The 70,626-nt window shown below is 46.2% G+C and overlaps 1 protein-coding gene across 2 annotated transcripts; it reads left to right on the top strand.

Annotated features, from left to right (window-relative positions):
* Positions 1-10,561: 10,561 nt before the first annotated feature.
* Positions 10,562-43,964, top strand: BANF2 (BANF family member 2). 2 transcript variants are annotated; one of them, XM_066236585.1, is made up of 3 exons: positions 10,562-10,627; positions 34,277-34,405; positions 43,692-43,964. In XM_066236585.1, exons 2-3 carry the CDS (start codon positions 34,280-34,282, stop codon positions 43,836-43,838), a joined length of 273 nt encoding a protein of 90 aa, XP_066092682.1. In that variant the 5' UTR covers positions 10,562-10,627; positions 34,277-34,279; the 3' UTR covers positions 43,839-43,964. The 2 variants fall into 2 exon arrangements, with proteins under 2 accessions (XP_066092682.1, XP_066092681.1); XM_066236584.1 differs by lacking the exon at positions 10,562-10,627 and adding an exon at positions 11,217-11,462.
* The last annotated feature ends 26,662 nt before the right edge of the window (positions 43,965-70,626 follow it).

The following is a 70,626-nucleotide window of genomic DNA, read 5'->3' as shown; positions in this document are numbered from 1 at the left end:
TGGAGATTCCTCAAAAAATTAAAAATCAAACTGCCTTTTGACCCAGCTATCCCATTTTTAGGAATATACCCTAAGAACACCATAGAACTGTTTCAAAAGAAGAAATGCACTCCAATGTTTATGGTAGCATTGTTCACAATAGCGAAGATCTGGAAACAGCCCAAGTGTCCATCAGTGGATGAGTGGATTTAAAAGCTTTGGTACATATATAGTATGGAATACTACTCAGCCATAAGAAATAATAACATCGGATCATTTACAACAACATGGATGGACCTTGATAACATTATACTGAGCAAAATAAGTAAATCAGAAAAACTAAGAACTATACGATTCCATACATAGGTGGGACATAAAATGAGACTCAGAGACATGGACAAGAGTGTGATGGTTATGGAGTGGGGGGGGGAGAAGAGGGAGGGGGTTGGGGGAGGGGAGGGGCACAAAGAAAACCAGTTAGAAGGTGACGGAAGACAATTGAACTTTGGGTGATGGGAATGCAGCATAATCAAATGTCAGAATAACCTGGAGATGTTTTCTCTGAACATATGTACCCTGATTTATCAATGTCACCCATTAAAATTAAAAAAAAAAATAACCTGGATGTTTTGTTTGCTGTATGGGTGATACTCGAAAGTGATCTTGGATCAAGAAGCTTTTGCATAAATGAGAGTTTTCTTTGGATATGAATCTCCAAGAAAACAAGAGAAAAAATAGATGAATGAGGTCTTCCTGGCATTTTCCTGTCTAAAGTGCTTTACAAATGATCCTTAATAGAACCACAAGAGGGAAATATTATCATTACCCTTCATTTATAGGTGAGGCACCTGATATTCAGAGAGTGGAGTAGCTTGTTCAAGACTTTACACTTATAAGTAACAAAGTTAAATAAGCCTTGTAGACTCCAAAAATGGCATCTTTTCATAATTCATCTCTCCCCTTTCCCACGGAAAAACCAGTGGGAAATGAGCAGGTATAACAGACCCTACGAGTTAATGAAATGTTTCTTCTTTTCACTGACCTTCCAGGTCTCCGTGGGTCCCCCCTTCAGCCTACTCCTCGGGTAACAGTGAGCATTTGGTAAGCTATCAAAAATGTTTAATTGAACCTTAGACACTGTCCAGTTGTGCTTCCCAGCTGTGTTGTCCTAGGAATTCTGGAATCATATCCCTCTTTCTCAGATGGGAAGTATCAGTCATGAGAAACACTTCACGGCCCTGAAGTCAGCCTGGCATGGCTAAAATCCTCAGACTGGATATCTTAGGACAAAAAATGCCCCTACTGACATTTCTGGTTTGTTTATTTTATTCATTCATTCAATAAATATTTATGGACCACTGATGTATGCTAGAATCTATGCTGGGTGTTAAGAATTCAAAAGAAAAAAAGAAAAATAGGACCCTATGTTCAGTTAGCTTATAGACAAGTAGAGATGGGGGCAAGAAATCAATAATTCATTAGTGGTAAATGCTCCAAAGTAAACAGAGTGAAATGGTGTACAGGCACTATGAAAGACCTAACTCTTTTTTTCCTCTTTCTCTTTCCAATCCATCCTGCTCATGTTTCACAAACCTAACATTCTAAAACCACTATTTTCATTTTGTCTTACTTCTCTTTCAGGAGCCTAAAATGATTCCCATCACATCAAATCTTTGCTTCTCTGCCTGACTTTTGTGGAATCCCATAGCCTGGTGCCCCCTACAGTTTCCACTCATTCCCATCCGTGCCCGCTTGTGCCTCTGTCCAAGGCACACTCTACCAACTGTGAGCCATCTTCTCCTGCTCCATCTTTCAAGGGCTGCCTGAGGTCATTCATTCTGGAATCAGGTGCTAAGTTTGCCAGGTACCCTCTCACTGGTGGGGGCATAAAGTTGGACTGAACTTGGTTTTTCTCTGCCCTTGAAGAACCCCCAGAACTGCTTCCTCTATGAAGTCTCTGAATACATTTTCTCCATGTCACCATATTCATATAGAGGCTGGCGACACCGCTGGGCACCAGAGTTTGCTGGTAGATTCTGTGTTTTTCCTTCTGAATTCCCTGTGATTTCTAGTTCTGCAATGAGCTGCCTTTAGTTTCAGAAGTCCTTTCTTAAATCACTCCTACCTTACTGTGTGCTCTGATAAGTGTTCCTGCGGTGTGTGTCAGTTGATTGTAAGTGCCTGGCACTTAAAGATCATTCTTCTATCCCTTCCTCTAGGTTCTTCCCTCCAGACTGAAAAACTGTGGCTCTTTACATCTTTCTTCCATGTCTTTTCCTCAACCTCTTAATCATTGTGTGGCTCTTCTCAAACTCTGTTAATCAGATTTTAAAAATCATCAGTGAGAATTTTGAAGAGGGTCTTTAAACCAGAAACAAAAAAAAGAAAGTGCAATAAAATCTAGAACAGGCTGGTAGGGAGATTGGCTTTAGCTTTCTGCCTCGGGCCTGGCAGGCCCTCCAGCCAGCTGCTAGACCAGGCAGACTGTCTTGGCTCACAAACCCTCCCACCGCCAATCAGAACATGTGCTGCAGAAAGTTTCAATGTGAAGAGATGAAAACTTAGCTGGTGGCCCGATTGACACTCTTCTTCAGATTGCTGTTGGTCACTGTGGTCAGAAATATCCAGGACTGGGCAGAATTTAGTCAGCCAGTTTAACTTAGACAACTTGTGTTCCTTCTTACAGTGTCATTTCATTGTGAGCTTACAGACTTACAGACTGACTTCTAGGTGCTATCTGAAGGTGTGTGTGTGTACATGCTTGTGTGTGCATGTGCAAGAAAAGAGAGAGAGAGAGGAGATGAACCATACTAATTCATACTAAAGCTTTACTGACTTATCATTCAATGCTTCGTAAACATTTTCACCAAAATGCCTCTGCTGGTGGGGATGAGTGAAGGTGACTACTGAGGATGGAAGTCTAGCCCCTAAACCATTCATATCAGGAAGGCATTATGTTTAAATTAAAGATCCCTGTGATTTTTCATTCTTCAAAATATCCACAAAGGCAGATTTTTCTAAAAATGGAAACCATTGTATTATTTTCATGACAGAAAAGTAATGTATATGAATACATAATGTAGATAATACAGGAAAAAAGTATCAAGAAAAACGTAGAATATCATCTTAAGCCCCAACCCCCCCATGTGACATTTTTCACTTTTCCTTCCTATAGTATTTTCTGTTAATAAATGCACATTGTTTTAATATAAAATAAAGTGATAAGTCATTTACCATTGTGTAAAAAGATTTGGCTACTTAGTGTCAGGTTCAGGCACTGGGGATGGCGCACCTGTTTTCAAGTGTAAAAAGCAGGGCCTTTTGGGTGTGAACCCTCCCAGAGTCATGCACATTTCAAAAGAGGAAGGGAGAGAGAGGGCAAAAGAACTTTCTCGAAGTGTACTGTGTGGACACTTTAAGGGCTGATGGGGAAGCATTCCTGCCTCTGCTCAAGTCTCTGAGCAACCCCGCCCCCAGCCCGCGGCCCAGGGGCAGCACCGGCCGGGTGTGGACAGCGAACGCCGAGGACCCGCAGGGTTTTCCCTGAATGACCCTACAAACCTAGATTAATCTTCCCTGCAGGGAGGCTTCACTCTCCTTCAGCAGAACGCTAAACACAGCAGTTCCTAAAGAAGTGTTTTCTTTCTTTCAGGCAGGAAAATTAATGAGCTCCGTCTTTGGCATGGATTAGAAAATTCCACTGTGGCGCTGGCAGGACTTCTTCTGCGGCCCCAGAACTTGAAAGAAACCCCTCACTGAGCGCTGTGAGGAACAAAGGTGAGGCTGATTGGCCTGATTTCAGTGCTAACAGCACAGAAAAGAGAAGAGGAAACGAGACAGGAACAAAGCACCTGGCTGCGAGAGGTGTGTCCAGTCGGGGGTGGTCCTTCCCCTGCCCCCCTCATAGCCCTCCGTCTCTGTGGGCAGCACAATGCTCCCCTTATTCCTGTGTCCTCACCACGCAGTGGCTGACTTGGAGCCTTACCCAGTCCAGCGTCAGTGGCAAATGTTTGGACCTGTGGCTGCCAGGCACGTCTCAGGCAGATTCCTTCAGCCACTGGGGAGGGTTCCCACTCTTAGCAGAGGTGGGAACAAGCGGTGTTTGCCTTGCAGTCTCTTGTTTTTGGAAAACAGCAGACTCAACTGAATAAACACGGTGTTGTCACCTAGTTATCAATGAGTATTTGTTCATTCGTTCAGTAAGTGATTTTCGAGCACCTAGTTTGCTCCAGGGGCTGCGATACAGCAGGGAACAAAATAGACATATACTTTCTACACAAGGAGGTTTGGGATAGGAGATGGACAACCAGCATTAGATGAAATAGTTTCAGGTGCTAATTACACAGTGATGAGATAGAAAATGATAGTGGGAGGAAGCTATTTTAGGATGCTTAGGTAAAGCCTCCAGTGACACTGGACTCGAAATCTGAATCACCTGAAGGAACTAACTGAGGGAAGAAGTGGGCACAAGAGTCTTCCAAACAGAGGTAATAACATGTGCAAAGGCCCTGAGACAGGAATATGTTGACAACTTTTAGGAAACTGAGTGAAAGCTGGTGAGTAAAGGGTAAAGAAAGGCAGGGTCCAGATTTATTATGAGAAATATCGCAACTAACGTTGTAAAGTGTGTTATAGTTTGCAGAAGGCTTTGAACACACACTATCTCAGTTCAGTCATTCCAGACAACCCTATTACGTAAATAAGGCTTGAGAGGTAACTTCCCCAAGGTCACAAAACCAGAAAGTGGTGGGACAGGGACTCGGACCATGGACTATGTTTGTGTAACCCTAGAGGACACTATTCATGCAGCAGGGGAGCCATTGGTGTCATTGCCTGGAGTTCTTGCAGTCACAGCCTGTGTCACTCACTGTCCATGGTGACTGTGCCGGGTTGACTCTTTTCTCCAAATTTCCATGCCTTTTCTGTGCTAGGGGTTGTTGGGAATACAAAAAATAAAGATATTATTTAAACCCTTGGTGAGCACATGATGTGGCTAAAGAGAAACAATATATGAAAAGATGGTGGATGATATGAGACAGTATTGGTTTCTAGTAAAAACACTATGGGAGACTGTTGTGGACCGGTAATGGCAAAAAGCCATTATAGATTCAAGGCTTGGCAGGGGGCTTAGGTTCTACCCCCTCCATCTCCATATTTGGCTTTGATGCTCTGTGTTTGCACCCACTCCACTTCCTTCCTTGGGTTGCAGGAAGCAATATACATACCCTTCCTCTGACTCTTTGTTTTCAGATGTTTGTAAAATTCACTAATGTATACTGTTTTTGCCTTGGGAGAGTTCCTGTCTTAGCCTTTGATGTGCAACTTTGTATCAGGGTCCTTGATATGCATAGGTCCATATAATAAAGCGAACTGAGGCTGTGAGGCACTCAGATGCTGCCAGGCAGTTTGAGGAGTCCTCCCGGTCCCATCGGTTTTGTTCTGACAAAGTGTGTTTCCTTAATTCCGCACCGTTATTTGGAAGCTGCGCTGGTCCGCGGCAGGAGACTTAGTAGGGCAGGTGAGATCTGAGCCAGGCTTGCAGATTTAGATCAGTGGATATACAAGGAAAAGATGGATAGCACCTCGTCATGCAAATATACAGTAAGACCTGGTGTGTCATTGGCCACCACAGATGCTTGCCTTCAGCAGCTTGCAGTTTTTAGAATGAACACTTATTATTCTATCATATAAAAAGAATAGAACCGTACAGGTAAAAATTTGACAAATCTAAGAAGAGAAATAAAATCATCTCTAATTTCATACGTGAAACACAACCACTTTTTGTATTTTAGTATATTTCCTTCTGGATTTTTCTCCTAAGCAAGCAATATGTGTGTGTACTTACATGTATAAGGATATGGATATATATAGATGTGTATGCCTATTATATCTCATATGTACACATACCACAAACACACACACATATGTATTCTCACCTTTATTGAGGAATAATTTACATGCTTTAAAATTTACACATTTTAGGTGTGTAGATTGATGAGTTTTGACAAATGTGTGCACCGGGGTAACCATCGCTATGCTAAAGATCTAGAACATTTCCTTTGCTCCTCAAAACTCCCTTGTCCCCCTTGCCGCCTCCTCTAGGCAACCTCTAAACTTATTTCTGCAGCCACAGCCTTAGAGTAGTTTTGCCTATTCTAGAACTCCATAGAAATGGAATCAAGTGGGTACTCTGTCTCTGGTCCCTTTGCTCAGCCTGATTTTGAGCTCGACCATGTTACCCTGTATCAACCAGTCGTTTGTGCCTTTTCATTGCTGATTAATATTCCATTAAAATATACAAGAATTTGTTTATTCATTCACCTGTTAGTGAACATTTGGTTTGTTCTGGTTTAGAGATGTTATGAATGAAGCAGCACCGAGTATTCTTGTACAATTGTGGATATGCTTTCATTTCTCTTGGGTAGGTACCTGGGAGTGGAATTGCTGGGTCATAGAGTAGGTCTGTATGTTTAACATTGTAGAAAAGCACCAAATAATTTTCCAGAGTGGTTGTACCATTTCACTGTGAATGGGGGTTCTGTTTATTCCACATCCTCACCAATGCATAGTGTTGCTGCTCTTTTTTATTTTATCCATTATGTGAATGTGGAGTGGTTTTAATTTGTATTTCTCTGATCATTAATTATATTAAATATTTTTCACAGGTGTTTTAATAGTTGTGATTATTTATATTCTTTGCTTTTAAAATTTTTATTTTATTGATTTTAAGTGAGAGAGGAAGGGAGGGAGAGAGGGAGAGAGAGAGAGAGAGAGGCAGGAACATCAACCTGTTCCTGTATGTGCTCTGACGGGGATTGAACCAAGAACCACTGTGCTTCATGATGACACTGCAACCAACTAAGCATCCGGCCAGGGCTGTAGTCTCTGCTTTTTAAAAAAAATTTATTATTATTTTTTTTGTATTTTAATGAAGTTGGAAACGGGGAGGCAGTCAGACAGACTCCCGCATGTGCCCGACCGGGATTCACCCGGCACGCCCACCAGGGGGCGATGCTCTGCCCATCTGGGGGGTCGCTCTGTGGCAACCAGAGCCATCCTGGCGCCTGAGGCAGAGGCCATAGAGCCATCCCCAGCGCCCGGGCCTTCTTTGCTCCAATGGAGCCTTGGCTGCGGGAGGGGAAAGAGAGACAGAGAGAAAGGAGAGGGAGAGGGGTGGAGAAGCAGATGGGCACTTCTCCTGTGTGCCCTGGCCGGGAATCGAACCCAGGACTCCTGCACGCCATGCCGATGCTCTATCACTGAGCAAACCAGCCAGGGCCTGTAGTCTCTGCTTTTTATATTTACTTCTAATCTTACCATTCTTCTCTGCTACCCTGTAGTCTTCATGACCATTACATTAGTGCCTCATAATATTCCAACCAGAGGATTCTCTACTATTTAATTATTCCTCTATTAGACATTTAAATTATTTCCAATTTCCTACAATTTTAAATAACCCTGAAATTAACACACGAATGCATAGATTTCTAAGTAATATTTTAGATTATTTCATTTAAAGTCATCACAAAAGTAAAATGATTGGGCCAAAGGCATTTTCTGTGACTTCGGCAGTGGACAAAGCGAGGCAGGCATTGGACGGCTGTCTTCTGAGGCTCAGCCTTTTACATCTTTTAGCTCTGTCCTGATCTCAGTCAGAATCGGGCCCATTCATAGACGTGATCCTTCTGTATAGAGATGGTGCTAATGGCTGTTTTGTAGCCAATTATTTTTTGAGTCCTGGTTAATGCTGAAAAGGTTAATATTGTTACTGACACAATGCTCTAGCTGTCTAGCAGAAAAGGCTTCACTCTCCTTCTGATCAGTTGAGATGTGAAGGAAGAAAAGGTGCCATGCTTCACCCCCTCGACTGACCTGTGAGGGTGCCCAGCCAAGCAGCGACTGGGCCCATTCAGTGCAGCTCCAGAAATTCTGGACGTGAAGGGTCTGATCGAAAGCGGTGGGAACTTAATTTGAGGAGTATTTTGATGCCGTGTGCAGTGTTGTCATTTGGATTGCGTGTCTGTGTGGAGGGACTCTGGGAAGACTGCCGGTGATGAGGGGAGGCACATGGGGGAGGAGTCAGGGGGCTATAGCTCATTTGAAGGCATGGTGGAGTAGGATTAACTCTGCCATACTGCAGGGATGTGGCTGGGCACCGAGGAAATCATACTCACCCTGTACAGCCAGCAGAGACCCTCACCAACCCCTCTCCAAGCATTCAAGAGCCTCCAGACCAAACAAGAATCCTATTTTATATGGTACCAGGTCCACCTACACATTTTTATCTCAGGAGAAATTGTCCATAGAGGTGGGAAACAGAAGGAATAGACATAGCATATCAGTGCCCTGCTGGCACCAGAGACAGGCTTCCCTGTGTGGAAGAAAAGGCCTTGGGCCAGGTTGCCGGGCCCTTGCTCCGTGTTTGCCTCCCTAAGAGTATCAGCTGAGCTCCTGCATTTCCTCAAGGCGCCCTTAATGACACTTTAAAGGGCAACTGGCAGAACGCCTTCACCTGCTGGAGACTGGACACTCACCAGTGGTTCCCAGAGGCTCTTAAACATACGAAGCCACATTATTTCTTGCCCCCTCTAAATGTGAACTTACCAAGGACAAAAACCGGTTCTTATTCATTCATGATGTCTTAGTTAGGGTTCCCCCAAAAGCAGACCCTGAAACCAGGATTCAATTGCAAATCATTTATTTAGTGGGGATGGGGGAGTCCCACAAAACTCAAATGGGGCAGTGAGGAAGTGAGCCAGGAGAGGGAGGGCAGCAAGGTAGGTGTGTAATCAAGCCAGTCACCACTGTGGGCAGCTGAGACTCGGTCCTGTGGGGACCTCTGGGAAAAGGTCCCACAGTGAGTGGGAGGGAGCTGGGGTATTTATCCAGCCGACAGTTATCAGTTGAGGGTGCTCCTGGGGACACTTTGATTCCTGGCCTTGCATCTGTACCACCTGCAGGTGGGGTAGGCTCCAGCCACTGGAGACAGTACCAAGCAAAGAGACACAGGTACCGGCAGCAGGTAATCGGGCCAACTTTGTGCACTGAAGGGATAAAACCAAAAGGCAGGGCCCAGACAACGTCAGCTGCGCCTTCCCAGCGTGGCTCAGCACGGGCAATGAGCAGACTCTCAATAAAGTGGCTGGTGGGACCCAGAGGGCTCAGCTAGCTTTGGCTCCAAAGCTGTAGCTCCTGTTTGTTCTCCAGCAACCCCGGAACGCTGCTATCAGCCGGCAGTGCTATTTTAGGATGAAAGCCAGGAGCCCAGCACCCCTTACATTTCCGAGCACTGGTTCCCAAAGAGTGCCCCCTGCACTAGCAGCAGCAGCAGCAGCAGCACCTGGGAACTTGTTAGAAGAGCAGACTCTTGGGACCTACCTCAGACCTACTGAATCAGGAATTCTGGGGGTGAGGCCCAGGAACCTGTCTTTTAACAAGCTTTTCAGGTGGTTTGAACAAACCCTAAAGTTGAAGAACCACTGTTTTAGTCTCAAATTTAGGCCAGTCTCCAAGGCAAGCCCGTTTGTCTTTGATTAGGAGGCTTCCCACTCCCCACCTGAAGCACCAGAGAAGAAAGGGGAAGGAGCCTCTAGAAACCTTCTAGACTTTGGCTTCTTTGTTTTTCTTTTCTTTTTGGGCTTATTAACCACACATTGTACGGAAAGCACAGGCGTATATGCCATAGATGCCTGAATGGCATGTGTGTCAGATTCGACTAAAGAGACCAAGTGTGAGGAGACTTGTGTTCCTGTTTGTTTTCCTGAGCTAATATTTAGTTTCTCTTGGCTGTCCTCTGAACACACCAGGTGGGCAATAGGGGAAAAGTCAAGGGTCTGCCCTGGACTTTCAAGTCAATTACAGGAATAGTTAAGGGTTGGGGTACCCCCTTCAGTCAGTGTGTGTGGGGAAACTGGGCCAGGCAGGGGTAGGAGCACGTGGCATCGGGCTGGTTTCTCCCACCAGGGAGGGCACCTCTCATTACTTCTCCAGCTGTGCCAATCAGCACAGTGCCCAGATGTGTTCATTTCTTCAGGAGGAGCTCTTTGTCCCCTGACACCAGCAGTGACAGCAGGTCCTGTGGGGGCCACCCCAGTGGTGTGACATCACAATGTAGTCCAGTCAGGATCTTGAGACTGATTTGCCCCTGGGCCCAGGATACAAGCTCCCCCTCCTAGGGCTGGCCTGCACTTACACGACCACGACAACCGAGACCAGCCAACCTGTGGCACCAACCTAGCAAGCAGTCCTGGTGAGTATTTCGAATTCCCGAGAACCATGGGAAGTAATACAGCCGAAGGCGGGCTGGCCCCATGCTCTGGGGTCTCATACTCACTATAGTGTTATTCAATCTGGGGTCAGAAATGTGCCAGGACAAGCCCAGAGCCCTTCCTGGGAGTGCTGGTCCACCTGATATAGGAACCCCTTTCCTGACCTCGTCCTGTGGAGTCACAGGCTGCAAGAAGTGATATTCTAATCACCTCCAAGGCCCGGTTTGCCACCTGCTCCAGCTCCCTGGACAAAGATCAACTGTATGCTGATAGAAGCTCCAGGCAGGGAGTCCTGGCTCCAAATGGCAGCCGAGGTCGCAGGTAGCCATTGGCCCCGTGAAACTCCTCAGAGCCGTGGGAGCAGCCGCAGCTTTGTGGAGGTACAAGCCATGCCGTGACCACTTCCCCTCCAAAACATGTGTGACGGCCCCTCCTCTGGGTATGCTATGCCATCTCTCTTTGGCTGTTTAAAAGGCAAGTCCTGGTGGCCCCCCCTGGGTGTCAGATCTCTTCAGAAAGACAAACCGCCAGTGACTTGCCCCTCCTTGACTGTGTGTCCTGGCCGAGGTGGGGCTCCCTGGGGGCCTTCCTGGTTCACTGCCCACTCTCTCCGCCCTGATGGGACAGATGGAGCGACTGTTTCCACACCAACAGATGTTATGCGCCAAGGAAGAAAATATGCTAATCGAAATCAGCTTTGGCTAATTGTAGCAATTTCCCTTCTGCATGTTGCCCTGAAATAGTAGCCACGCTCTGTTCTTTTCTCACATCAGGGAGCCCCAAATTGGCAGCGTAACTGAGGTTGCAAAGAAGTCAGTTAAACAGGCCTCTTTGCTGCCTGTTTCCATGGATGAGGCCTCGAACATGCCCTCTGGGTAAGACCCCGGTTTAACTACTCGTGGACTTGGCATTTTGCTGTGGATAATTTGGACCCACTGTTGGGCTGGAAGAGCCTTATTTAATCCTGGAGAAAACTGGAACCTCGAGGGATTTAATGAAGCACCCAGGCCAACAGCATATGGTTTGACCTTGAACCATGGCTTACTTCTTACTTGTTCCATAGCCACTGCTGGCCAATAGAACTTCCTGTACCGATGGTAGTGTTCTCATCTATGCTGTCCCATATGTAGCCACAAGCCACATGTGGCTATTGAGCACTTGAAATGTGACCAGTGGGACTGAGGAACTGAATTTACAATTATACTTAATTTGAATGTAAGTTTATTTTATTTTAATGTTAAGTTTGAGTTTAATGTGGCGAATGGCCGATAAACTGCATGGTAGAGCTATAGCCCTGAGGATGTTTGTGACTTTCTCTCTTGACCTCATCCCACCCCCAACCTTCCCCCTTCCCTCTGCATTCACCATCAGACTGGCTGCCTGTGCCTCAAACAGCGAGCATGTCCTTCCTCGGGGCTTTGGGCTCTGCCCAAAGGATGTTAATTGATGTTACTTAAAGGCTGTGTGGTCCAGGAAGCTTAGGAGACAACAGGTTAGGCCAACAGGTTAGTTCCTGCTCTTTGCAGGCCTTGTCAGGACCTTGAATAGGGGGCATATACTGTGAATTGCCAAGAATGGGGGGAAATTAGAGGCTGTTGTTCTGTTGACCACACTTTGAGAAATTATTACCTCCACCCATCTTATAAATGAAGCAACTGAGGCCAAGAAAGGATAAGTGACCTGGGCAAGGTCATGCAATGTCCCCTAACATCGGGATTACCCCCAGCTGCTGTATGGTGACATATCTGATGCTGGCTAGACTCAGCATCACCCTGTCCCCCAAGGCAGCGCTGTCCCAGTGCTGGCTGTTGTCCTTCCCCTCTGGGGGTCTTATTCTCCTTCCCTACAGACATCCCTGAACAGCTGCTCTTAGGCTTCCCCGGCACGGCCGCTGTGAGGGGCTGCATGTGCCCAGAGTGCTGGCCCCTGCCCCGTACTTAGGAACACATGTCCACCTGACCTGCAAGATGACACCATTGATGAGGTTGAAGAGGCTTGAAGCTTGGCCAGACGTGGAAGAGTCAGCAGCAGCCAGGGCGCTGAGGGTGCCAGGAAGACGGGCCAGAGGGAAAATCTTGTTCCTTGGAGACAGGCATGCCCTTTAAATCAAGACAGAGATTTTGCGTCAGGGCTGTGGCATGCTGACGCCAGGTGATTGTTATAACAAAGTCATTTTTGAGCACCTCTCTAGTCTGGGCACTTCATATGTGCTCCTAATGACCTACATTTATAAAGAAGAAAAAGCAGACAGCAGTTGGCAGAACTTACGAGTATTAGCTAAAAAGAAAGGATTCAAGCTCTTCTCCTTGCCAAGTGCACACAACCTTGGATAGGTTATTAAACTTTCTAATTAGGCCTCAGTTTCTTTATCTGTTACATGGGGCTAAAATGAGTTCCTGTCTCAGAAGTTTGTGAATGAGGATTAAGCAAAATAATGTCTGTGAAATAGCAATCTGTCAAATCCATCCGTAATAAGGATTCCTTACGTGGTGGCAGGAATGGAGAGGTCGGACCAGGTTCAAGCTCCCAGATAGTAAGGGGCAAAGCCATAATCAAACCCCGTCCAGCCAATGGCCTGGCTTGGCTCCTTCCTGCCCCTGCACTGTCGCTCGGGGAAGCAGCATTCATGAGCAGATAGACGGTTGTGCACAGAGAGGTGCAGAGGGCTTTTCTGAGTCTTCCTCTATATAAAAGGAGGGGTTGCATATGTGTCCCTTTGGTCACAGGTGACTTTATCCAAAGGCCAGACAGAGAACTAAATGTGACCTGGGTGGGGTCAGCTTACCTGACCCCTCAGAGCAGACTGGGTGGGCATCGCCATCAGCACTCAGGGCCACCAGAGGGAAGAGACTGGGACCACACCCTGGCATGCACTGGAAATCAAGTCTTCACCAGCAGATGCTTCCCCCCAATGGAGATAATACTGATGTATAACATTGCATTAGTTTCCGGTGTACAACATAATTATTTGTTATTTGTATCTATTGTGAAATGGTCACCACAATAAGGCTAGTTAACATCCATTACCACAATAGTTACAAATACGTTCTCCTCATGAGAACTTTTAAGATCTACTCTCTCAGCAATGTTCAAATATACAATACAGTATTACTAACTATAGTCACCATACTGTGCATTAGATTTTGTACCTGTGACCACCTTTACTCACTTTTCCCACTTCCCACTCCCCACCCCTCACCTTTGGGAATCACCAATCAGCTTTCTGTATCTATGAGCTTGGTTTATTTTTGTTTTTAAAACTTAAAAATATAAAAGTTCACGTATAAGGGAGATTATGTGATTTGTTTTTCTCTGACTTATTGCATATATATAGCATAATGCCTTCATCCTTCCACTTTGTCTCAAATAGCAAGATTTCCTTCTTTTTATGAATTGATATTTCATTGTGTGTGTGTATATATATATATATATGCCGCATTTTCCTTATCCATTCATCCATATCTCAGCTGTTATGAATAATGCTGCAGTGAACATAGGAGTGCAGATATCTTTTCATGTTAGTGTGTTCATTTCCTTTGGATAAATACCCAGAAGTGGAATGGCTGGGTCATATGGCAGTTCTATTTTAAATTTTTGAGGAACCCCCATACTGTTTTCCATAGTGGCTGCACTAATTTATATTCCCACCAACAATGCACATCCTCACCCACACTTGTTATTGCTTGTCTTTTTTTTTTTTTTTTTACTGTGCTGTCTTTTTTATAATAGTCATTCTAACAGATGTGAGTTGATATATCATTGTAGTTTTGATTTGCATTTCCTGATGATTAGTGGTGTTGAGCATCAGTCGGTGCTTTTGAGGTGGAAATCCCAGTGAGGACTTAAGGGAAGATGCCAGGAGGAGTGTCTGGCCACTGAGTGGAAGATGGAAATGGAGGCTAGAGTGGTGGCTACCCATTTGTAGACAGCCCTGGGAGGATCAACACATACCCCCAGGAAACCATGTTGAAGCTTGAATGGGTTTCACAAGAATTGATACTTGACAACAGAGGTTCCTAACCTAGGACCTTGGTTTACAGTACCCTGAAACTTGAAGTCAAGCTTTATATGTGTAAGTTGGGGGTATTTTTCTGGAAGGAAAGTCTACAGCAAGAGAAGCTAACTGGTAGTGTGGCTTGGTTTTGTTGGGTCCATGTTGTATAACAGGTATTTGAATCATTGCCCAATATTTTAAAATTGGGAACTTGCACTTAAAAATCAAAATGTGGGGCTTTTCTTAAAATAACTCATATGACCTGGCCACCTAGGACCAGTATTCCTGAGATAGGGTTTCCTCCTTTGGGTGGAATGTGAAACCCCAGACAGCCATAGTCCTCACCCATCTGTGACCTCCCTGATGAGTGCCAAATGTCAGTCTTTGTTTATCATTGCCCTTGCACTGTCTTCCCTCGCTGATTTACTGTTTTATCTTGCATGAACTCTCTGGTTTTTGTGTTTGTAACCCCTAATCTGAACTTTTAATAGATACTCAAAAGGGTGTCTAATTTAAAAAATGTGATTAAGACTAAGATCCCTTCTAGCTTAAACTCTTCCCTGACAATCCAGCATTGAGACAAACCCTTCGAAAGAACAGATCACTCCCCTGCCTAGGCCAAGGAGCTCAGAATCTCTTCCTCCTAAGGAATGTGGTTATGACTTGTGTCCATGGGTGTGCTTACAAATAAGCAGGCTTATCTATTGATGGCTACAAAACTCCCAAAGGTCTGCAGAAATTACTGAAACTCCTTCATGAGTCTCTGCAGGAGTCCTGTTTATAATACAAACAGTCCATTACCTGCTCAGAGAGACTACCATCAACAAAATAAATGGAAACCTTTGGGAAATCCTTTCTTTATGACCTTAAGAATCTGCCTTTTGAGTGGACACAAAATCAGAAAGAGAACGCAGCTCTTGCTGAGGCCTGCTTTCTGAGGCCCAGAGCCAACAAGGCTATGATTTATTTTTTTTATTTTTTTTATTTTTTATCTTAAGTAGGTCTTTGCATTTAGAAGGGCTGGGCAAGTCACTTGGAGCCCATTTCTGAATAAGACTCCCAACACAGGGATGCATACCCTCATACCCTTATACCCAGAGACATGCAGAACCGGAGGGGTCCTTAGAAGGTACTGGAACTGCTGAGTTGAGAACCAGCAGACAAGGGCAGGTGCACAAAATGTGAGAGCCAAAGGGATAAAAGAAAATTGAATCTTGGAGTGGGTGCTCTGTCTGTCAAAGACCAAGTAGACAACACATAGAACGTGGGCTTACATATCTCAGAATGGAATCGATGCAGCGCTGACAATGCCGCCCAGTTATGCCTTTATAGTGAGATAACAGCCTCGCTAGCTCACAGCCAGGGCTGCAGCCCTGGTTTGTATTTATACCAAAGTAGAGGAGTTCACTCCAGAGCTTGGAGCCCGGAAATCCAGTGGAAGCCTTTCTTGATGACCCAGTGCTGAGAACATAGATTTAGTATGAGCGACACTTGTGTTGGAGGTGCAGTGATGCTCATGTCAGTTAATGTATCTTATCCGTAAAATAGAAATAATCATAGAACCTTCCCAGCTCACACAGTGGGCAGACTAAATGAGACAGCATGAGAAGTGCTCTCTCCAGGCCCTTAAGAAGCCTGGAGAAGCACTAAATGCTCTCATAGGCTGGGTTTCCTGCTCTCCGACTTCGAGAATCTAATTTAAGTACAAGTAAAGATACTCTTGGACCAGTGGTGGGATTTAGCCGGTTCGTATCAGTTCAGTAGAACCGATACCTAATTTTTTGTTGAGTTTGGCAAACCAGTTGTTAAAATGGCACTTGTCACCAGGGTTCTCTCTAAGGTGGCCGCCTGGGCAACCGCCCAATATGGAAATCACAAATTTACATTCCTTACTCTTTTTTAGCGTTCATCTGCACAACAGAATCTTCTAAGCGCCTGTAGTAATGTTCATTCTGTTCATAGGTGAAAAATCTTCAAGTGAAGACACCAATCAAGAAGCAATATGGAAATATCTTAAATAACAGTTTTATTGTTTTTTGTCAGGTATTAATATTTTTTCATTAATATTTTAAAACTCTTTCTTATAACATAATCTAGTTTTGTGTACCTCTTTTATTGTTCTTATTTAAGTATTAAATGCATGAAATAATAACCTACCTTTCGGTATATTGTTTTTTATACATACTTAAAACAGTCATTAGGGCTGAGAACTGATTGTTAAATTATTTGAATCTCACCACTGTCCTGGACACATTTTTTTTTTAAAGGGAAAGCTGTTTGTTTATTTATTTTATTTTATTTTTGTATTTTTCTGAAGCTGGAAACGGGGATAGACAGTCAGACAGACTCCCGCATGTGCCCGACCGGGATCCACCCGGCATGCCCACCAGGGGCGACGCTCTGCCCACCAGGGGGCGATGCTCTGCCGAGACCAGAGCCACTCTAGCGCCTGGGGCAGAGGCCAAGGAGCCATCCCCAGCGCCCGGGCCATCCTTGCTCCAATGGAGCCTTGGCTGCGGGAGGGGAAGAGAGAGACAAAGAGGAAGGAGGGGGGGGGGTGGAGAAGCAAATGGGCGCTTCTCCTATGTGCCCTGACCGGGAATCAAACCTGGGTCCCCCGCACGCCAGGCCGACGCTCTACCGCTGAGCCAACCGGCCAGGGCCTATTTATTCATTTTTATAGAAAGAGGAGAGAGAGAAAGAAACAGAGAGAGTGGAGTGGGGAGGAGCAGGAAGCATCAACTCCCATATGTGCCTTGACCAGGCAAGCCCGGGGTTTTGAACCAGCAACCTCAGTGTTCCAGGTTGACGCTTTATCCACTGCGCCACCACAGGTCAGGCCTGTCCAGGACACTTGATGGGGTTATGTCTTGATAAATCTATAGTAGGTTGAAACTACCATACCTCAAAAATGCTTTTAACACAACTAACCTACCAAACACTATAGCTTAGCTTATCCTAACGGTGCTCAGAAAACTTGCATCAGTCCACAGTTGGGCAAATCATGGGACACAATGAACACTCTGTAGAGCATTGGCTGTTCACTTCTTGATCATGTCACCGCATCTAGCCGCCCCTGCCCCAGCATCACCAGAGCATCCTATTGCATGTCACTAGGCTGGGAAAAGATCAAAAATCAAAATTCAAGTACAGTTTTTACTGAACTTGTGTCACCTTTTAACACCATCATAAAGTTAAAAAAAAAAAAAGATCATATGTCGAACCATCATAAATTGGGCCATCTGTAGTTAATCTGGGAGGGGATCCAGGTCACACCGGGGAGTGAGGAAGCAAGACAGGGAAAGGAAGGCTGTGAGAACTGTGACCCCTAGCAGGTGACCTCCATGGCAGTGGAGGCTTGATTCCTCAGGACGTCTGAGAAATGACATGGAACAAGCCTCAGAGTCAGTCCTCCTGAGGGACACAGGACTGCATGTTAGTTACCCAGGGCCTTATCCAGAGGCACTTGCAGTGGACACTGTGACCCCTGAGGGATTGTGGGCAGGCAGGGATGGCACCAGCTAAAATGGCATGTTCTTCTGATTGTGATCCTGCAGAAGAAGGACATGGGCTTTAGAGCCACCCCGATCTCAGCTTTTCTCCCACTACTGCCTTTTACTAGACATGGGACCTCCTTTGTCCCTCTGGACCTCCTTTGTCCCTCTGGACCTCCGTTTCCCCACCTCTCAAAATAGAAACAATTCTCTGGTGCTGCCAAGTAAATTTTGAAGATTAAGAGTGAGGATGGCCCTGAAGAGACAGGCACGTAGTAGGAGCTCAACAAATGTGAGCCGCCTTCGGTTCCATTTCTCCCCCTTGCCTGCAACCCTTATTCTGTCCCTAGTCTCCGGGTAAGCCTCAGCTGGCCCTGGACATTCTTTCCAGATGAGCAGGGACACTCTGATCTCTAAACTAGTGTTTGCCTCCAAGGTGACTTCTGAGTGGCATGTTGTCCCACCACAACGATCTCCATGTAATCATGTTGTTTCCTCCTTGGCTTCGACCTTCGTGAGTCTGTGGCTTTCATCAGGACTGGAGTTGGAGGCAGAAGTAGCTTGCCTGACAGAGGCCACGCCAGGAGCAAACTGCCAACAGGAAGAATTTCTGACTCCGGCCACTCACCCAGTGGTGGAGGGCTGTGAGTGTGGACAAGTCCCAGGGCTTCTGCCCAGTCCCATGGTGTGGAGGAGGGCAGCCAGAAAAGATGGAGGATGCCCAATTATATTTGAATATCCGGTAAACAATGAATAACTCCCTCATGGGAGGTTTGGGTTAGAGACCAGACAGGCAACCACTCTGTCTGCCCTGCAGGCAAAGAGGTGCCAAAGAAGGGCTACGACTCCAGATTGCACCGCTGGGGGCCTTACTCTGGAGCCTGTAAACCCCTCATTCCAGTCAGTTTTTTCCCTTAAGACATTACTAACTATATGATGGAGACAGTCACAAATTCATTTGCATTACACTTAAATGTGCAAAGAAAATGCACCTGTTTATTCTTAGATGTCACCACTCAATGGAGTACAGGGAAACATAGACAAGTCAGCAAGTGTTCCATCTCCGGCTGCTTCCCCTGAGACCAGGATTCAAGGGCACGTGGCCTAGTGAGGGAGAGAGGGAGGCGAGAAGAAGGAGGGCAGGGAGGAAGCTGAGCAGAGCTGGTGCCCGCTGGGACCAGCTGCCACCTGATCCCACAGGAGCTCAGGGGTAGGATACTGCCAGAGAGTTGGTCCCACCTAGAGAGTAGGAGACCAGGTTTTTGTACTTCAGAGACAGGGGTCATTGGCTGCCCTCTACAGGGCCTGGGCCTCCCAGCCTCCTAGGTGTCTCCAGGTGTGGCTGCTGCCATTGCATTGGAAGCCAATACTCCCGGGAGAGGCGTCAGTGTTAGTGAACACATTTAGCAGCTGGGAATCTGGGCATGGCACCAATAGCACTTACTGTGTGCTCTCTCTTCAGTTTCACACCGTGTCCTTTCAGTGTGAGTAATCAGCTATTCGGGCCACTTTAAAGAGTCTCTGTTGGGAGATATGTCTCCTTAGTGACCGCTCTGTCCCTCTCCACTTTCCCTAAGGTGTTATGTGGCTGTGGATGTGGATGTGGGGAGCAGTGCCTATGCCTCTTTATAGCAGTGGGGAGACTGGGCTTTGAGTACTTGTGGAGTCTACAGATGATGTCCTGATCCTTGTGGCAGTGTGGCTGCTCTGGGTGACAGGGATAACCAGCCCCTCTGGTTTTGTAGGGAGTTTTTGGCACCCACTGCTTAAGTCTATGGCTTGGTCATTTGCCCTGGTTATAAGATCCCTATTGATGGGACCTCTTCATTCTGACTCCAGGCTTCTGCTCACTCCTCAGCCCTCAAAGCATCTTCTGCCAGTGCACAGTCATCCATCCAGCCATTGTTCGTGGCTGCTGCACCACTGCCCAGAACACTCTGGAAGTGGTCTGTTCGTGTCATCTGGTAAGCCCAGGGAAGCATTCCCATGGCACAGCCAGTGTTCCAGACCTTGCCCTCTGGAATCTAATGTGTCTGCCCAGTTTGGGAATTTTGTCCCAGAGAAGGAAGGCTCGAGCCCCCTGCCCCTATGACCCACTGCCCAAACATCATCTCTCCTGTGGATAATGTGGCAAGCTTTCTCCTCTTCTTTGTAGAATTCCTGGGCATAAAAAGTAGATACTCCCTTTCTCTTTATTCCTTTTGGGGAAACTCCTTCTGCCTCCCAAGATGACATTGCTTGCACCCCTCTCTGAGGCCACAATGGCAAAGAGAGAAGGAGGCAAAAGTTCTACCAGGAAGATGGTGTAAATCAAGAGGTTTAATAATACACATTATAGTACATATACAGTATATATAGCAGAAAGGTGGAAGCAACTCGTGTGCACTGATGGATGAATGATGATAAAATGAGGTATATATGTACAATAGAATGTTATTTAACCTTAAAAATAAAATTCTGATACATGATACCACAAGGATGAACCTTGAGGACATTACACTGAGTGAAATAAGCCAGTCATAACAAGGTGAATACTGTATGATTCCACTTACACGAGGTACTTAGAGTAATCAAACTCAGAGACAGAAAGTAGAGTGGTGGTTGCTGGGGGCTGGCAAAGTGGGGAGGGGGAGCCATTGTTTAATGGATATGAAAAAGTTCAGGAGATTAGTTACATAACAATGTGAATATTCTTTTTTTAAAATTTTTGACAGAGAGAGTCAGAGAGAGGGACAGATAGGGACAGACAGACAGGAAGGGAGAGAGATGAGAAGCATCAATTCTTCATTGCAGCTCCTTAGTTGTTCATTGATTGCATTCGCATATGTGCCTTGATGGGGGGGGGGGCTACAGCAGAGCAAGTGACCCCTTGCTCAAGCCACCAACCTTGGGCACAAGCCAGTGACCTTGGGCTTCAAACCAGCAACCTTTGGGCTCAAGTGAGTGACCATGGGGTCGTGTCTCTGATCCCATGATCAAGCCAGTGACCTCGTGCTCAAGCCGGCGACCTCAGGGTTTTAAACCTGGGTCCCCTGGGTCCCAGCCCAATGCTCTGTCCGCTGCACCACTGCCTGGTCAGATGATGTGAATATTCTTGACACTACTGAAGTATATACTTAAAAGTGGTTAAGACAGCAATTTTATGTTATATGTATTTCACCACAATGAAAAATATAAAGTGAAGATGTGTGCTCAGATATATATCTGTCAGTTACAAATGCCTTGTCTGTGGAGGGTAACTAACACATGCATCTATTTCCTAGATGACTTTCTTTAGATCAGCGCGTGATCTTTTGCAAAGAATAGGGCCCCAGAAGAGAGGAAATATTTTCATGAAGAAAAGAGACAACCAGGGACAGTCCCAGCTAGAACCACTATCCAGACCAGTGATATCAGCGTAGGTGGGATTTTAGAGAAAGGGCACAACTGTGTCCAGGGGAAGGAAAGCGGGAGACTCTGAGACACGGCTGAGAAAGGCAGGGTGTGGACAAACTGGGGAGACAAGTGGCTCTTCAGGGGTCTTTGCTGTTGTCTTGGCTGCAGGCACAGTGACCTTACCACAAGCCTATAAGACCTTACTCAGAACCAGTGGGGCTCGATGTTTGGGGGAATTTAAATTATTTTCTGAGTTTCAGAAAGGCAAGCTGGTGTATATTCTGCATATTACAGAACATTCTCAGTGGAGTCTAGTTCAGTATCCTATAAACAAACCTATTAATATTCCTGTGGCAAATGTATAAATATTCACACTAAGTGGGATAATAAAGACTATAAATAGCCTCATGTCAGTTCAGGCCAGGTTTTGCTGCCAAATAATTAAAAAAAAAAGTCTTCTGGTTTTCAGAACCTTTTGGATTCAAAAATGGCAGAATAGGGACTGTGGACCTGTATGAATTTTGTACCTTCTACAGACTGTAAATTAACAAAGACACAAAATGTTGGAAGGGACCACAACAGTGGATTCTAGCACTTCCAACATTCTGATTTTATAAATATGAAACAAAAGTGACTTGCCCAAAGTCATACTGCTGGTCATGGGCAGAGCTAAGATCAGGCTTGGGTCTCCTACTCCCCAGCCAGCACACCCAGCAGCGTCTAGCAGTGGCCTTCAGACCCAAATTACCCTTTGTGTGCAGTCTAGAATCCATGAATTCAACCCTCCTTCTCCTTTCTAGTTCCCTGAAGAAGTAAGCTCTTGCCTCTTGGAATGGCCCATCTCTGAGTTCCGCTTGTTAGACCTCACGATAAGCCAAATGAGTTTCCTCTGGCAGAGAGACCTTCAGAAGACCTGGTCCTCCAGGTTCACGGATCTAACTAAAGGCCTTGTATACAGATGGTGCTCAGTAAAAGTCTGAGGAATCATTGATTTAGTTGAGTATTAATCATTTGTAGACTTTTCTAATTATCAGTGGGTGACTGATGATAAAATGTGCTATGTGCATACAATGGGATATTTGTTCAGCCTTAAAGGGTTATGTGTAAGACAGTCACCAAAGATCTCGTTTGTCACTGTAGACTTGGAGCTAAGAGCAAGGAAGGCAAATGTTACCTTTATCTTTGAATGACAAACGTTATTGTCATTCAAAAATGACAATTGTTATGGTCATTGAAAAATGATTTTTCTGTATCTGATATCTAAGACATGGGACTAATCCTGTACCAGGTCCTGGGCAGAATGAAGATGCTTTTGTGCCTTGCATAGTACTTTGCACATCGTGGGTGCACTACTGACACGTTAAATGAGTGAATAAGTGAATGACTATCAAGGTTTTTTTTATTTAGGACTCTTTGTTTTAAATAGCACAATCCCACGTTAACTGGAATTAAACAAGAGTGAGAAATATTGCCTAACATAATTGAAAAATCCAAGGATCGATGCTTTCAGATGTGGCTAAATCCAGGCCTGCAAATGACTATTGGGGAATCTGTTTCCTTCTCTCAGATTTGCTTTCTTCCATGTTGCTTCCCTCTCAGACAAGCTCTCGGGCACAGGTAATGGCAAAGACACCCCCAGCAGTTCTGCACTCACTCCCTACCAGCTCAGCAAGCCTTCCAGAGACAGACAGCCTTTTACCCGTAATTCTGACAGGACTCCCAGACTTGGTCTGGGCTAGGTAGTGTGTCCGTTTCTGAACCAATCCTTGTGACCAAAGTGATACTCTAGTTTCATTGGCCAGGCCTGCAGTGGGTCCTCCTGGAACCAGGATGTTGGGAAGGTGGAGAGTGAGGTTTGGGGGGAAGTGGTCCTACAGGGAGTTATGGATGACGGTTTCAGAAGTAGAGAGCATGGGTGCTAAGCAGGGTAGACTATAGTCTCTCACAGGGGTAGATGTCCGAGGGTCTTCTCACGGTGAGTGAAGAACACATTTAGCTGATATATTAGAAGATAATGATGCTTAGAAACAAACAAATCCACTTGATCATATACCCATAGAGCAGGGGTCCCCAAACTATGGCCCGCGGGCCGCATGTGGCCCCCTAAGGCCATTTATCCGGCCCCCACCGCACTTCCGGAAGGGGCACCTCTTTCATTGGTGGTCAGTGAGAGGAGCACATTGACCATCTCATTAGCCAAAAGTAGGCCCATAGTTCCCATTGAAATACTGGTTTGTTGATTTTAATTTACTTGTTCTTTATTTTAAATATTGTATTTGTTCCCGTTTTGTTTTTTTACTTTAAAATAAGATATGTGCAGTGTGCATAGGGATTTGTTCATAGTTTTTTTTTTATAGTCCGGCCCTCCAACGGTCTGAGGGACAGTAAACTGGCCCCCTGTGTAAAAAGTTTGGGGACCCCTGCCATAGAGAATTGTTTAGTAGTAGGTTTGAGAAATGGTGGTTAAATATAACCGCAGTGAATGAGCGCACCTGTAGTGGTGCTTACTCTATTCCAGTGTACTACTGTGCCCTTGGCTGTCAGGTCACTCATTTGATCTGCACAACCATCCTGTGGGTGGGTGACATGATCCTCACTTTACAGATGAGGAAATTGAGTTTTTGGTTCGGAAATCCTCTCCAGGTCTCACAGCCAGTAATTGAAGGGACAGAAATTTCCACCCACTTATTGCTGACTCCATTGCGTGGGCCTTTTTTCCCTCTCATCTGCATTGCTGGAGGCTTCCTTCTCTCAGGCCGGCCTTCCGCTAGTCGCTGCCCACTCAGGCAGGCTGACTGTTGTGGTGGGAAAGATGGCTGCCAGGAAGCTTAGAGCCCAGCAGGTGAGCAATCCTCATGAGCAATGTCATTCACAGGAGCGCCAGGATGTGGCCTCATAAGGTGAGGAGTGGTCACATGCCAGCCCAGGACACTGTGTGAGCTTGGAGCACCCTGAAAGTGAGTCCCTAGTTGACTATATGTACTGGAGCTCTATGTGTAGAGGCTGTGAGCTTCCGTCCAAAAAGGGGGGCAACTTCCCAGGGTCTCCTCGGACACTTAACAGCTTAAAGGGAAAAATGGCTCCTCAGAGCCAGCCCTTCATGTCATAGAAACCTTTCTTTTTATCCTTTCTCTGTGGATGGTTGGAGAGGGGGCAGACCTGGGCTTTTAAGGGGGGAGGCAGCTTTGAGGAGGGGGGAGGAAGACCGAGTCAGGAGTGGGGTTTGACAGACACCATTCCTTTGGATGCCGATGGGCAACAAGTGTAGTCTCTTCACACCTTCTTGGTTCGACTCTATCCTCCCGCCGTCCCCTCACTGGAGGCCAGGGCCACTGTGGGGACAATCCTGAGATCATTCTCACCCCCATTCTCTTGCCTTCACTTGGTGCTACCAGGCTGCAGTGTTTCGAGGACATACAGAATTGGATCCCGAATTTCCACATAAATATGCTTAGTTTGGGAAGTTTTTATATTCTCCATATGTTTGAGGCTTTGAGCATATAATAAAGTAGCTTTTAATAAAGGGTTGAGTACTTTGAGCACATTAATTTATGTTTTAAAGTAAATGTAGAAAGAAAATGGAGACATTGAACAGAAGCAGCAAACATGAGAACTATGAAGGGAGGGAGGTTTTAATCCATGCTAGTTTCTCTTATGGTCATCACGCTTAGCTCAAAGCTTCTTAGCAAGCTAAGCAAAACAAATGGATTTACATTTTTTTTTTTATCATAAAGGTAGAACTATACAACTTCGAAAGATATACTGCATTTTTCACTCCATAAGACGTACTTTTTATCCCCCAAAAAGTGGAGGGGAAAATGACCATGCATCGTAAGGAGTGAAAAATATGGTATTTTATTAAATATTTTAACACACCATTGGGTTCAGATTTTTTTTCTTCTTATTTTCCTCCTTAAAACCCTAGGTGTGTCTTATGGCCAGGTATGTCTTATGGAGTGAAATATACAGTATTTTTTTCTTTGCATTAAATTCCAAAAGATTTATCGTGTGGGACACTTTATGGAGCAAAATATGGGCATTCTCAATAATGTTAACACATGCACAGTATCCCCCACCCCACCCCTTGTTACCACCGTGAAGTTTGACTATTAGCATCTCAGTTCCCTGGGTCAATCCCATATATGCTGACATATAAAGCAAGCATGAGCCTGACCTGTGGTGGCGCAGTGGATAACGCATCGACCTGGAAATGCTGAGGTTGCCGGTTAGAAACCCTGGGCTTGCCTGGTCAAGGCACATATGGGAGTTGATGCTTCCAGCTCCGCCCCCCTTCTCTCTCTCTGTCTCTCTCCCCCTCTCTCTCTCCTCTCTAAAAAATGAATAATAAAAAAAAAAGATTAAAGCAAGTATGAAAACATGATAATCTCCCATTTGTTCAACAAGAAGACGCCCAAAATGTGTGGCCATTTGAATATATAAACTTTTAAGGATATAAATAATCCATGCATACCATTTGATTTCATAATTTAATTATACACATTTAAAATCACACATATAAAACAATGTCTTTAGAAATATTGTATTTTTTTCCATTTCTATTTCAAGAAAACGGTAGTATCCTCCCTATATTCATGTATCATCCACATCACTGTCTTCATCATTGTAGTCACTATTTGAGTCATCTTATAAGGTTTTCAGAGAATAGTGACTTCAATTCCAGCTAACGGTTGCTGTTGAAAGATATCATTTTTTGAATTCAGGTGTAATATCCCCACTGGAACTTGTATCCCAAGCTCCAGATACCCATTTGTGTGGCATTAGAGCCACACTTCCACTCCATTCATCTATTAGGGCATATTTGCGATTTTAAAAATAATCTTTAAACAAAATCAAACATTGCAACTAAGAGGTCATTCCTTTGGGAACCATGATTAAATTCCATCAACTCTTTTATTCCTTATTTAAACAGCTGACTTCTCTAAGCATCTAAAACCAGACTTCGCTGAGGTCATTTCCTGCCAGTGTGTCCATCCTCCAACAGTACTTTGTGGTTTGAAATAAAGTAATTGAGAGAAACCTTGTAACACAAGAATCTGTTACAGGACTATATAAGGCATTTGTGGTAGTTTCGTCACACGGTGGGCAAGTGCTGAATCCGCCTATTATACAGCCCACCTGGAAGCCCACCCAAGAAATGCTGGGTGACTTAGGAGGGGGCATTCCTCTGGGAAACATGCAGCCAGCTGTGTTTTCCTAGGTGTATGATCGTGAGCAGGTCCCTTCAATTCTTGGGTCTCCATTTTCTTATGGGTAAAATGAGGGTTTTAGGCTAGATCAGTGGGTTTGCAAGAGGGACCACGGGGATGGCTCCATGTTTTGCGGGGCAGGGGCCTCTCTGGTGTCCTCACCTCATTTCCAAGCCAACAGAGTAATTCTGCTTTGATCTATTTTATATAAAAGGACTCTAGGTAAAAATTCCTTTGAAGTAAAGATCCATTTTTTTTTAAATTAAAAAGAAAGGGGGTGGATAGGCTGGTTCTGCTTACCCTGAAGTTGTCTGACTTCAAAGCCATCAGGGGTCATAGTTAAACCTTTCTATTGATGGTTAATGAGGAGAAGATGTGCATCGTGACTGGGGTGGGGGTGGGGGTGGGGGTAGACACTGCGGTGAGTTGGGGAGCATATGCCATCTGGTGACTCAGATGTTAGAGAACCCCCCATAAAGTCCCACTTAGTTGGAGTCCAGTCATCCTAGAAAACCTGCTCATAGTTTTAAGAGAAGAAGCAAATGGCAAATAAGCAATGGTTCTCAAACTTTGCAGCATATTGGTATCACCTGGGGAGTTTTTTAAAAATCCCAATGTCCGGGCCACATGCTATGCTAATTAAATCTAACCTTGGAGAAGGGACTCAAGCATTAGTAATTTGTAAATCTCTCAGTGTGAGTCTAATGTGTTGTTAAGTTTAAGAACAGGTGGCATTGGTACGGCCACTGTGGAAAACAGTATGGAGGTTCCTGAAAAGATTGAACCTGAACTTAATTACCTTATGATCTAACAATCTCAATTTGGGTATACACCCCAAAGAATCAAAAGCAGAATCTTATTTCTTCTTCTTACCATTATTATTATTATTGTTATTATTATGTGAGAGGCAGGGAGGCAGAGACAGACTCCCACATGCACCCCAACTGGCATCCACCTGGCAAGCCCCCAATGGGGCGATGATCTGCCCATCTGGGGTTGCTGCTCACTGCTTGGAAATCAAGCAATTTTAGCACTTGAGGTGAGGCCATGGAGCCATCCTCAGCATCTGGGGCCAACTTGCTCAAACCGTTTGAGCCATGGCTGCTAAAGGGGAAGAGAGAGAGAGACAGGAGAGAGAGAACGAGAAGGGGGAGGGGTGGAAAGCAGATGGTCACTTCTTCTGTGTGCCCTGACCAGGAATCGAAGCCAGGACTTCCACACGCTGGTGATGCTCTACCACTGAGCCATCCGGCCAGGGTGAAAGCCAGATCTTGAAGAGATATTTGCACATTCATTCTTATTGCGGCCTTATTCACAATAGTCAAAAGGTGGAAATAACTCAAGTACTCACTGATGGATTAATGGATAAACAAGGGGCGATATATACCGACAAGGTGAGAATTCTAACACATGATACAGCATGGTTGACCCTTGAGAACATTATGCTGAATGACATAAGTCAGTCACAAAAGGATAAATATGAAGTCCCTAGAGTAGTCAAATCATAGTGACAACGTAGAATGGCGGCTGTCAGGAGCTGGGGGAAGGTGGGATGGAGAGCAGTTTAATGGGGACGGAGAGTCAGTTTTGAAAGATGAAAAGAGTTCTGGAGATGGGTTTGCACAGCAATGTAAAAAATGCTCAACACTACTGGACTATATGCTTAGAACTACACAGAATGGTTAAGCTGGTCCACTTTATGCTGTGTCTACGGTAGTCTGCCCTTATCTGCAGTTTTGCTTTCCACAGTTTGTTACCTGCAGGCAACCTTGGTCCAAAAATACATATTAAACAGAAAATTCTATTAATAAACAATTCATAACGGTTTAAATTGTGCATTGTTCTGAGTAGCGTGATAAAATCTTGTGCTATCCTGCTCCATCCCACGGGAGACGTGAATCATGCATTGGTCCAGCATCTCCACACTGTGTGTGCTTCCCACCCACCTGTTAGTCGCTCAGTAGCTGTCTTCGTTCCCACGTTGACTGTCAGTAGGGATCGCAGTACTTGTGTTCAAATAACCCTTATTTTACTTAATAATGGCTCCAAAGCACACGTGATGCTGGCCTTTCAGACACACCAATGAGAAGCTGTAAAGTGCTTCCTTTAAGTGAAAAGGAGTGTGTGTGTGTAGGAAACCATAATATATGAGTGATTTTCAACCTTCATAGTTCTCATGTTTGCAGCTTCTGTTCAATGTCTCCATTTTCTTTCTACATTTACTTTAAAACATAAATTAATGTGCTCAAAGTACTCAACCCTTTATTAAAAACTATTTTATTATGTGCTCAAAGCCTCAAACATCTAGAGAATATAAAAACTTCCCAAACTAAGCATATTTATGGGAAAATTCAGGATCCAATTCTGTATGTCCTCGAAACACTGCAGCCTAGTAGCACCAAGTGAAGGCAAGAGAATGGGGGTGAGAATGATCTCAGGATTGTCCCCACAGTGGCCCTGGCCTCCAGTGAGGGGACGGCGGGAGGATGGAGTCGAACCAAGAGGGTGTGAAGAGACTACACTTGTCGCCCACCTTCTTGATCTCATGGCACACATGAACTAATTATTAAAATTTTGTAGCACACTAAAAAATATTTTTTGTCAATCTAACAGAAAAAAAAAATAGGTATAATTTTGATTCATTCACACCGGACAGCTATTGCTGTGTTGGCTGTTGTCATCTTTTTATTTGACAGTCTAAGGGAAAGAGGTCAGTGCCCTGACTATATAGTCAGGTATGGCATGTTTTAAAAATTCTTGCGGCACAGCGGATGAAAAATCGCTGTAGTGTATGTAGGATTCAGTACTGTCCATGGTTTCAGGCATCCATTGGGGGTCTTGGAATGTATTCCCCACATATAAGGGGAGACTTATGTACTATAAATATAAAATAATGCAATTAAATATAAAATTACATAAAAAGAGTAAGTAGCATTGCGTAACACCTTGCTACCCAAAGTATGACCTGTGAGCTGGCAGCGGTGGCATCCTCTTGGGAGCTTGTCAGAAACGCAGCCTCTCAGGGCCACTCCAGACCCGCTGTATCAAACTTGCATTTTTCTTAACGAGAACCCCAGGTGTTCGTGCATGCGTTAAACTTTGGAAAGCACTGGTTGTGATGGACTGCTTATTGGAGCAGGGTTAGAAGACATAGTACACATGGTCATTGGGTCATTTGCCTACCCAGCCTCAACCACCTTTCCTCCCGCTTCTTACAGAATCTTATGTTCTCTTACCTTCTTGGAGCGAGCCCATGCTCAGGAGGCTGAGCGCACCCACACCTCACATGGTCACACTCCCCTGGCCAGTATCTGGTTTATGGGTCGGTGTGTTTCCTGGTTCTGGCCAGTGGAACTAAGGGAAGTTCTGCTGAAGATGTTCTGGGGACACCGAGAAAAAATGGCTTCTCCTTCCTTTGAAAGCCTCCATGTAGGCATCTTGGAGCCATGGGGGCAGCTAGACTGGTTCTTGATAACAGACCCACTGACTGACAATATCCTGGATCTATCTCCCCAGTGGATTTCTGCTTATGTGAGGTTAGAAAGGCATTTATTGTTTAACTGTTTGATTAAGGGTTTCTGTTACTTGTAGCCAAGGGTTTATCAGCCTTGGCACTATGAACACGGGGGCAGGATAATTCTCTGGGGGTAGGGGGTTGTTGTGTGCATTATAGGACGTTTAGCAACAACCTTGACCTCTACCCATCAGATGCCAATCACACTTTTCCTTCCCTCAGTTGCGACAACCAAAAGTGTCCTCAGACACATTGCCAAATGTTATGGAGGGTTGGTGGGCAGTTTGCCCCTAGTTGAGAACCACTGTCTCAGACCAAGGTACCCTAAAGAACACAGAGACCATTTGCTCAGTGGGTCCTTGGGGTGAAATTAATTCTCGAGCTCCAGAGTGTTTCAAGGATCAAAGCGAGATCAGGTGTGTGAGAAAAGCAAACACACACAAGGTGTTGCTAATCATTACCTGTCTTAGAGGCCATTGGTACACTGATAATGATGTTGTTGTTTCCATTTATTCTTGTACTAGGCAGAGGGGTTTAACTTAACAGCTGGCCTACATGGACAGCGAATGGAATTTTCCCTTAGCCGAGTTGGGGAGCTCTTCCAACTACTCAGAAGTCCCAGTCTCTCACTTGCCCTCCCTGAACTGAGTCACCAACCCTGGTTCATTGTCCGTGAGGTGATGGGTGCTGCAGAGGTCACCCATTAACATATTTTGACAGATTAAGAGTGAGCTTCATAGTCAGCTGTTAGAGAGAGAGAGAGAGAGAGAGAGAGATCAATACTCTTTTATAATAATGTATTTGTGGCCCTGGCCAGTTGGCTCAGTGGTAGAGTGTCGGCCTGGTGTGCAGGAGTCCCAGGTTCGATTCCTGGACAGGGCACACAGGAGAAGCGCCCATCTGCTTCTCCACCCCTCCCCCTCTCCTTCCTCTCTGTCTCTCTCTTCCCCTCCCGCAGCCAAGGCTCCATTGGAGCAAAGTTGGCCCGGGCGCTGAGGATGGCTCTGTGGCCTCTGCCTCAGGCGCTAGAATGGCTCTGGTTGCAACAGAGCAACGCCCCAGATGGGCAGAGCATCGCCCCCTGGTGGGCGTGCCGGGTGGATCCCAGTCGGGCACATGCAGGAGTCTGTCTGACTGCCTCCCTGTTTCCAACTTCAGAAAAATACAAAAAAAAAAAAAAATAATAATATATTTGCTGCTCTCACATTTGTGTATTTGAGACCCACAGAGTCAGGAGACCCTGAGCAACATCTCTTGCCTTTGGTTTCCTTTCCTAGAATCAGCCAACATGTTAAGACCATCCATGTTCCTTAAGAGCTCCTGACTTAAACTCAGTGCCTGCAGACCCAGTACATGAAAGTGTCATTTCATCTGAAGTGTCACAAAACATCTAGGGGCAGGAAGCCTTATGGAGGAGCTCGACTTTACAGAAACATCTGGAGGAGAATTGGGAGCGTGGAGACAGGCAAGTGCTGGGGAAGAGAGGCATTTAAAAGCAATGGCCGCCTCAGTCATTTATGTCATCGAGTGCTCACCATGTGTGAGGCTCTGTACCAGACACTGGGGTGGGGGCTTAGGTGGGGAGCAAAGGCCCTTAGAAACAGCCGAGGCCCTTTGAACCTCACGATCTACTGGGGAATATGTAGTGGACGCTGGGTTGCTCTTCTAAGTTCGTCCTCTATTGTGGCATAGGGAAGCTACCCCCCCCTTCCATAAATAACATGGCAACTTCCCTAATTGTGTGCCCCACCCTCTAGCCTATGTGCTTTGTAGGTGACAGATTCACTTTCTGAACCAGAGGTAGGACACTCATATTAGGCCATAGATAACGTCCTAGAGCCTGGCATATGATGATTTGAACTGAAGAAGGTGTTTGTTGGTGGTTTCTAGGAGAAAACAATATTTTTCTTTGCGGGGTGGGGTGTAGCCTGCAAAAATTGTGGCAGGCCCTGCTGCAGCCCTATTATTTCTGTGAAGAGTCGAGCTGAGGGCTAAGCCAATACGTGAAGAAAGGATGAGTCAACAGTGTTGCAGGACAATCAAGATGAAGTCTTCTTGATCAGACCTCACGTGATTTACCCCTGGACTTTGGGGTAGCTTATGCTAATAAAGCCTCCTACTATGTAAGCTGGCCTGGATTTTCTGCTGCTTGCTTCATAAATTAAGAGGACACGACAATGAGCAAATCTTTTTTTTTTTTTTTTTTTTTTTACAATGAGCAAATCTTAAATGTGGGCTGGCCGAGAAGGGATGTGCACGCAGAGAGCAGTGAAGACATCTTTACTCCAACTAGGCAGACAGAGATCCTGGCCGAGCAAAATGGCTGGTACGGTGGCCCTATTGTTTCCTGGGATACAGACTTTCTGCCATCATCCTGGGAAATACTTGGGATGTTAGCTGCCTCTGGTAGTCTTCACTGAGGTCCTAGAAGACTCATATTTAGGGGGAGGGTGGCCCTTTGAGAGTGGAGAGGGATGGAAACTCAGCTTTGCTTTGAGAGAGCCTTTCTGTGTGTGGCCTGCAGTCTCAAGTGACTGGACATTGAGGAGCAAATCCTTCTGGGTTGGGAAGCTGATTTTCCTGTTTAAAGTTGGAATACAGGCAATAAATTGGGTGATTTAGCAAAAGATTTAGCCCCAGTTCCCAAGTCTCTTCCGAGCATCTTGTTTAAGGATGTCCAGCCTGATAAAGAAGGCATATGACTGATTGTGAAGATGCAGCTGGGATACAGCTGGGGGGGGCAAGGGACAAATTTGAGGTACATCCAACTCAGAGAGGAAGGAAGATGCCACGAGGCTGAGGAGCAGGGCAATGGGTAGGGCACAGAGACCAGTTGCCAGATCAGGGATGTGGAGGTCAGCATCTCAGCTTGAACTTCCAGCCCATGAACTTGAATAGAAGAAACCCATTAAATTCTTAGAGGAGCTGAATTGTCAAAGAAAGTGGCCAGTTATGGCCTGAGATTGCCTACCCTGGTAATTTCTGAAGTGGTACCTACAAGAAGTGGGGCATTAAAACAGTGACTCTCCTTGGAAGGCATCAGCCTCAGGCCCACTCAGATGTTAACAAGGCAGGAGATGGAGGAGACACACTTGAACCCTGACCTGGGGGCTGCCATCTTGTCTGACTGAGGAACTTGCTTTACTACCAGAATAAGGAATCCCCATTATGTTTTCAATATTGTATGCACTATTTACCAATGAAAACTGAATGTGTTTCCCATTCTCCCTTTATCCAATGCAGAATTTTTATTCTGGAAGTACTTAGAGCAGGTATCCTGGGTTTTTCTTGGCATTGTTGGCTATGGTGGTGGTGGTGAACTTCAGAATTCATTCATAGATTACCATTCCATGAGTAGCTACCTTCAGACACAATGGAGAGTATGATGCATCTTCTAGAAAATATAAACTTGCATTGAATCCAGTAACTGGCTGAATCATAGGACTTCACCCTCTGGTGTTAAGGGTAAGTCTTTTTTAGCTTAGTATGGGTATTTCTGATGATTGTGTAAGGGAAGGAGAGTGTAGGAATGTTGGTTCACAAAAAGGGTGGGCCATAGTGGGATGTTATGGTTACTGCTTAACACCCGTTTCACCAATTCTGAATAATAATCCTGATTTTATTCAGATAACTGTGCTCGAACTCCCAGCTTACACGTGGGTTAGAGAAAGTCAACTCCACTCCTATGTCTGGGACTGGGGTGTACGGCTGACACTGAGCTTACACGGCAACTCCATGCAGACATTCAAGACGGAACGAGGCTCTGTTTGGGACTCCTCAGAGACACCTTCCCTCTCCTCCTTTTTTCGGGGGACCATTGCTGGGGAATGTAAGTGCTGGAGCAGCTGTTTCACCACCATGAGGGAAACACTGAGATTGAAGCAAACATGAGGAGGAAAAAATGGAAAGAACCAGAGAAACAGAGCTGTGACCTAACTGCACCGCACTCACCTTTACTCTTGGGCTTTTGTTATATTGTCGTCTTTAATATTTGATCCAGTTTAAGTGTTTTCTGTCACTTGCAACCAAACAACCAACTATTATAAAGTGTGATAAACGCTAAAGATAAAAGTATGAAATATGTTGTATGATTAAGAAGGTAGGGTAATTAGCTAAGAGAAGTAACGTTTAAGCATTTAGGATGGGAAGAGCTGAAAAGGATCATTGCAGTTCTTAGGATCAGCACACCCTTTGTGGGGTTTAATTGGACTCATCTGCGGCCATCGTCACACATCTTAGTCCATCCAGGTGGAAATGGATGGGAAAACGCGTTCAGTGCTGGGCATGGCACCCGGCATCTAAGACTCCCCAATAAATCTGGAAGCTGAAAGGAAACCTGCCCTCGGTCCCTCTGTCCCTCTGTAGGCTGAGGGGGTTCCCCACCATCCACTAGCACTGGGAGCAGCCAGCCACTTTTTAACCCTTTTCCTCCACTGCTATTGCAGAAAATGGATCACATGTCTCCCAGGTTGAGAGCTTTCCTCTCTGAGCCCATCGGAGAAAAGGATGTTATCTGGGTAGATGGGATCAGCCATGAACTTGCGGCCAATTTGACCACCAAAGGTTTCAACAAGGTAATTCTTTTTTCCTTATTTCTCCAACTTCTCTTCCCAACCTCTCTTCCCCTAGTCCTGCCAGGTGGCAGCCACTGCCACATGTTCCTATAAGTGGCCATAAGAGAGCAAAGCTGCCACTTGGCAGGGACGCCACGTGCTTCTGCGGTCTGACCCTGTGTGTTTGGGCAGCCTCCAGGGCCAGCAGATGATGGGAAAGCTGAATCTCTTTGACTCGGAGCAGCTGAGCCAGGCATGATTCTCTTGGTGTTCAAACACCCAGGGGTCGGCAGAGGTGAGCCAGCTGCCTGAGTCTGGCTGTTGGGATGGATGATTTGGGTGCACTCCCCACCCCCGTAAAGAGACCTGTGGGTCTCACTTCCCCCACGCAGGGCACCAACCTGGCCATGGCAGGTGGAGTACCAGTAGCCTGGGGTCTACAGCAGAGTAAGTGGACGTGCATTGTTTGAAAATGTCACTCACTGCCCCAGAATGGTCTTAAGGCTGTCTAGTGGAATCTGAGCATCCTCTTCAATGTAATTGTTGCCAATGTGCTATTATAAAGCTGCTTGGGACTTTAGGAAAGAATGGGAGATGGGCCCAATGAGCACCCAAAGAGAGTGAGCACATACATAGGCAAACGGGAGTTCACAGAGAACCTGCACGCTCCATCAAGAGAGGCACCAACGGAACTACTGCTGCTTACTCCCTTCAGTTTCAAAGTCGTCTACAGCGCCAGGCAGGAAAATAGTGCGGAAACAGTCAATGCGGCTGAAAATGCTGTGTGCGCGCCTGAGAAGCAGTTTGTTTCGCGCAGCACACGGCCGTTTCCAGGAGGCATCTGAGCTTCTGGGCCTGTGGTTTTCTGTTTGACACGCTGCTTTGCATCAGATGTTAAATATTCTGAATATCACCCCAACCTAGCAGCCAATTAAACATCCCATAGGTGATAGTGTTAGGAAGCTGGAGCTCCACAACTGAGGGACGTTCGTCTTTCCTCTCAGATAAAAGAGTGAGGCCCACTCCTGTGCACTTCATCAAGTAGCGAGTCGGACGAGGGAGACGTTTGTAAGTTAAACATTCTTTTAAAAAATAAATGATTGTCCCTTTTACTTTTCTACTGGGGTATAGCATAATTACACAGACACAAAGAGTTCAGCTCAATGAATTTTGACAGATATTTATCCATCCATGGACCCACTATCTGGACCTGATGGTCAGATACCTCCAGGATTCCAGATGGCTCTCTTGTGCCTCTTCAGACCAGTGCCAGCCCCACTCCCCGGGGTAACCAGGGTTCAGTCTTTCCAATATTGTGAGGGGTTTTTTTTGTTTGTTTGTTTGTTTTTGTATTTTTCTGAAGCTGGAAATGGGGAGAGACAGTCTGACAGACTCCCACATGTGCCAGACCGGGATCCACCCGGCACGCCCACCAGGGGGCAATGCTCTACCCCTCCGGGGCGTCGCTCTGCCGCAACCAGAGCCACTCTAGCGCTTGGGGCAGCGGCCAAGAAGCCATCCCCAGCGCCCGGGCCATCCCTGCTCCAATGGAGCCTCGGCTGCGGGAGGGGAAGAGAGAGACAGAGAGGAAGGAGGGGGGGGTGGAGAAGCAAATGGGCGCCTCTCCTATGTGCCCTGGCTGGGAATCGAACCCGGGTCCCCCGCATGCCAGGCTGACGCTCTACCGCTGAGCCAACCGGCCAGGGCCTATTGTGAGGTTTTGTTGTTGGTCAGCCATATTCATCATTTTAAAAAATCATTTTATTTACATAACAGTAAATTTAGCCTTTTTAGTACACAGTTCTGCAAGCTTTGACAGGTGCATGCACTCAAGTAGCCACTGCCACAATCAAGACATTAAACAAGGCTCTCACTCCAAAATGTCCCCTGTGACCTTCATGTTCCCCACCGTCGGTCCCTGGCAACGACTGATTTGTCTTCTGTCCTGATAGTTTTGTGTTTCCAGCTTAACTGTGTTTTTAGGGAGGATTGCAGGTGGAGTGGTAGGCAGGTTTAAGACAAAGGAATGAATTGACTGAGAAATTTTTAGGCATCCAAGAACTTGCTACCCAGTCGAGGCTGTTGTTGTCACAGCTTTCTTGGCCTTGTCTCAGGAGCACTGGCTGTTTCCGTACCCTTTGTGCTGACCCACTGGGTGCAGACCATGAGCTGCCCTCCCCTACTTGTCTGACCATCAACACTCTCCCAAGACACAAGGACACTGGAGCCCAGATCCCTGCTGCGGATTCACCCAGTCTCCAGGAACCCGAAGGTCAAATATTTGGCTGCATTCTCTCTGGGTGATTTCATACCTGCCCTTCTCTGTGGCAATCCGCTTTGGCCTGGAGACCTAGCACTCTACTGTCCAACACAATTGCCACTGTACTGGTGAACATCTGTCTGAATTAAGATGTGCTAAAAATATAAAAAACACACTGCAATTTTTTTAGGCGAGAGGAAGGGAGATAGAGAGACAGACTCCCGCATGTGACCCCACCAGGATCTACCCGCAACCCCTGTCTGGGACCGATGCCTGAATCAACAGAGCTGTCCTCAGTGTCTCGTGCCAACATTCAAACCAATCGAGCCACTGGCTGTGGGAGGAGAAGAGAGAGAAGGGAGAGAGAGAGCAGGAGAGAAGCAGATGGTCACTTCTCATATGTGTTCTGACTGGGAATTGAACCTGAGATGTCCACACTCAGGGCTGGCACTCTATTCACTGAGCCAACCAGCTGGGGCTGGTACTGCAATTTTAAAGACTTAAAAAAATTCAAAGGATCTCATCAATATTTTTGGTTACCATATTATTGATTATATGTTGAAATGATAATATTTTAGAACTATGGGAGAAAAGAAAACATTATTAGAATGAATTTCACCTGTTTCTCTCCCCCCTTTTGCTGTGGCTGCTACAAAATTAAAAACTACCTATGTGGCCAGCTCACATTAGGTCTCTACTGGACAACATTAGTTTCGATCTAATGGTGGAAGGGCTGGCAGAGAGGAGTTAAGAGAAAGGAAAATACATTATGCATAAAAAGCTCAAGCTTTCCACAGCCTAGCTCTACCTCTATCCCATATTCTTCTGTCCCATTGTGCACCCATCTCCACACTCCAGCCAGAATGTCCATGAACACGTGGGACCTCCCTCCTGCAGACCTGAGGCCCCTCTTGAAATAGATCCTTGTCCCCTTCAAGCCCCCTTACAGCCCACCATTGTGGGAAGTAAGCTTTCCTCCTGCTCATCTACCTCAGCCTTACAGGCTTCTGTTTCTGAAGCCACTGAGTATTCAGTGGGACCCTTGCTGATATCCACACTGTTGGCTAGTTTTTGCACATGTGGACTGAGACACACACTCATTAAGTTAGAGACACAGCTTGCCTTTGGTGCACTCCCACGCCTCCTCCAAGGCAGATGATGGCTCAACGTTCTGTGTACTCCTCCTCTCCCTGTGGAACTCCCTCCCAGGAGTGAGGGAATTTCTAGGCACTCGTTAAATTCCGTTTACAGGCAGTGTCTTGCGGGGGAAGATGCATTACTCTGGGGATAATCCTAGAGTTATTCCAACAGGTGGAAGTAAATCTAATAGCTGAGAAACTCTGGTCAGTTCTTTGAAGAAACTATAAAACCATAACCTGGAGCCAAAATCTTCCTCCTGAAAGATGCTTGGAAGATCAGAGCAGAGTTAATATTCTGTGTTCCACCTGTTCCCCAAATCTCTCCTGTTCATATATATATATATATATATATATATATATATATATATATATATATATAAAGTGAGAGGCAGGGAGGCAGAGAGACAGACTCCCACATGTGCCCCAACTAGATTCACCCAGCAACCCCCGTCTTGGGCTAATGTTCTGCCCATCTAGAGCCACTGCTCCATTGCTCGGCAACCAAGCTATTTCAGCACAGAGGCAAGGCCATGAACCCATCCTCAGCACCTGAGGCCAATTCATTCATTCAAGCCATGGCTGTGGGAAAGGAAGAGACAGAGGGAGGGAGGGGTGGAGAAGCAGATGACTGGGAATTGAACCCAGGACTTCCACATGCCAGGCCAATGCTTTACCTCTGAACCAACCAGTCAGGACCCAAATCTTTCCTAGCACAGGAATTTTGCTATACGTCGGGCACTGTTTTAAGTGTATCATGTATATTTTATTTAACCATCAAAAAAATCCTATAAGGTATAATCATCTCCATGTTACCAACGGGGAATGAAACATAGAGCAAACACATGATTCACTCATGGTCACTAAAGGTGAGAGAGGAAACATTTGAATCTGGGCAGACAGGCTCCGGGACGGGCAGTCACCCATGTTTGGGGTTCTCCTGCATAGGGTTGCCAGGTAAAGATAAGGATGCCCAGTTACATTTCAGATAAACAAATAATTACTTTTAGTATGTTTGCCCCAGGGAGACAAGGAAAAGAAAGGAGAAGGTTCAAATCCTGCATTGGATGGAGCATTCACACTAAAGACAAGGAGTTTTGCACTGAAAATAATGGGCCTGTGATGGCACAGTGGATAAAGTGACAACCTGGAATGCTGAAGTCACCGGTTCAAAACCCTGGGCTTGCCTGGTCAAGGCAAGAAGCAACTACTACAAGTTCATGCTTCCCTACTCCTCTTCTCTCTCCTCTCTCTAAAATAAAAATAAATAAATAAACTGGAAATGACCAAAAGATACTGAATTAGCCAGGCTGTCACTGGCTATCAGTGGCTGTGACAGCCTTAAAACCAACGCCCAGTTAGAGCAGAGATTTTCAGCTGGTGTGCTGCAAAAAAATTTAAAACATGCCATACCTGACTATTTAGTCAGGATTACTGACCTCTTTTCACTTAGATTGTCAAATAAAAAAAGTAACAACAGCCAACACAACAGTAGCTGTCCGATGAGAATTAATCAAAATTATACCTTTTCTTTTTGTCAAATAAACAAAAAATATATTTTTTGGTGTGCCACAGGATTTTAGTAGTTTATGGCCTAAGGAGGGAGGTGGGCAGTTTCTGTTCCCCAGGATTAGGGGCTGGCTTTCTGGACCATCAGAGAAACCAAGCAGACTTCTGCCGTGAGAGGAAAAACGTTGGAAATAGCTGAGTTAGGGAAAAAGAGAGAAGTTGTTCACACACAGTGCAGTCTCATGGCGGTGACGTGCACGCATGCTATGTGCTGAGAGGGCCGGGAGCTGTGACCGAGGGACCACGGGAACTCGAGAGTGAGAGGGCTGAGCCTCCGTGTCGCAGTTTCAGAAGGCTAAGGGTCATGGTGAAGACTGAAAATTGTAATTTGCATGGACGAGGACCAGCTACCTAACTTGAGAGGCTCAGAGCATAATGAAGATGTAAGGCCCTAGTTTCCATTGTATTAAGAATTTCCAGATGGGCCTGACCAGGTGGTGGCACAGTTGATAGAACACCGGACTGGGACACAGAGGACCCAGGTTCGAAACCCTGAGGTCACCGGCTTGAGTGTGGTCTCACCAGCTTGAGCACAGGGTCACTGGATTGAGCGTGGGATCATCGAGATGACCCCATGGTCACTGGCTTGAGCCCAAGGTCTCTGGCTTGAAGCCCAGTGTCGCTGGCTTGAGCAAGGGATCACTCATTCTGCTGTAGCTCCCCCCACCCCCATCAAGGTACATATGAGAAAGCAATCAATGAGTAACTAAGGAGCTGCAACGAAGAATTGATGCTTCTCATCTCTCTCCTTTCCTGCCTGTCTGTCCCTATGTGTCCCTCTCTCTATCTCTCTCTCTGTCTCTATCACAGAAAGAAAAGAATTTCCAGATGGCAGAAGTGGAGCAGCAAACCAAGCAAGGCCCAGTGTGACCGCAAGTCACACACGAAGGAACCCAGCCCTGGTGCAGATACAAATATTGTTCCTGTTTAGCAAGAAGTTGGACACAGCAAACTAGAGGATGGTCCAGACCTAGTTTGAACTTGGAGTTGAGGGAAAGTGTGCCCTTGGGTCACCATCCTGCCATGTGGGCATGGCTGCCACAGACAAGAATGAGCGTCCCCAGCTTTGCTGGGCCACTGTCCAAGGTGGTGGGAGCGTGGGAACATCTGCCCAGGACTTCTGTGTTTCTACGTCACCATTCTTACAGCCTGATTTTTCTCAGCTTTGGCCCAAGGAGGGAGGCAGGCAGTCTCTCTTCCCCAGGGTTAGGGACTGGCTTTCTGGACCATCAGAGAAACCGAGCAGACTTCTGGCAGAGCCATGATAGGAGCCCACAACTCCGACTTCCCTTGGGAGCAGGGTGAAACAAGCTAACTTTCCCTCCCACCGATGGAGGTAGCAGGGCGAGACTAGGGAGAAAATGGAGAAGGGAGCGTCAGGTTGCAACTTGGTTCTGGTAGCTGCAAGACAAAGCCCTTCTTCCTATAGCATTCCTGCGGATCCCAAAGGAGTTTGCCTCTGGCCCCTCGTACCGGGCACTCCCTGGCTTCCTGGCTGCTGAGCCTGGTGAGACATGAAGGCCAGCAGATACCAGCAGCAAGACCTCCAAAAGGACAGCCCATAGATACCTGGCCAGACTGTGGACAGTTGGGATATGCAGAAATGGGACTGAAGAAAACAGGAGTCTTGTCCTTCAGATTCCTCGTGAGTCTATTTGGAGAATGGGACGGATCAGGATTAAATGCGCCAGGACTCTACCAGAGGCACTGAGAAGTGTCCATTGCTCTCATCCTCATCCATCGTCATCATCCACATTCTCCTTGGATAAAGCTCTGTGGTTCTTGATCCTGTTGTGTTTATGTATGCCCCTCCACACCCACTGCAGCAATCATCTCAGTTAACATTCAATAAATTTTAACTTTTTTACACATTCAGTTAAAAACATCTCAGTAAAATCCACTACTGAAAATTTTAGAATACTTACAAAGTAAAATGAGATCATTCTAACTTTACCATGTTTTAGGATGACTAAAATAGCAGTTTTAAATGTCCATGAAATCCTGGCCTTTTCTCTTTTCATTGAAGAGAGAAATGAACCATGACTCTAAAAAAACAAACAAACAAACAAACAAACAAAAAAACTCTGATGCTCAGGTACAGTTTACAACTTGGATTCAGCTTTTATTTAATTTCTCTTTTTAAAAATATGTTCCTTTTGGTCAAGATGAAGTTCGTTTTGTTTTATGGAACTGAAAGTAAAGAGACGGCAGAAGGTTTTCCTGGAGAGGGCCCCGAACTGGAGGTGTGGACCCCGGTTCTCGTCCATTCCAGGCTAGAGAGCCCCAGACCACTCTGAGAGATGGGCATTTCATGTGACCTTAAATCTCCAGGCTGCGCTGTGTGGTGGCTGGGCCAATGAGTCGTCACAGGGTCTTGGATGTCTCTCTCCTTGTGGTCCTTGCCGCTCATCAGTCAGAGTGGGATTAAAACGGTAAAGAAGAAATGAAACACTGTGGGGGAAGGCCATTAGGAAACTAAGAATGCTGTGGACTAGGAATCTGGAATCTATTTTTCTTTTTCTTTTTTTGTGACAGAGACGGATAGAGTGACAGAGAGAGGGACAGATAGGGACAGACAGACAGGAAGGGAGAGAGGTGAGAAGCATCAACTCTTTGTTGAGGCCCCTTAGTCTCCTTAGTTGTTCATTGATTACTTTCTCATATGTGCCTTTACTAAGGGTTGCAGCAGAGCAAGTGACCCCTTGCTCAAGTCAGCGACTTTGGGCTTCAAACCAACAACCTTTGCGCTCAAAGCCAGCGACCAAGGGATCATGTCTATGATTCCACGCTCATGCCAATGACCTCAGGGTTTCAAACCTGGGTCCTCCGCATCTCAGTCCAATGCTCTATCCACTGAGCCACCGCCTGATCAGGCTGGAAATCTATTTTACACGTGTTTGGCATCCTCAGAGACTCTTCATATGGGAAAGATGGGCGTGGTTTATGCCTTCTTCTCCACCCACAGGGCTATGTATCCAGGATGAAAAAGGAATTTCCAGCCCTGGCTGGTTGGCTCAGCGGTAGAGCGTCAGCCTGGCGTGTGGGGGACCCGGGTTCGATTCCCGGCCAGGGCACATAGGAGAAGCGCCCATTTGCTTCTCCACCCCCACCCCCTCCTTCCTCTCTGTCTCTCTCTTCTCCTCCCGCAGCCGAGGCTCCATTGGAGCAAAGATGGCCCGGGCACTGGGGATGGCTCCTTGGCCTCTGCCCCAGGCGCTAGAGTGGCTCTGGTCTCGGCAGAGCGACGCCCAGGATGGGCAGAGCATCGCCCCCTGGTGGGCAGAGCATCCGTCACCGGGTGGATCCTGGTCGGGCGCATGCGGGAGTCTGTCTGTCTCTCCCCATTTCCAGCTTCAGGGAAAAAAAAGAAAAAGAAAAAAAAAGGAAAAAGGAATTTCCACTATTCTAATGCTCTGACAGTGAACTCAATTCCATTTGCAGGATGGAATAGCGCATAATATGTGCCTTCGAAAGATGCAGAAACTGAGGCCCAGTTTCTGCAGGTTCTCACATTGAAGCCAATGGATGATGCTAAGATGCCCTTCATCTGCTAGTCCCGTGTGTAATGGCCCTAAATCAAAGGAGATTTTTTATCTCTGAGAGGACATTTGGCAATGTCTGGAGATGGTTATGAGTGTCATAACTTGGGGGGAGTAAGGGTGTGCTCCTGGCATCGTGGGTAGAGGCCAGGGATGCTGCTCAACTTCCTACAATGCACAGGATGCCCACCCTCTTTCCCAACACAGATTATCCAAAACGTTAACGTGCCAAAGGCTAGAAACCCTTTGCTAGAATAATTGAGAAAACAGCAGAGTGGAGATCTCTAGCTGTGTGTGTGTGTGTGTGTGTGTGTGTGTGTGTGTGTGTATGAGAGAGAGAGAGAGAGAGAGGGAAAAATACAAGATCAGAGGCCTGAAGGGAGCATCCGACGAATTCTAGGCTCTTGCTACTCAAAATGTTGTCCTTGGAATGACCAGTAGCCAGGAGCATGTTAGAAATGCAGGCTCTCAGGTCCCACCCCGACTTGCTGAGTCAGAACCTGCCTTTCAACAAGATTCCAGGTGATTCATGTGCTTGTGAAGGTTGAGAAGGTCAGGCTCTGGTTCATCCTAGACTGGACAGCCTTCAACCCTGCCCCAAGGGATGGACATTTAACCAAGGGCCTGTTCCCAAATCCCCATCACCCCCTCAAGAGTTTTGGGGACTGCTAGTGCCCCTCAAATCTCATCTGCTCCTCCTCCGATGTTCAGGCGGGTCCTCCTGTTGGGGGAGGAAGAGCACATCGGAGCAGGTTTGTTACAGCCTTTCCCGTCTTCCTCCCGGCCCCGTCCTTTCCCCACAGGCCTACATGCTGCTGGGACAGTTCCTTCTGATGCACAAGAACGAAGTGGAGTTTCAGAGGTGGCTCATGTGTTGCTGCGGCGCCATGGAGTGCGAGGCCCAGGAGAGCTCCAACTGCCTGAAGGAGTGGTGCGCCTGCTTCCTGTGAGCGTGCAGCGCTCTGCGCCTGCCCGGGTGATGACACGCTCTGTGGCCCAGGCCCGGCCGCTCGGTCCTTGTTTTGTTTTTAACTTTAATGAAACATGCTTGTCACACAAAGTAATTCAAAAATATAAAAAAGGACCAAAAAAATGACCTGAAGTCCACCTCCTAGAAGTGACTTGTCATTCTCCTTATCTGAATATCGTGCCAAATATCTCAGGATATATTTATATAAGAGAACGAACAATTTTGCTTAAAAATGGGAATTAAATTTTGTCAGTAGCCTGACCAGGCGGTGGCGCAGTGGATAGAGTGTCGGACTGGGTTGCGGAGGACCCAGGTTCGAGGTCCCAAGGCTGCCGGCTTGAGCGCGGGCTCATCTGGTTTGAGAAAAAGCTCACCAGCTTGGACTCAAGATTGCTGGCTTGAGCAAGGGGTTACTCGGTCTGCTGTAGCCCCACGGTCAAGGCACATATGAGAAAGCAATCAATGAACCACTAAGGTGTCACAACAAAAAACTAATGATTGATGCTTCTCATCTCTCTCCGTTCCTGTCTGTCTGTCCCTGTCTATCCCTCTCTCTGACTCTCTCTTTCTGTCTCTGTAAAAAAAAAAAAAAAAAAAAAAAAAGGAGTCAGTATATCAGTCATCTATTGCTCCATAACAAATAAATCCTAAGTGTAGCAGCTTACACAATTTTATCTCACACAATCTGTACGGGTCAGGAATTAACCAACAGGTTGCTTTTTCTCTCGTGTTGTGTTCAGTACATGTCACCAGGCAGTGCTCTTTGCTGTGGTCCCTGAGCTTCCCTCTCAGTACGCATGAGCGCGAGTGCTGCGCAGTGGGAAGGAGCCACGGTGAACTGCATGACAACTCTGCCCAGAGCGATACCCTCCACTTCCATTCTCACTTCATTGACCAGAGCACGGCACATGGTCATACCTAATTCCACAGGGTCGAGGATTCTTTTGAACTCAGAAAAAGTGAAATATATAGCGACAATACTCAATTAAGTTTGTTCTTTTCTCCCTGAATGCCTCATAACTGTTATGTTTCCTAAGTTTATAATGTGACTGGGATATTTCTATTGGGGTCTGCTTAACTCTTCCTAGCTCTGCTTCTTTCACTCTCCTTAAAAGGAGGACCCAGAGGAGAACTCCACGTGAGCCAGCTGCTGGGCTGACAGGTCTGAGAGCTTCATCTCCTGCAGGCTCGGGTTCCAACCACCCAGAGCCTTTCGCTGCTCCTGCCTGCATGAACTAACTCAGTGGGTTAATTCTCCACTAAATAGGCATGAGACTAGAAGTCGTTCATTTTCTAAGACAGGAGCTGATTGGCTGTAGAGGAAGGAGAGAGGGCAGTAGCTTGGTTTCTCACTCTATTTCCACATGCCCTGCTCCCCAAATCTCCTCACAGACACTGGGAATGTTTCCCACCAGCCATCCATTCCCTTGTGTCCATGTTTGCCTTCCTCGTAGATCAAGTTATTGGCTCCAATTCTTCACTTCTCCCCATGACCTTTGTTGTGGGAGTTTGCAGCTCCCCCCACTAGGGGCAGGTAACTCCCAGCCCCTGGACGTAGACCTGGCCAGTGTTACGAGCCCGAAATGACAGCGTGCCAGTCCTGAGCCTCACTGCACACTTCTGCTCACTCTTCTGTGCCTCTGTCAACACTCAGAGAAGAGCTTTGGCCAATGCCACCTTATCCTGGGTGCGCCACTTAACCTCGCTTAGCTTCGGTTTCTGCATTGTAGAGTGGAGGCAAGAAGGCAATTACCATGCCTCACAGGATTAATTGAAATAGTGTCTGTTAGGTCCTGGCCAGTTGGCTCAGTGGTAGAGCGTTGGCCTGGCATGCAAGAGTCCCGGGTTCGATTCCTGGCCAGGGCACACAGGAGAAGCATCCATCTGTTTCTCCACCCCTCCCCCTCTCCTTCCTCTCTGTCTCTCTCTTCCCCTTCCGCAGCCAGGGCTCCATTGGAGCAAAGATGGCCTGGGCGCTGGGGATGGCTCCTTGGCCTCTGCCTCAGGCGCTAGAGTGGCTCTGGTCGCGACAGAGCGGCCCCCGGATGGGCAGAGCATCGCCCCCTGGTGGGCATGCCGGGTGGATCCCGGTCGGGCACATGCGGGAGTCTGTCTAACTGCCTCCCCATTTCCAACTTCAGAAAAAAAATACAGAAAAAAAAAGAAAAAAGAAATAGTGTCTGTTAGGTCTGTTATGGTGTAGAGCAGGAACAGTCCCTGTTCCTCAGATCTCCTCGAGCCTAGCCTCCTGAGAGCTTGGACATTGTGTGGCACTCGGGAGAAAATTCAGCGCTGCGAGTTGGAAGGGAGCCCAGCTATCAACTCATTCAATCTAGTCCAATTCTATTCCTCATACAAGCACTGGACACTGCACAACCGGTCGGGACTATACACCCTTTAATGGGGGAGTAGAAAAGGACAACTACTTAAAATCAGACTATTTCAAATTTTTATTGGAATTTGTTAGGGTCGCATTAGCCCACGGAGCCCCATTTGCAATGACAGTCAGGAGGAGCGGGCTTGTCTGTGTGTCCTCAGCTGGCCAAAGGCTCACCTTCGGCTCAGTGTGGCAGATGTTTCAATGATTTTGGAAAGGGTTGGTGCCTGAAAATGTTTACAAATCGTCGCGGATTTGACCAGCATCTTAAACAGGAGCTGAACAATCTGCAAGGAAGAGGGGCCAGATGTTGACTCTTGGCTCAATATCTGTAGTCTGGAAATATCCATGAATCAATAAATTATTTTGATGAGTATTTACGGGGTGTCTAAGGTTCTGAGTATGGTTAGGTGTTATAGAAAGAGCAAGAGAAGCATGAGTCTCTCTAAATAAGAGGTGATTGGGGGTCTGGGAGGACAAAATAACCAAGGTACCGGGAGATGTATCTTAGTCTGAGCCACCCACCCAGCAGCAGACCCTGAGATGTGGTCTGAGGGGAAGCGGTGTATTCAAGAGTACTCCCAGAAAATGCAGGTAGGGCAGGGAGGAGTGTGGCCGGAAGGGCAAAGCAGCCAAAAAAGTGTCATCACTATTTATCACTGTGGGCAATGGGCCTCAGTTCTGCCAGGGAACTCTAGGAGTCAGCGTACGCAGGCGTTTAGTTACCCCCCTCGGGTATCTAAACAGCACTCTTATCAGTCATTTGTTGGGCGCTGCTCGCACAGGAAGTTAACCCTCCAGCTCTTGAGCCTGCCACGTGGGCAAAATGAACACTGAGAAAGTGGTCAGGCACAGAAAGGCGGGCCCTGGCAGCTGGCAGGCAGGCCGCCGTGTGCACTGAAGGGGTAACGGGGAGGGCACACGGGCGGGCAGGGCTCCCACACCTTCTGCCACAAGGTGGGTTTGGGGTAGTTCAAGCTTGGCTTTGAAAACAAAATCTACACCTTACCACCCATTCTAAGACCTTTGGAAAATCACCCTCTCAGCCCAGCTGACCATCTGTAAAATGATGATAATAAATAACAGTATCTACTCAAGCATTTAGACAATTAAAATTCTTGGCACCTGCTAAGAGCTTCATGCATGGGTAGTTCTAAAAACCTAGCTATTAAAATGTGTGGCACTGATTGTGTATGGGTATTTAAAGAAAGGAGAAGTGGGTAGAGGTGAGTGTGGTCAGGGAAGGCTTCTAAGAAGAGGTGCCATTTCAGCTTGGTGTTGAAGGGGGAGGTGAGGGTTGAATAAGCTGAGGACAGAGAAGAGGGAGGGGAAGAAGGGGAACAAGGAGTGGGGAAAGAAGTTGCTATGAGGGGAGAGACAAACACAATTGGCCCAGAAAGAGTGAGTTGCGGGACCCTGTAGGAACAGGTAAGGGGTAAGGCTGGAGTCTGAAGAGCAAAAGGCTTCCTCCCGTGCCCCAGACAGCAGCTGAGTGTGAGCCAGTAGCTGGCCTGTGTGAGAGCCAGTCACTGCAGGGTCTCTGTCCTGGGGAAGGTTCTGCTCTGCAGGAATCAGTGGGAACTGGGACCCCATCCATGCTGATAACCCAGACTAGGTCAGCTCTGTTCCCCAAACTGAGAAAGACCCTATAGTGACTGGTTCTAAAAATACCCACAACACTTGACTCCTCCTTCTAACCACACTGTTCATGTGACTTTATAGCTCTTCCCACCAAGAGGTGCAGTCTCTTTCTTCCAGTTGAATCTGGACTAACCTTGTGACTTGCTTTGGCCAAACAATATGGCAGATGTGACACCGTAACATCGGTGAGCCTAGGCTTCTGCTTGCTCTCTTACACCTGTGACCACCATGAGAGCAAACCTAGGCTGGCTTCCAGAAGGATGAGCAGCACATGCCCAGGTGTCCCTGTTGCCTCGGCCAACAGCCAGCAGCCCCCATACATTTAGTGAGGCTTCCTGGACCAGCCGACCTGTCAGCTGACCTTGGATTTGTGAGTGAGTCCAGCTGAGACCAGCCATAGCTGGCCTAGACGAGCAAGACCACCCAACTAAGCCAAAGACACATAGAAACAATTCTTATCATTCTAAGCTACTATATTTTGTGCAGTTTGTTATATAGCTCTACTAACTGATAGAATTCCCATGTGAGGCCTCAGAGTGTGGGGTATCTCCAGGAATAAAATGTGAACCTCCTACTTGACCTATTTTTCTGAAAGCATCCTGAGCGATATGTTTGTATATGGTAATAATGACAGGGATCACTGTGGCTCGTGCATGAAAACCAAGTAACTGTGGTAGGGAAACAAGTGGGGAGAAGAGTGGAAGTCAAGCTTCAAACAAAGTATTTTTAGAAAAGCATGACTCAGAATGGAAGAAGGTAGGACCAAACTATGACAATCACAAAAGGTGAGACAAGAGCTATCAATTTTGTGACCAGTTGTGGGTGGCTTGGGTGATTCATTCCTGGAAACCTCTAAAAGAAAGCTGACTCACACAGATAAACTTTAGCAAGTGTTTTTGGAAATTATATATATTATATACAGTTTTTAAATATCTGCTGCTCTAAATTTTTACAAATAGAATTATGGGCGGTTGATTGGCACACACTACAGGCACCGTAGTGTTCCCCAAATCCCCCTGGGGGTATTTCCCATTGTACAGATAAGAAAACTGAGGACCAAAGAGCTTAAGTAACATGGCCACAATGACTCGGCAAGTTGTTTCAATCCAGGATGCCTGACTTAAATCTGTACCCGCTGCCTTGGTGGTGGTGGTGGAAGGTATGTTCGGTGATTTAGAGGTGCCCCCAGGGACTCAAAATGTCACACTGACCTTTTGACTAGGAACAGACAGGCATCAGAAGGGATGAAAGAGACCCATTTAAATGGTCACGGAGGGATGACTGTGATGTGATAAAGAGGAAAGCAGGTTATTTAAAAAGAATTATCCAGCCTGACCTGTGGTGGCGCAGTGGGATAAAGCGTCGACCTGGAACACTGAGGTCGCCGGTTCGAAACCTTGGGCTTGCCTGGTCAAGGCACATATGGGAGTTGATGCTTCCTGCTCCTCCCCCTTCTCTCTCTCTCTCTGTCTCTCTCTCTCACTCCTCTCTCTCTAAAAAAAAAAATCAATAAATAAAATACAAACTGTAAAAAAAAAAAAAAAAAAACTTTAAAAAGAATTATCCAACAAATATTTACTGAGCACCTATTCTGTGCCAGCTGCAGTTCTAGGGGTGACAGATAACAGCAGACAAAACTGTCTTCCCTCAGAAGCTAGCATTTTCATGGGGAAAGACAGGAAACAAAGGTTAATAAGTAAAATGTATATTGATTTGGATGATTGAAATTGCCTTTTAGGCGAGTCAAAAGTTATTGACTAAAGACAATTTAATATGGCTTAACCTTACCTGTTAGTCTCAGGGTGACTGCTATAAGGAAAATAAAGCAAGACAAAAGGGAGTCAAGAGAAGTAGGATGATGGGAAATTCTAACTAGGATAGCTAGGGAAGGCCTCATTACAGAGAGGAAGTAAAGTCCTGAAAGAGAGGAGGCTGAGAGCCATGGGAATAATGGGAAAAGTCCATTCCAGGCAGAGGCAACAGACAGTGCAAAGGCCCTGAGGTAGGGTGTGTGTAATGAGTTCAGGAATAAAGTAGGCTAGGCAGAAATGAGGTCAGAGAGAAAAGGGTGAGTCATCAGCAGGACTTTGGCTTTTACTCAGGTAGAAATAAAAAACCATTGGAGAATCACATGATGAGACATACATTTGAGAAGGATCAATACTGTGTTTAGAAGAGTGTCAAGAGGCAAGGGTGAGAACAGAGAGACCAGTTAGGAGTCTACTCAGTAACCCAGGTGAGAAATGATGGTGGGTCAGACCAAGATCTATTTTGAATGTGGAGCCACTGGGAGTGAGCACAGAGAGAAAAGGTTGAGCCCTGCACACTGCATGTGTAGATGGCAGAGGGGTAACAGAACCACAGAGACTAGGTGGGGACACACCGGAGCAGGACGCAGGCAACTGTGTCAAACACTGCAGATCGGGCAGCTGATGTGAGGACTCGGAAGGGATGGTGGACAGCATTGTGCTGTGCAGTTCATTCCAGAAGGAGGGAAGCTGGGAATACAGGAGAGAAGGAAGCATTGTTGGCACTGTGCTCTTAAGTACACAGGTGACAGGTAAGACCCAGGGCACAGGAAGAAGGACTGGCCTTGTAGGAGCACACAGTTCTCGTGTAGGGGACCACCAGAAGGAAGGAAGAGCAGGGGACCCTGACTGGGAAGTGGGCTGCCGTGTGGTGGGAGAGTATGGAATTTCTCTTCTGATGGCTTCTGTTTTCTCAGTGCATCAGGAAACAAGATGGCAGGCTGGGAGCAAGACGGGGAGTGGAGTTAGCTGTCCAGGACAGTGGAAGGGTGGATGGGTTTTACGGAGGGCGAGATTCATTTGTATAAACAATGTAGATGATAGATAGGTAGATAGATAGATAGATAGATAGATAGATAGATAGATAGATAGGCGACACATAGAGATAGTACAGACGTCCTAGAATAGAGCCTAGCTATCCAATAGGTATATGCATAGAAAGAAGTCTGGACAGAGACAGAAACACCGAACTGTCAACAGTGGTGATTCATGGAGGGTGGGATTCCTTTCATTTTCCACTTTGTACAGTAGCCCATCATTTGAACTCTTTAGCAGTGTTAATTTTGTAAGTCTGAAAAAAAAAACATTTATATTTTGAAATACAATAATTAGAGCTCTCGAGTCAGGTGGACTGAGGCCCTTCAGACAGTGCAGCCCACTCCCATCCTCCCCTGGGTTCGCCCATCAGGAGATGGCAGGTCTAACATCACAACGCTGTGCCTCCAGGCAGAGGGAAAGATCCTCTGAGCTTTCTCCAGCTGGGAGACTTTGGACCTCCCTTCTCACTAGCCCCATGCTCTTGTTCTCCCCTTACCTTTTGAAGGCCAAGTTTACCTTGGAGAAATGGAAGAGGATAATTGTCTTTGCAGACCCATTCCTGCTTATTTCTCCCAGAGTTTTCCTACCTGTGTGTTAGTTCTTCCCCACAGTCAAATGCTCTGGTTTATTTTAAGTAGAAACCTTATTGCACGAGTGATGCTGTCTTATTGCTTGGCCTGGTCCAGATATTGGGTCTTTTTGGACCAGTCTGAGCAGTCAGTGTGGCTAGAACACTGGGCAGGGAGTTAGAAAACCTGGATAGTACCACTAAGTAGGTCTGGGTCCCTGGATGAATCGCTTGACTTATCTGTGAAATAAGAAAAACATCAGATTCTTGTATCTCCAGCTTTGTTTTGAAGATAACTCAAAAATAGCAAGGCATTCTCAATGGGAAATGGGGTGGCGTGCCCTACGGCAATGTGATGTGTAGTTACTGCACTATTTTATTTTGGACAGCAGCTACAGCTGGCTAATGACAGCGGCAGCTCCTCAGATCTCATTGTTTGCGTGCATTAGTCAGGACTGGCTAGGTTGTGACAACAACAACAAAAACCCCAAGAACTCTGTGGCTTAAAGGAACACAGCTTCGTGTCTCACTCACATCACCAGCCACTGCAGGTCTGCTGAAGAAGAGATGACAGAGCAGCCACCGCCCTGAGTGTCTGCAGGTTGCTTCAGCAGGAAGGGAGCCCCACGGGTGTCTCACACAGGCAGTCGTAAGCTCTGGCTCAGAAGTAATGTGTCACTTTCACTAGCAAATCATTGGCGGGAGCTAGTCATATACATAGTCCCACTTAACCCCAAGGGGACCAGGCACTGCCGCAGCTGGAAATGGGGAGGAGGAAAATTGGGACAAACATCACAAATCACTGCCGGAGGGGATGAGGGTGAGACTCACAGAAAGTCCCTGCAAAGGACTCAGTTCTGTACCATGCTCCTCCCTTCTCTTTGTCTCTTTGCAAATTTGCCACCATCACTGAAATATAGGAGAATATGTAGGAAAAAATTACTAACTCCCCCCCAAAAAACTACCATCCAATATTTTATTGTAGTTCTTTCCAGTCTTTCTTAAGTTACACAGGTTTATATCATATTTATTAATAACAGCTTTTTTGAAATATATTTCACAGATCATAAAATTCATCCTTTTGATGAGTTCTGTTTGCTCTGCCCTGTGGCGCCCCTGGAAGAGGCTGCCCCCGACAGGTCAGCTGGCCTGTGACTGGGGCGTTCAGAGCTTTGAGCTTAGGAGCGCACACTTTCCCAGGGCCCGCCCAGAGCAGAGCCCACCAGTGACCCCCAGCCTCTGGCTCCAGCACTGCCCTTCAGTTTCCTGTGACCTCACTGGGACCCTCCAGGGAGCAGACTCCGTGCCCAAACATGGACAGCAGCCCACTAGCTCCACAGAGCGGGCGATTTCCTGTGCAGCCATGTGCACCACAGACAGGGCAGGAGAGGAAGAAACCATGGGAAGCCGGGAAATCCCTTCTCTGGCCAGGCTGGCTCCCAGCAGGGAGTCCCTCAGGAGCTCCCATTGTGGGATGTTTCCGGCCAGGCTCCAAGGTTTCCAGTGCAGGCAGAGCAACCACATTCCCAAACCCATACAGCAGTGTTTTTAAAGAGTCTGTCTTTGGGACAAATAATGTCCCAAAATTAACGGTTATATGGTGCCTCAGCAAAGGTAGAAAATTCAGAACTGGTCCCAACCCCAGAGCCACTGCTAAGTCACTTCTGCCAGCAAGGACTTCCCCTCCTGAGTCACCCCATAAGTTCATTGCCCTCCTGGGCTCTAGGGACCCAGCCACTGTGAGGTGCTATGCACTCCTGGCTCAGAACATTTCTGGAATTCTTCCTTCAGAATGGCCACTAATGCTCAAAATGGTCTTTTAAATATTATCAATATTGCAAATCTTGGTTTTCTGAAAGTCCATTTGAATTATGGGAAGAATGGAGTTATTTAGAACAAAGTCTCATGAATATGATGGGACATGGTCTTTAAAAAATTTTTGGTGCTAAAGTGCAATGTACCTACAGAAAGGTGAACAGATCATAAATAAGAAACTTGCAAGTTTTCAGAAGTGAAATGCTGCCAGGTGACCATCACCCAGAACAAGAATGGATATTACCGGCCACCGGAGGCTCCCTAGGTCCCTTCAGACAGGCTCTCCTCCTTATAGGTATCTGCTATCCTGGTGTTGGGCAGCAGAGATTGCTTAGCCTGTTATTGAACTTGATACACAGGGAGCCTGCCATGTGTACACTTCTGTGCCTGGCTCTTTCCATGTTGTGGCTGTGAGGTTCGTGTATGATACTGCAGGCAGCGATCCACCCTTTCTCATGGTACATAATATTGCATTGTACGAATTGACTAATTGGTCTATTGACTATCACAAATAGTGCTGCTGAGAACATTCGTGTATGTGTCTTTTGGTGGATGTATTATCATTTATCTTGGGAATTTGGGCTAATGAGGGTTACTGTAAATACGTTTAACTTTCCCAGACACTGCCAAACACATTCTAAGTAGGCTGCAGCAATTCAGGTATTTCTCAAGGGCCTGGGGGCTGGACAGGAGCATGGAGGGCCTCTCTTGGTGACATCTCAGAATGCCTACAAATAATTCCTCAAACTCTCATCTTGCCTTCAACCCCAAGATCTGAATGCCCATTGAGGGAAGCTTGGCCTCTGGTTAAGAAAGTTTGTCTGACAAATTGGGAGTTACAGAGTAGTCATGGGAGATGAGTAACTAGATTTATTGGGAGGATCACTTTATATGTTATATAAATATCTAACCATTATGCCATACAGTTGAACCTAATATAATACAGGTACTGAGTGTCAACTATAATTGAAAAGTACAGTTTCTGATGGGGAGGGTACTGCCTCCCTCAGGAGGGCTGTGAGCCACTGTCTTAACATCCAGGTAAACCAAGAAGGGTGACAAGTGACAGCCTTTTTGGGGGACATTGCCAATGGCCCAGCAGAAGTGATCACATCTTCTGGAACCTACAGGTGCAGGCTCTCCTTCCCTCACCTTCCTGTCTAGTTCATCATTAGTCCCATCAACTCTAACTCCAAAATGAACCCACAACCTCACCACGTCCTTAGCTCCAGGCCACCAGAGGTCTTACCTGGGAGAAGACAGCTGCTCCCTCACCAATCCACCCGCTTCCCCTTCTGGCTCCACAGTTCATTCTCTGCCTGGAAGGATTCTTTAAAAACAAAGTTGGATTATGACAGCACATCCGTAGAAGTGCAGGGCCTTTCGTTGCACTTGGAAAACACCAAAACTCTCTGGGCCTGCTGCGTCCCACGTGACCTGCTCCTGCTTCCCTTTTGGACCTTGCTTGGATTTCTCTCCCTGGGTCCTCCTCAAAACCTCTTTCCTTCCTTCTGTTAGACCAGTCCAGCTCCTGCCCCAGGTGCTTGCACATTCTCTTCGCTCCACCTGCAACACCTTTTCCACTGAAAATTGCGTAGAGTTCAAACATCCCCTCTTCAAAAAAGCCCTTTCTGATCATTACATCTAAAGTCATCTCCTCCCCCTGCCATATCACCCTGTTTATGTTCTTCATAGTGCTTCTCCCCTTCTAGAAAGAACTTCATTTACTTCTGAAATGCCTGTCTCCCAGCATTAGGTCCCCAGCACCTTTAAAAGTGACCAACGTCCGGCAGGAACTCCACATATACTGTATTTCCTGAGTGACGTCTAACACGCTTCCAGCAGCAGGCCCACTCCTCTGGGTCCCCTCCCATTCCCTGGCTCACACACCTGTGATGGTATCCCTGCCACTGCGCAGGGGTCATCTTTCTCGGGAGGGGGGAGGTGCCCATGAATGCATGCAGCGCATGCGCTTTCCTACCTGGGCTGAAGACACGCGGAAAATGAGCCCCGCCCACTCGCGGAGCTGGGCAGCATGAGTGCAGGAGTAGGGGTGGGTGCCACTCCTGCAGAATGCACCTGTGTCTGTCGTGGAGCTGGAACCACTGTGTTTCACAACAGGGAAACTGAGGCACAGGGACATTACTGAACCATCTTTGAGTACTTATGTGCTGGGCACAGTGTTAGGTACTAGAGTTAAGAAGATAAAGTTCCTATCCTCAAGGGACTCAAAGTTTAGTTGGGGAAGAAAGATAACCACCAGACAAGCGCAATGCTGTTGGGTTCAGCGACTGCATAGGTGTCCACAGGGTCCAGGCAGACTCTGTGAGACCCTCCGCCCCGCTCCCCTAGCCCACCTCTGGGCTCATAAGTAGCAGCAGCAGATGCCTCTTCAGCACGCTGCAGTTCTCTGCTTGTCTAAGGGCTCGCTGTGCTCACACTTGGCAAGCTGAGAGTGGGGGATTCTCTGGCCCCCAGGTGGCCCACAAGTAATAGGATGACAGCTGGTGGATAAATACCCCGACTTCCCCACCCTCGCTGGGACAGGCAGTCTCAGCGGGACTGAGCCCAGCTTAACCACAGGTGGCCCGCCTACTGTACTAACTCTCCCAGTATTGGCTTACTTTCCTCCCACCTCCCCTCTCCAACCCCTTCCTGTGCTGCTCGGATTCACTTCCCATTAAACCACCTGCACCCAAGTTCTCATCTCAGCGTCTGGGTGGGAGGAGCCGAGACCGCAGGTGGCCTCAGCAGGAAGCAGTGGGGAGTGTGGCGAACCTGAGCGCCCCAGCCCTGTAAGGAGCAACTGGCTCTAGGCTCAGGCTGGTGGTGGCCATTTTGTCATCTCCTTCAGTTTTTCAAAAGTTGCCAGAAATCCCGATTTTCATATGAAGTCTCTCAACGTTTTATGTTGTCACAAATGCCAAGGGTTGAAAAACATTGTGTAGAATAAAGCATATCAGTAACTGTAATCTGCCTACAACCAGGAATTTGCTACATACAAACAAAATAGGTCCAGGGGGCCCAGGGACCTCAGCCAGGAAGAAGAGGGGGAGAAGCTGTCTGTCAGGTGCAATCCCTGAATGGGGTCTTGAGAAGGAGATGGCTAAGGGAAGAAAGAAGGGAAATAAGAGGAAGAGAACGTCAGGCAAAGAAGAAATAACAGGCTGAGCTGGGGTGCACGGAGAACAGAAAGAGAGCTTTGAAGCTTCAGGGAGGGGGGTGATGTGTCTGGATGCAGGGTACCTGTGGTGTTGGGGAGAGGCACCCTGGATTGTCCAAAAAGACCAGAGTGATCAATGGCATGGTATTAAGCCCTTGCATGCGTTTTTCATTGCATCTTCAGAACAAAAGTTGGAATTGTTGTTTGCTTTGTATATGAAGAAAATGAGGCCCAGAGAGGCCAAGATATTTGCCCCAAATCCCACAGCCAGTGTGTGGAAGGGCCTTGTTACAGCTAGATGGGTGGGGCCAGATCAGTCACTACCTCCTGTGCTATTCCTGGATCTGTACATTTCTTCCTGACCATAGTGAGAGGCATTGGAAGGTGTAAGCAGGGGTTCATGTCACTATGACCATCACATGGGGAAGATGGGGAAGGAAAGACAGGATTGAAAATGATTTCAGGAATCTGGGTAAAAAATGGGTATCAGTGGAAACTGTTCGAACAGGAAATTGAGGAGACGGATTTAGGAAATATACTGTGAGCCCCTGCCTCTCTCCCCAGAACTAGGGGACTGATTGGAAGTTGGGAACCAAAGAGAGGTTTATGGGGGAAACCAATAAGTTCTGTTTTGGATACACTGAATTGGAGGTGTCTGTGTAGTATCTGAGGACCACCTTCTTGTAAGCAGACAGCCTTGTGGATCTGGAAGTCAGGAAGAGAACTGGGTGTGGAGATGTCTTTGCAGTGGTCACCAGAACACAGGTTGACGACATGGGTGGGGGAGAGTTGGCTGCCCACACGCAGTGGAAGAGGAAAGGAACTGGGACAGAGTCAGGAGAACGAAGGCTACAGGGCTGAGAGGGTGTAGCAGGACCCACGATGGACACCAAGAAGGAGAAGGGGGGCTAGAAAGAGAGATTCCATGGATTCTCGAGAGGAGAGAGTTCTCAAAGACAGTATCGGTTCTTCAGAGGCTGAGCAAGAACATGACCCCGAGTGCCCGTGAGATTTGACAACAAGGACGCAGCTGGTAAGCTTAGTGAGGTCCTTCAGTGGGCAGACTGGGGTGCACGAGGAGTGAACAGGAGGCCAGGGCGTGGGGACAGCACAGAAACAATTAAGATGAGCAGGGTCCAGAAGCCAGTGTTTCCACATGGCACCTCACCCAGCCCAGGGACCCTTGGCAGGCTTTGAAATGGGAGGCTTTTCAGCTTTCAGTTTAATGCTATGGCTCATGAGTGTTTTCACTCATGTGTCTGTGGGTCAATAATCTTCCTCATTTGACTAGCTTTTGGGAGAAAGCCTTCTCTCCATTTTTTCTTTTTAAAAATTTTTCCATTGATTTAAGAGAAAGGAAGGGAGAGAGAGGTAAGGTGGAAGGAGAGAGAGAGAGAGAAGCATCAACTCACTCCATTTAGTCGTTCCATTTAGTTGTGCATTCACTGGTTGCTTCTCAGATGTGCTCTGACTAGAGATTGAACCCATGACTTCTGCACGCCAGGATGAAGCTCTATCCACTGAGATACCTGGCTAGGGCCCTCGCCATTATTTTACTGTCTCCCTAAAGAGTACTTACAACTGCTTCCAAAGCAGTCATTCTCATACATCATCTCTCTCGATCCAATTTCAGGCTTGAGCTTTTATGATGGTTTTAACCCTCCTGAGAGGAGATGAGGGTCATCTTATCTTTAATCTTTTTGCTTCATGTGAAAGTAGTTTAGAATGTCATGTGGTCATTGCTAATCAATACTCAAATTGTTAGGGTCAGTGGAGCCATCTGGTGCTCTGTCATAGGCTGTGTTACACCCAGATCAATGGGACCCCTCCACATCCAGCCTGGGAGAGCCACCATGTGCCACATTACTCAGATCTGATCCAGCAACTGCCATCAACAGCTTGAGAAGAGGTCAAAGTGTTAGAAAATTCAACGTAGTAACTCATGTCCTCACTCATTGATACGCTGTGATATCAGGCCAGGAGACCAAGAAGCAGAGAAGACAACAGGAAAGACCCTCTTTTCTAGCTGCCATGAGAGAAAATGCATTTATCTAAATGTCCTCCTTTGGAGAGATTCCTCCTTTGGAGAGTATTGGTTTTGACCTCACTGGCTGATATATGAAACCAATCACCTAGGGACACCTTAATACCCATTCTTTCATTCAACAAATATTTACTGAGAACTATTGCAGATTTTTTTTAATGACCACAAATTATTTTATCCTTTATAACTACTTCAATCAACAGAGCATAGTGGAAGCTCTGCTGTGTGACTTCTGTGGTTACACAGCTCTAGGCTGGTTCACGGAAAGGCTAAGCCACACAGGGGTAGTCAAACTTTTTATAAAAACCGCCCACTTTGCCTGACCAGGTGGTGGCGCAGTGGATAGAGCATTGGACTGGGATGCAGAGGACCCAGGTTCGAGACCCCGAGGTCGTCAGATTGAGCGCAGGCTCATCTGGTTTGAGCAAAAAGCCCACCAGCTTGAACCCAAGGTTGCTGGTTCCAGCAAGGGGTTACTCGGTCTGCTGAAGGCCCGTGGTCAAGGCACGTATGAGAAAGCAATGAATGAACAACTAAGGTGTTGCAACGCGCAATGAAAAACTAATGATTGATGCTTCTCATCTCTCTCCGTTCCTGTCTGTCTGTCCCTGCCTATCCCTCTCTCTCTCTGGAAAAAAAAAAAAACCGCCCACTTTTGCAGTGCTGGTCAACCTAGTTCCTACCGCCCACTAGTGGGCGTTTCAGCTTTCATGGTGGGCGGTAGCAGAGCAACCAAATGGTACCGTGATTGGCCCACCATGAAAGCTGGAACGCCCACTAGTGGGCGGTAGGGATTAGGTTGACCAGCACTGCAAAAGTGGGCGGTTTTTATAAAAAGTTTGACTACCCCTGGAAGAATCTGATAACCCTGTGGTTGCCAAGCTGGGTTCCAGACAATATTCTCAGCTGAGCCCAGCTTCCTGACCAGCCCAGCCCATGGGAAAGAAGGAATACCTCTAGCCACAGCCCAGCATTTTGAGTTGTCCCAGTCACTCCAATCTTTCCTGGTGAGGCCCCAGACATCATGAAACAAAAATGAAGCTATTCCTGTAGGGACCTCTTTAAATTTGTGGGCATAATAAAATGGTGGTTGTGTTATGTCTCTAGGTTTGGGAAGACCATGCATTGTAGATAACCAAGACAAGAACCTGCTGTGTATTAGGTGCTATTCTAGGCACTGCAGATTAACAATAAGCGAGATAAGCAAAGTCTAGCTTTGTGTAGGGCTAATACTCCTCCTGGGGATGACAGATCATGTAAATAAACAAACACTCGGGCAGTGACTTGATGGTTTGGAAAGTAATAGGGACTGTCTGGCTACCTTGGGAGGTGGTAGGGTGAGGGAAGATTTATCTGAGGAGGTGATGTTTGGGCTGAAACCTGAATGAGAGCAGGAGGAACAGGGGAACAGCAAGGACAAACATGCTAAGGATGCTGGAAAAACAAACAGCAGCCAGTGAGATGGACAATGGTGAGGAAGGGCAGTGAGGAGACAAGGCCAGAGAGGCAGGTGAGGTCTTGCAAGGCTTTGTGGGACATGGCAAAGAGGTTGGACTGTATCCTAAGATAAGGCCAAGTGATGTGGTCTGTACATTATAAAGGTGGCTCTGGCTGCTGGGAAGGGAATGAATGGCAGAGGAACAAGGAAGGAAGCAGATATACCAGTAAGAAACTTTGTGTAGTAATCCAGGCCAGTGATGGTGGGGGCTGGGGCAAGGAGGTCATAGTGGAGTGTCTAGAACAGTGGTTCTCAAAGTGTGTGCCAGGGCGCACTGGTGTGCCCTAGAAGATTTCCAGGTGTGCCCTATGGTATTCCAGAGAAATATGTGCCTGTTGGGAACCAAAAAACCAACGGGGTTTTTGGAGTTTAGATTTTTGGGGGACAGAGGTGTGGGGAATTGGTTGTAAGCTGACAGTCTGCCCAACTCTCACCTCACTTGCCTGATTAGGTTGCAAAAGGCTGTTAAGCTGTGGTGCTGGATTGTTTGCTCTACCCCCCATGTTCCCCGGAAAGACTGGAGGCAAGTTTCTTCTATCCTGTGTTTGGTGTCAAGTTAAGATGATATGTATGGTGGGTGTTTTCTGCACTCAACACAATTAAGAGTAAAAAGAGAGAAATTCTTTAATGTATTGACGAGGAAATGAGAGTTTGCCTTTCAAATATATGCCCAGACATTGAAGAAATCACTAGGATACATCAGGCTCATGTTTCTCATAAACACAAGAATGAAAAAACTTAACACATGCATGCCGGGACCTGCCAAATTTACTAAATCTTACTAAGAATGTATCTATATATATAAAAAGATAACTTTTTATAATTTTTTTTATTTTTTAACCCCTCATTTTTATGAATTCTAAAAAGCATAACTCAAAAAATGTAACATGAAAATTTCTTTTAATGTCAGAATAAATTTAATTTTGTCATATTTATTTCATTTAATTACCATAAAAGCATGCTTGGACTTTATATTTTTTCTTTAATATTTGACTTAATTATTATAACATATTTCTCAGACATTTGTATATGGTGCGCCTACAATTATTTGTAGGATTGTAAATGTGCCCCGACTTCAAAAGTTTGAGAACCACTGTTCTAGAAGAAGTGTAGTTGTGTTCTTGAGGTAGAGCTGACAGCTCCCATGAATACACTGATTGTAGAAAGTAACGGACAAGGAAGAATCAAGGATCATGCCTAGGTTTCCCTATGTCAAATAATTTTGGATTGTATTCTAGGCATCGTAAATGCTATTTTGTAGAGACTCTATATTTTGTTATATTCCTCTGGAGAGTATTAATGCTTGTCTGTGTGTTTATTTGTTCTATAAAGCAATGAACTTGCTAGACTCAAATTGCCAATTGCCTTTTGGACAGCAGTTCAAATCTCAGTTTAGTTCTCTGAGCTTTGGCTGGGCTATTGTAAGTCTCCCCACACCTGCATGGTTCAGCATCACAGAAGTTTGGACAGAATTAATACTCAGAACACGGGACTTTCCTTCTCTGGTCTTCACGGTTCCGGGGTTCTTCTTGCACTTTTCAACAGCTGTGGTTGCCCTGAATCTGTCTTCTGGTTCCTCAAGTGGAAAGAGGGCAGGTTTTCTGCTGGAGTTGAAGATACCTTACCTAGTTTAGGCAGGAAACTGCCCATAGTCAAAAAGTCATGAAGATAAAACATGGGAAACTCTTCCTCTGCCAATCCTTTATGGATAAGTGCAGAGTCACCCTCCTGTTTCTGCCTGCTTTTGTTCACTCTCCAGTATATTCAGGCAGTTGTGGGGTTTTTTTTGTGTTTTTTGTTTTGTTTTGTTTTGGTTTGGTTTGGGGTTTTTTTTTGTATTTTTCTGAAGCTGGAAACGGGGAGAGACAGTCAGACAGATTCCCGCATGCGCCCGACCGGGATCCACCCGGCACGCCCACCAGGGGCGACGCTCTTCCCACCAGGGGGCGATGCTCTGCCCCTCCGGGGCATCGCTCTGCCGGGACCAGAGCCACTCTAGCGCCTGGGGCAGAGGCCAAGGAGCCATCCCCAGCGCCCGGGCCATCTTTGCTCCAATGGAGCCTTGGCTGCGGGAGGGGAAGAGAGAGACAGAGAGGAAGGAGGGGGTGGGGGTGGAGAAGCAAATAGGTGCTTCTCCTATGTGCCCTGGCCGGGAATCGAACCGGGGTCCCCCACACGCCAGGCCGACACTCTACCGCTGAGCCAACCGGCCAGGGCCAGACAGTTTTTTGGGGTTTTTTTTAATTTTAATTTTGAGATAATTATAAAATTACATTTATTTGTAAGAAATAATACAGAGATAACCCTTACCCTTTTCTCAGTTTCCCCCAATGGTAACATCTTGCAAAACTAGAGAACAATATCACAGTTGGGGTATGGATATGGTCAGGATACAGAGCAGTCCTGTCTCCATAGGACCACTCACTGTTGCCCTTGTAGAGCTACATTCACTTCCCTCCCACTTTCACCCCTTCCTTAACTCCTGGTCGCCACTGATCTGTGGTCCAGTTCTAAAACTTTGTCATTTCAGAAAGATTACAGTATTCAACCCCAGGGGGATTTTTGTTTTGTTTTTGCTTAGCATAATTTCCTGGGAAGTCATCCACATTGCATTTATCAGTAGCTCAGTCCTCTTTATTCCATGGCATAACCGTGCCGTCATTTCTGTTTTGAACCATTCACCTGTTGGAAGACATGGGGGCTGATTCCAGCTTCTGACTAGTACAAATAAAGTTGCTATGAACATCTGCATACAGGTTTTTGTGTGGCCATAAGTCTTCATATCTACAGGAGAAATGCTTAGGAGGACAATTGCTGGGTTGTCTGGTAGTTGCATGTTTAGCTTTTTAAAGAGGCTGCCAGACTTTCCCAGAGTGGTTGTACCAGTCTCCATCCCACTAGCCACGAGCGAGTGGTTCAGTTTCTCTGAACCCTCACCAGCATTTGGTGTTATCACGACTTTTTATTTTAGTCATTCTAATAGGTGTATAATGATACCTCATTGTTTAATTTGCATTTCCCTAATGGCTAAAGATATTTAGCAACCTTTTATGTGCTTGTTTGCCATCTGTATATCCTCTTTGGTTCAGTTTCTGTTCATTTCTGAGCTTTGTCTTTTGGAAAGCAAAACAACATATGCAGTGCTAAGGTCTATATTCCCCGTGAGATTCCACATTTTCAGGCACAGTATCTTCCACCAGCTGAGGCTCACAACATCAGGGCATTGTTGCTCTAGGGTTCAAGAGATGATCACAGATCTAAATGGCACATCAGATCACTGAGGATATTAGGGAGAGAGCTGGGAGTGAGCCAACTTTGTGGTGTTTTTCAACAGAGGGCTGTAGAGGGGATTCTTCTTCTCTCTCTTCACCTCATTCCTCCTTCTAGATCTGAGCAGAGGTTCCTTGCACAGTTTTCAGGGTTCCATTCCTTCTATATCTTCCTGAAGCATTCTCTCCCAGTCCTCCCCAAAGCCACAAAAAGCTGACCATGCTGTACTGCACATAGTAGGTGCTCCATAAATGTATGGGTTGAGTGGATTCAGTTTCATTGGAATTCTTGGTGTGTACATGACAAAAACCCAGATAGACAGGCTCAGAGCTGGAGTTTGTTGGAAAGAGTCATTTCTGAGATATGAGTATGGGAAGGGTTGGAGCGAGCCTGGGTGCCAGGCAGCAGGATTCATAATCCATCCCTACACTTTTCTCTCTCTCTCTCTCTCTCTCTCTCTCTCTCTCTCTCTCTGCCTCTCATCTCTGACTCTCTCTGTCTGGCAGCTTTAATCTCTCTGACCACAATGCAAGGAATCTGGTTTCCCCAGCCCTGGGACCTCAAATCCACAGCAACCAGAAACAGAGGGCCTAGTCTTTAGCTGCATATTTTAAAGTTCTAGGAGAAGGTAATGATTGACACAGTGGTCATCAGGGAGTGGGCACCATGATTGGCAGTAGAAGAGAAAGACTTCCTCAAAGTGGACAACCTTGCAGGCCCAACCATAGATGTCCCCTCCAAGTTCACTGCCAGCTTTAAAGGGTCTAAAGAGACAGGTGGACGTACCCAAAGCTCATGCTTTCTTTGTTCTTCTCACTCTTCCAACTTGGAAATTCTGCTCACCTCCTGCGAAAATCCTATCCAAGCTTGAGAGACTATTCAGTTTGGCCTCCTCTGTGACCTCCTTCCTGGAGTCACTCTAAGTCTTGAAGACTTCCCCTCTGAGTTAGGGTAATGCTGGCTGCTATAACAAATAAGCCTTTACATTACAGTAAGTCGCACAATACAAGTTTGTTTCTGGCTCACTTGAAAGTCCAATGTGTTTGTTTAAGTCTGAGGTTACCTTCCACATGTTAATTCAGGGATCTAAATTCTCCTCCCATTTGTGGCTCCATTCTTCCCTTTGTCAAAGTCCTCTGCATTCAGCCAGGAAGATGGGGAAAGATAGAATGGGAAGACACATGCATTTCTTAACCATGCCACTTCTATTAATATTCCCATTGGTAGAAACTGGTCACATGATTCCACCAGGATGCAAGGAATGGTGGAAAATGTAGTTCCTGGTTGGCTGGACAACTTCTTCCCAACCACAGCTTTGTACTATATAAGAAATAACACACATTTCGGTGGACTGTAACCATCTTGCCACCCCTCCTCCTGGCTGTGCAGTCAACCACCCACACATTAGTGTCTCATTGCCACTTATTTCTTGTCTTCTAATCTCAATGTCTATAACACCTGAAGTCCTTGTCTCTTGTCATTCCAGAGGCCCAGCAGGCTAATGGACTGATAAAGAAAAGATAATCCCAACCTCACCCAATAGTTTTTAAAAACCAAATTGGCAAGCTATAGTCTGCAGGCCAGCTGTCTACTTTTATAAACTAGGTTTTATTGGAACCAGGGTTGGGAGGTGAATAAGGCAGGGTCAGACAAGTACAGGGTTGGATCTTATCTCGTTTCAAATTTTGATATTTTGGCCTGACTGGTGGTGGCACAGTGGATCAAGCATCAACCTGGAATGCTGAGGTCACTGGTTCAAAACCCTGGGCTTGCCTGGTCAAAGCACATATGAGAGTTGATGCTTCATGCTCCTCCCCCTCTTCTCTCTCTCTCTCTCTCTCTCTCTCTCTCTCTCTCATCTCTAAAATGAATAAATAAATAAAAATAATTAAATTTTTTTTGATATTTTGTATATCATAGGTTTTTTTGCATTACTTTTGATTTTCAAAATACCACTTTAAAATGTTATTTATCCTAATTACTAATTCTCGTGGTGCCCCCTTAAATATTGCACACAAGGGAAGCACCTCATTGCTTTTCTTTCCAGTCATGGTCCTTACTTCTTTGAAGAGCCTGGTATCCAGAAATGCGCCCAGGCCTGAGTGACACTGGTGCAGGGAGAAGAGGAGGAAGGTGTCATTGCTGCGTGCTGGAGACAAACTCCGCAGCCTCTCCCCAGAGGCCCCACGGGGCCCGCAGAACTGGAAGGCCTAGGCTGCCTTTGAAACATGGCCAAGGGTAGGTGGTGGAAGGTCCCACTCAGTCCCTGGACTCCTTCCTCCTCCTGCCAAGGCTTCTGCTGCTTCTGAAGTTGGTCCAGTGACCTCACTCATCCCATTTCCCTGAAGTCATTTTGAGTTGAGTTTTGTGAGCCTTTCAAATTGAAGTCACAGCTCACAGCAATTTGATATTAAAACACAAGTGAGCCTGACCAGGCGTTGCCGCAGTGGATAGAGCATCAGACCGGGATGTAGAGGACCCAGGTTCGAGACCCTGAGGTCACCAGCTTGAGCGCAGGCTCATCTGGCTTGAGCAAAAAGCTCACCAGCTTGGACCCAAGGTTGCTGGCTCGAGCAAGGGGTCACTCGGTCTGCTGAAGGCCCGCGGTCAAGGCACATATGAGAAAGCAATCAACGAACAACTAAGATGTCGCAACGAGAAACTGATGATTGATGCTTCTCATCTCTCTCCATTCCTGTCTGTCTGTCCCTATCTCTCTCTCTCTCTCTCTCTCTCTCTGTCTCTGTAAAAAATAATAATAATAATAAAAATAAATAGCCTGACCAGGTGGTGGCGCAGTGGATGGAGCGTCGAACTGGGATGCAGAAGGACCCAGGTTCGAGACCCCGAGGTCGCCAGCTTGAGTGCGGGCTCATCTGGCTTGAGCAAAGAGCTCACCAGCTTGGACCCAAGGTCACTGGCTCCAGCAGGGGGTTACTCGGTCTGCTGAAGGCCTGCGGTCAAGGCACATGTGAGAAAGCAATCAATGAACAACTAAGAAGTCGCAACGCGCAACGAGAAACTGATGATTGATACTTCTCATCTCTCTCCGTTCCTGTCTGTCTGTCCCTGTCTATCTCTGCCTCTGTAAAAAAAATTAAATAAATAAATAAATAAAGTAAAAACACAAGTGACACCTATTTGAAGCTATAAATTCTCCCCAGATCTTTTTGGTTTCACTTCACAGGCCACCCCATCCCTCCCCAGTTTAATTTTGGCTTTGCTGTTGATGGTGTCTCTCTTTGATGTCTTTCTCTCCTTCCCTGCTTCCCTCCTTTCCAGTGGTGGGATTCAGCCAGTTTGCACCAGTTCAGAAAAACCGGTACCTAATATTTTGTTGAGTTTGGAGAACTGGTTGTTAAAATGGCACTTGTAATCAGGGTTCTCTTTAAGGTGGACGCCTGGGCAGCCGCCCAATGTGGAAATTACAAATTTACATTCCTTACTTTGAACGTTCATCTGTGCAACTGCATATTCTAAACACCCATAGTAATGTTCATTCCATCCATTGGTGAAAAAATTTGCAAGTAAGGACACCAATCAAGTAGCAACATGGGAATATCTTACATAACAGTTTCATTGTTTTTTGTCAGATATTATTTAATATTTTTTCATTAATATTTTTAAATTTTTTCTTATAACATAATCTAGTTGTGTGTACCTCTTTTATTGTTCTTATTTAAGTATTAAATGCATGAAATAATAAACTATCTTTTGGTATACTTTTTTTTTTATACTTAAAACAGTCATTAGGGCAAGAGAACCAGTTGTTAAATCATTTGAATCCCACTGCTGCTCCTCTCCCAACTCCGCCTCTTCTCTTCCCCATCATGGTGGTCACACAGCAATCCTTGGGCAGGTCTGGCTCCTGAGCTGGCTTGATAGGAAGAAGAAATGTGGTCCCACAGGATCCAGGCTCTGGAAGTTTCTTTGAAGGTCAGGATGTAGGGGATATACAGCTTCCTTTAGAATGAAAATGAATCCCTGGCTTGAGTAGCTCAGTTGGTGAGAGTGTCAGCGCCAATACACCAAGGTTATTGGTTCGATCCCCAGTTAGGGCACATACAAGAATCAATTAATGAATGCATAAATAAGTAGGTCAACAAATCAATCTTTCTCTCTCTCTTTCTCTCTCTCTCTTTTCTATCTCTGAAATCAACAATTTTTTTTAAATGAGAATTTTTTAACCAAGTTAGGCAACTTACATGAAAAGGTACAAAACACTTAGAAAATCATTTGTTGCCCCTCACTCCCAAAACAAACCATGTTCTATGAATTAATGGCAGTTGACCTGCCACACACAGTCACCCCATGGCTCTGCAGGTCCCTCGCAGATGTCTGCTGACAGGAAAAGCCAGAGAGCTTGGCATCAGTCCCAGTTGCCCCAAATAGAACAATACCCAAATGACCATCAACAGTAAAATGGATAAATTGAATAAAGATTATTAAACAATAATCATAATAATTAAATAAACAAATGATAAATAAATAAATGCCATCCAGCGAAATATTCTACAGTGATGAGAATAAACAATCTGCAACTGTGGACAGCGACATCATGTTGAGCAAAAGAAGCCAGACTCAAAGCACACGGTGAATAAATATAAAAGGTCAGGTCTCCTGCTCTTAAAATCCAAGGCGAGCTACCTCCAGCACCCTACAGCCCAAGAGGGCTTTGTACTTCCTGTTGAGTCTAGAACCACATTAGATTTTTCTTGAGGCTAAATTTTACCAACAGTCACTCAAGAACACTTGCTTACAATCCAGTAAAGAAACCTAAATTCTCTTCTAGGATTTAAAGCCAATTCCATAATCAAAGCTGAGGCTACTTTAGGCCCTGGGGCAAAATATGCAGAGAGAGGTGAGGCAGAATGGTGAGAAGCTGGAAAATTTCTTACCAAGTAAAATGGGGAAATTGAGACAGACAGCTGAACAAACTGGCCAAGTGATTTACAGCAGACACAGAAAGTCACCTTCCTGGAGTTAACATTTGGGTCTTATTGTATTTCAGCTCCAGGCCCAGAAAAGCAGCAAAACCAGGTGAGCAACAACAAGACCAGCTGCAAGGACTAATGACCCTTTGCCCTGGGCTGACCAACTGGTAGAGACCAGGACCCTGAAACAGGACAACTGGAAAAGCTGATGAATATTTTATTGAGATCTCCCCTAAGACCTCCCTTAAACTCCCAGCTATTAAAAGCCCTCAAAACAAAGAACCCAGCAGGCGCCCATGCCTTCCTCTTCTCCCTCTAGCAAGCAGAGGGGCAATGGGCAGGGGCAGCCTGTCCCGGGCTCACCCCCTGAACCTGTCTCCATGGCCACCTTTTCTCTGATTTCTCAGTGAGCCAGAGCAGCCTCGCCCAGGCTTATTTCTTTTCTGTAACATTTTTAGAGAACCAAAGCAGCCCTTCCTTGTTTCATTGTCCACAGCTTTATAAACATGCTCTCAAATCACCTGGACTCGTGTTATGAAATCTTTCCTGCATGAAGTGAAGAACCCACACACTACCAGCCTGAGGCAGACCTGGGGAGCCAGGTCCTCTTTCCAGGAACAGAGATGCTAGCTGATTCCACCTACAGAACGTGCTCTGAGGCCTTGTAGACCTTTAGCACGTCATTCAGTATTTCTCCCATTCTGCGATGTTCTCATTTAATCTTCTCACTGACAAAAACAGTAACTTTTAAAGTTTTCCCCAAATTTTAGTTATAGAAAGTGTTACACGAACAAAAATAGTATGACTGTCACGATCTAGCTTCAATTATCATCAACCCGTGACCAGTCTTTTTGCAGCTACACCTGATCCGCTCTTCATTTCTTGTATTACTTTGAAACAAATCTCAAACATCATATCATTTTGCCTATAAAGATTTCAGTAGAAAGAAATACCATTTTCATCTGAAAAACTCATTTAGACTGAGTTGTAAGTAATTGAGGTCTACATTGTCAGCCCTCTCTGACTTGGTGGAATTCTTAACTGGGCCACAAGCTGAAGAGTGGTGCAATGAGGTCAGCTTCAGGCATGGTTCCCTCAGGGCGGACTTGGGCGGGTGAGGCTTTAGGGAGGGGGAAGGGGCTGTTGATGGGACCTTAATCAATACTTGTGAACAACTATTGCCCCTACTGCTGGCATAGTCCTTCTTATTATTACCCTCAATTGGAGGTTTGCACAAAGACTATTTGAATTCTTCAAAGAATGCTCCAATTTTGCTCCAGTCCCATAAATTTCAAGTATATGGGTCTTGGTTCCAGTTCAGATAAATTCATTACAATTTTTAAAATGGGGACAAAGATAGACACATGGATAACTGCAAGTCATTTTAGAAGCCATGGGAAAACCAGTGGCCACTCAGGGCTCCATGGTTCTTCAGGCCCCATGGGTGTGGACTGGAAGGTCTCCAGACACATAGGAGGCTGCCACTCGGAGTGGCAGGGGGCAGTGGGTCTCACCCTCACCCAGCAGTGGTGGCACCTGGGGCCCACAAGCTGCATCCCAGGAGTTCAACTTGTGTTGTTTGCCTCTCACAGCATTTAGAAAATGTGGGGATCGCTTGCTAGCACTTCTGTTGGTCAAATAAGTTTGTAAATTTGATATATATGTTTGCTCTCTTATAGTTTCCATTGGATGCAGGGGACAGGCTGGAAGCAGGCAGGGTCGTTATAGCCTAAGGCTTAGTTTTAAGACTAAGCCTTTCCCACCCTTTCAATACTAAGATCTTCACAACACTAAGCTTTTCCCCACAACCTTGACTGTTGCATGATGTGGGGTGGTGCACTCTTATGAGGAATCCCATTTATGCCTCAGATAAGTGACTTTGTATCAGAGACTTCCTTGTTTGTATATTGGATTGAAGGTTTTGATTTCTATACTATAAAATGGGGCAGAGGAGCCCATGCTGGAGGAGAGCAGAGAAAGGCTACGTGGAGGAGAAGAGAAGCAGCCAAGATGGTGGAGTGCTGAAGAGAAGCCAGTTTGTGCAGAGAGAAGGAAATGGGGAGCAGAGGTGAATAAGGCTGGTGAGGTAGAAACCTTTGATTCTAGGAAACTCTGATGAGTCAGTGGCTTTGGGAGCCCTGAATGGAAAGGGAAGTGTATTCCCACTGTGTGTATTTCTTGCCTGCCAGGTGCAAGCTAGGATTAAAGGTAATGGCCCACCAGTTCTTGGCTTCATTGTTTCATTACCACCTGTCCTAATCAAATGCGAACCTGCATCGGCCAGTGATGGTGGCCATGGCTACTGGCCTTACAACTCCTCAACCAGAAGGTTTTGCATAAAAATCCCTTGGGGCCAACCCAATAGCTTCTCTTCTCTGCCTCCTGCACTCATGCATGCTGAGGACTCAACCCAGACTCCACCCAGAAGCCTTCAACCAGTGATGGACCCCTATTGGTGGAACAAATCCTCCACCTTCCTTGCCCTCAGACAGGCGACTTGGCAGCAATTCTGTGCAGGCTCCCAGAGCCCCAGGAACTGCCCAACTTCTCTCTGCCTGGGCTGCCTTCCCATTCCTCTCTCCCTCTCCCCTCCCCCCCACCTCGTGCTTCCG

This window comes from Saccopteryx bilineata, chromosome 6, assembly GCF_036850765.1.
Source record: "Saccopteryx bilineata isolate mSacBil1 chromosome 6, mSacBil1_pri_phased_curated, whole genome shotgun sequence".
NCBI classification, from domain to species: Eukaryota; Metazoa; Chordata; class Mammalia; order Chiroptera; family Emballonuridae; genus Saccopteryx; species Saccopteryx bilineata.
This window is presented reverse-complemented; position numbering and strand designations above follow the sequence as displayed.

Coding starts and splice junctions, on each gene's coding strand:
- BANF2 (XM_066236585.1), top strand. CDS start 34,280: ATGGATCACATGTCTCCCAGGTTGAGAGCTTTCCTCTCTGAGCCCATC. Junction 34,406..43,691: donor CCACCAAAGGTTTCAACAAG/GTAATTCTTTTT, acceptor CTTTCCCCACAG/GCCTACATGCTGCTGGGACA.